Source organism: Malania oleifera, chromosome 11 (assembly GCF_029873635.1).
Source record: "Malania oleifera isolate guangnan ecotype guangnan chromosome 11, ASM2987363v1, whole genome shotgun sequence".
NCBI lineage: Eukaryota > Viridiplantae > Streptophyta > Magnoliopsida > Santalales > Ximeniaceae > Malania > Malania oleifera.
In genome coordinates, this window is record NC_080427.1 from 72,483,903 (window position 1) to 72,555,991 (window position 72,089).

Consider the following 72,089-nt stretch of genomic DNA (forward strand, 5'->3'; position numbering starts at 1 on the left):
CATAGTTATCATTTTATATTATTGCTTACTAATGTTAAAGCTTATTTGTTCCCATATTTATCCTTGCATATCTACATATTGATTTTAGAATTGATTGTTTCCATAATTCCATTATTTTGTTGTCATACTCATAATCGTGTAATTACATACTAACTTTAGAATTATTTGTTTCCATATTGTATAGTTTACATTTTAATTGTAGGATTGATTTGTTTCTTTAAGTATGTCCATATTGTAGATGTTATCATTAATTGTATGTTAATATTAAGACAAGTATTGTATTATTAAGATATACCTTTTTATTATTAATATTATTATTGCTACAACTATTATCTTTATCATTATATACATATACATACATATATTTTTAGAATTGTGTCATTATTGTATATCCTACTGCGTGTTATTATTATTATTATTATCTTTTTTTGTGTAGGTATATATGTTAAAGTAGGTGTTATTACTACTATTAGGGTATGTATCTATATATTATTTGAATTACGTGTTATTATTACCATATATCGGAATACAAGTTATTCATTATTATTATAATTATTATTATTATTATACATATATATACATATGCTAAGGTACGTGTTATTATTACTATTACATTATATACATATATTTAAGTTAGGTGTTATTATTATTATTATCATGGCGTTCATTCTTCATAATTGTAGTATTTATTTTCTTTAAGTAATTTATATTATATTTTTATTTCTATATCATTGTACTTATTTATTTATTTATTTTTTTATAAGATATTTTCTCGATATTCCAATCCCTATGATTTTATTGTGAGGGTATGAGCCTTCGGGCATCACGTACCCTAAGCTCTGAGGGAATATCTATATATATATATATATATATATATATATATTATCTTTATTTATTTATTATTTTATTTATTTATTTATTTATTTATTTATTTTACATGTACTTATAAATTCATAAAAAAATGAGTAATTTAAAGAATTATTAGATTAACTTAAGGATAATTTTAAATTAATTAGGTACCGTTCGTAAGAACGGGCGCGTAGGGGGTGCTCGTACCTTCCCCTCGCGTAACCGAACTCCCGAGCCTAACTCTGGTAATGTAGACCGATTCTACCCTAACGGGGTAGTAATCATGTGTTCTAACCGCACTAAAGGTTAGTGGCGACTCCTACACCATATTTTTCTATGAAAATATTAAAATGATTTTTAATTTCGCCGCCCGGGGCACACGCGCTCCCGGGACGTCGCGACAGCTTGGCGACTCCGCTGGGGACAAACGAGAGTCGAGCCATTAATTAATTAGAAATTATCCCAAGTTCAAATTTAATAAAACTTTTAGTTACTCCTTATTTTGTGAATATTGTAATTTGTAAATAACTTTGATTAATTGTAAATATTTAACTTCCATAATTTGTAAATAATCTCAATTAATTAAAAATATTTTATTTCCTAATTTGTTGAACATTAAATGTAGATATTTTGTTTCCAATTATTCTGAATAAGCATATTAAATTTAGATATTGTGAATAAGCATATTAATTATAGATATTGTGTATACTAATCGTAAATATTTTGTTTCCTTATTTTTGTTTCCAAATTTTTTTGAATAAACATATTAATTGCATATATTGTGTTTCCTTATCTTTTGAATATATGTATTAATGGTAGATATCTTGTTTCCATATTGTTTATAGCATGTGAATAAATGTGGGGGATAGCGGGATTAGGTGAAATTTAAATGCACACACTTTCACGCTCTATACCCGAGCTTTCCTTACTAGGATTAGATAGGAGTGTAATAGCGTTTGTCCCCACGTGGCAGGGCTTGTGGGGACCCGTGAACCACTCCACTCAGTTTAAACTTTGTCCAAACTCCTTTTGGGTGAGGATGGAGGTTAGATTGGGAACCTGTTTTATATAGGGATTAGAGCCTACCCACATGTACTTGTCTATAGTCTTCCCTGACTAGGATAGAGCCATGAAAAACCCCATATATACGTACCTACCCTAGGTTGGGACAGGAGCCACATCCTTCTCCATGTATAGCGTGTTGTATATATGTTGTGAGATACTTTGTATCATACCATGTATTTGATATCAATTTAGACATGCATCCTACTTTGTCAATATTCTGAAAAAGCCCAATAATGAGACCAAGGCCCATCCTTTCAAAACATGAAGCACTTGGCCCAAGCATTTTAAAATATGGGTCGGCCCAACCCTTTTCAAATAACTCGGGCCCAGTTTTTTGAGAAATAACAAGTATAGGCCCAACATTTTCCTAAGCAAAAACTCGGCCCAAGCCTGATTTTCAAAAAAAAAAAAAGGGGGGTTAAATCCAAATTTCAAAAATGGGCTTAGGTCCTATTACCTAAAAATCCGGCCCAACCCTTTTCAAATAACTTGGGCCCAATTCTTTAAAAACAAACCCGGGCCCAAACTTTTCCTCAGTAAAAACTCGGCCCAAACCTGATTTTCAAAAAGGTTAAAACCCAGATTTCAAAAGTGGGCTTCGGCCCTATTGTCTAAAAATATGGGCTAACATTTTTCTAAGCAATCCAATCCCAAGTCCTTTTAAAACTAGGGCCTGATCCCATCATGAAATATATTGAAGCCCATATTTTAAGATACTTGAGGACCAAGTGCACACTAAAGTCCACAAGCCCGTATTGAACAAATCCAGTGGGTTGACTAACCGAGGTCAACCCCAACCTTAGATCATAATTTGACCCTTCATAGAATCTGAGGAACATGGACCGTCATCAAGGAGAAGAATGATTGAGGGAAGAATTGAATTGAAATTGTGATTGTCTTAATCTTGAAGTCTCTCATTAGTGGGACTTTTCCTAGAATGTTGACAAAGTAGTTAGTTAGGTTACATTGCATCCATGCATTCATGCATAATTTCACACATAATCATGCATGATAGGTCACATGCATGGTCATATCTCTATTGGTATGTGTAATTGCACTAGTTACATCCATGCACAAAAATTCATTGCATCCATGCATTCATGCATAATTCCACACATAATCATGCACGATAGGTCACATGCATGGTCATATCTCTATTTGTATGAGTAGTTGCACTAGTTACATCCATACCCAAACATTTATAGCATCCCATGGTCATACATTAAATACTCACACATTCATGCCTTACATAATCATGCATTCAGTTCTAAAAAGGGAAAGTTTTGGTTTGTAGTGCCTAGCCACAGAATTCGTCTGAGCAAGCAACATTGAGACTGTCACGCATCAATACAATACTAGGAGAAGGGCAAAAGAAATGAGTGAACAATTGGAAGGTAGAGTCCTGGACATAGAACAAGGACAAGAAGAATTGATTGAAAAAATGAGTAAAATTATGGAATTGTTGATGAACAAAGGAAAAGCGGTACAAAATGATTCTGAAACAGATATAGACCCTACTCATCCTCCAGGGTTCACCCTAAATCATGGACAAATATCAGCTCCACCGCCGGGCGTCATGGGGGATCCAATGCAAAATATGCCTCCATTTATCCCAGTCGTGCCAGCACAAGGGTTTCTAGTGGCAGGGACTTCCCCCTTAGCAACTCCTGATATGGGGATAAATAGATCTGAGTCTGAGCGTCGTTATGATGTATTTGAGGAGCGCTTGAAAGCAATTGAAGGGTATAATACATTTGACTCCGTTGATCCTAATGATCTTTGCCTGGTGCCAAAGGTCGCTCTGCCGCCAAAATTCAAGACGCCGGATTTCGAAAAATTTGATGGAACCCACTGTCCTTGGACCCACCTGCGCCTGTATTGCCAAAAAATGGCTGCACATATTGATGATGAAAGGTTGATGATGCATTGCTTTCAAGATAGTTTGACTGGAGCAGCTATCAGATGGTACATTTAGCAGGATCGAGCTCGAATTCGTACTTGGAAAGATCTGGCAAATTCCTTCATAGCTCAGTACCGCCACGTGATAGAAATGGCACCTGATCGCATGACCTTACAAAGCATGCAAATGAAACCTAATGAAACATTCAGAGAATATGCATATAGATGGAGAGACATGTCCATCCAAGTGAGCCCTCCAGTGGAAGATAGGGAGGCTATCTCCCTATTCATGAATACATTGAAAGATCCCTACTTCGGGCATCTCCTAGGGGCAACCCCACATGACTTTATGGATATTGTTGCTACTGGAGAGAGAATTGAAACGGCCATCAAAGTCGGAAGAACCAAAAGTGGTGATGCAGAAACTGACCCGAGTAAGAGGAAGAAAGACGAGGAAGCACAGATGATTCAGGGGCATCATTACCAAGAGGGTAAAACCCGGTGGACAAATAAGAATTTTGCCTACAAGCCCACAGTACATCAAATAGTGCATTCAGGTGCGCAACCCCAAGCAGTTTCCTTCGGACCTAAACCTATTTCAAGGCAGCTGAATGTTCAGGACACGGGAGGGAGCTCCCTAATGGAAAGAAAGAGAAAAGAAGTTCAACCTATTCCGATGACATATGCAGAATTGTTCCCGCAATTGGTGGAAATTAAAATGGTTGCGCCAATACCAGGATTGTTGCTACAATCCCCTTTCCCAAGGTGGTACGACCCAAATGCTCAATGCGAGTATCATTCTGGGGCAATAGGTCATTCAATCGAAAAATGTTGGCATTTCAAGCATAAAGTACAAACCTTAAGAGATTTGGGTCTATTGGCAATTGACGTGGAGGAGCCTGTTGTGCAACATTGAAGGAATGTTTTGAAGATCAGATCAGTCAGAGAAGTACAACAAGTTTTGAACCAGAGATATTCCGCATATAGTCGGAATAAACGGGTTTACTTTTTGACCATGGAAACAGAGAAATACAAGTGGCAAGCTTTTGATTGTTCGCCCCCTACAGGGATGCTTTTGTTTTCTTTTGTTTTCCTCTTTCTTTTGTTGCAATTTATTAAAGGTTTTGTCTCCGAAGTTTCCTTTTCTATCAAAAAAATGAAATTATGCATTTTTGTATGTCACTTGCATCGGGAGTTCAATGTCCAAAATTTTGTTTACTCATGTTTCTTTGCTAAGATAAGGAAAATAAAATACCAGTATTCATGAACCAAAAGCAGGTGTTAGTTATGAAAAATTCAAGCTACGAGATGAAAATAAAGCAAGATGAAACAATGTTCGTCACTCCATGAGTTCAAATACTGCGAAGAAGTTCTGAAAGCCTCAGTAAAATATGTGTTGGTTTCATGAATCTCATGTCAGTCCGCTAATCAAGTTTTGATCGAATGATAGATGGCCATCTTTGGCCGATCAGTTATCCCTAAAAAGAACCCAATATTGATTTACCATTTGTTAACCCACTTGAGCTTGATTGATAAACTAGTCTTTTCTTAAAAGCCAGTTCACCAAAAAGTTAACCTGGGTTGGGTCTCCTAACGTTTGGCAAGTCATATGAGACAACAATGGGCTATCAAAATGATGGCAGACCATTTTTCTGCTACCTAAAAGAAATTCAAAGAAGAAATCTCTTGCAAGCCCTTTTGAGCCTGAAAAATTCATTTATTGATTAACCCGTCAAAAGATCACACCCCACACTGGGGCAATTTAAAAAAAAAAATTAGTCCCAAATGGAATTCAAATGAAAATGAAGTTAAGATTCCTTCACAAAAGGAAAAGCAAAAGTTGCGATAAAAGAGAAGGAAGAAGAAAAGAAAAGAGAAAGAAAATAAGGGACATACTACGCATGTGATCTTTGACCAAGTTACCCTTAATGAAAGTGCTGATTTTGAGCCTTATTTAACTCTTTCTTTCTTTAACCCGTACCCCTAGCCTATATGACAGTCCAAATAAAAGACCTAACCAGATTGGTATACATTGTTGTCTCTAATGATTTGTCAGACTCAATGATTGAGTCTGAACTACGTAATGACCTGATCCTGAAAAGGTACGTAGGCAGCTTGTTCACATGACAAGTTCGGTCAATACCTTACAGAAACCCCAAACTGGGGCAAACGTTATGAGGGGATGGGATTTTTGAGCCTTGGTTTCCCCTTTATTTTGAAAACCCATATTCCTAAGCCTACGTTTCGTCCCGAGTCTTAAAGACCATCTTGAGATCAAAACATGGGTTGGACTTGGCAAAACTAGGGGCAACCATTAAACAAGAGGTTCCTAATGGTTTCACGGCAGAACAAGGTAGAAGAATAGTTCCCCAATAAAACAGGGGCAATCGGTGAAAGAAGAAAATCAGCTATTCAGTTCGAAAAGGTAGCACCATCATCGTAGGGTTCTCGAATACTGGTATGAAATTTTCTGTTGAAATAGCATGTAAACACAGTAAAACATCTATTTTGTGCATATGACCTTTTGTTTTAGCAAGTTGATGTCCCAAATGCATGATCATTCATCATTCATTCCTTCATCAAAAAAAAAAAAGAAAAAAAAATTCCATTCTTCAAAAGCTCCAAAAGGAGGACGGATGGTCAAAAGGGCTTAATCACGGACACATTCACCAAAATAGGATCCTTGTGAAAGACAGGTAAAATGGTCAAGAATAGTTACAGATGCACTTAATTTGATGCAAACTCCGTGTTGAGTTCTAGTAACGCTGATTTGGGGTGCCTTCGTGTCAAAGTCAAGTTTGAAGCCAATATCAGCAACAAACGATGGTAACTGGGGCAGATTTTGGGTTGAGTTTTGTTTGGACTAATTTTGATGCCGTCATATCAGAGTGCATGATGAAAACATAGTCAAGATCAGTGGATGAGGATCGAAACTAGGCAAATTTTGAGTTCATTGGAGCAAATTCAAGAGCTTTCAAGACAGAATCAAAGTCAAAAGCAGGGTCATGACCAGTGGCATGTAAACACTGAGGCAGATTTTGAGTGCCTTTTTGGAATTTGAAACATGGCCAGAATCAGCAGGCACACCCAAGATCAGAGATTGGGTTGTTGATTACAAGCATGTTGGAAGGAGAAAATATTCATGCATTACCATGCATTTCATTCATTACCATGCATTTCATTCATTACCATACACTTCATGCATTGCATAAGAAAGAAAATATAAAGGGCATCTCATTCAATATGCATACATCTTTGCATTCACGCATCATTATGCACACAGAACAACATTTCACTGCATTCTAGCATCTTAGGTAGCAACATGCATACATATAGCAATAGAGCACTATTCAATCACACTTGCCTGGTTGAATAAACTTTTGAATAATTCTTTTGCCTCATTGACTGAGCCATTCTGGTCTAGACGTATTTTGAAATTCGGGCAGCTGGCCCCAATGCATAGATTAACATACTTTGAAACTGTGGCAGTTGACCCCTTGGTTGTTGAGTCTCAAAGAGGGTAATCTAAAGACAGCCAAAGAAACTCATGTTTTCATTCCCAATTGATAATCCCCAATGGAATAATTCTGAGCCCTATGCTTGAGGACACTTTCCAAAAAATCTCAAGACTTCGTACCCGATTTATCATCCCCCATACAAAGTAGTCATTTCCCTGGTCCAAATTGAGTCATCTACCTTAAAATTAGGGCATCGACCCTCACATCCAAAATTAGTGTTGTTCACGACGAAATCGAGGTGTTGGATCACCTCAAAGCTTTCTTGATTACCCCATTCATGAGAGCAGTTTCATCCAAATTATTCTGATTATCTTATTCACTTTTATTTGACCCATCGCGGTCCACTCTTATTGACCCATCGCGGTCCACTTTTATTGACCCATCGCGGTCCATTCTTATTAACTCTTCGTGGTCCCATCTTATTGACCCTTCGCGGTCCCACCTTATTGACCTATCACGGTCCTATTCTTATTGACCCATTGCGGTCCCACCTTATTGACCATTCGCAGTCCTATTCTTATTGACCCATTGCGGTCCCACCTTATTGACCTATCACGGTCCCATCTTATTAACCCATTGCGGTCCCACCTTATTGACCTATCACGGTCCCATTCTTATTGACCCATTGCGGTCCCACCTTATTGACCTATCACGGTCCCATTCTTATTGACCCATCGCGGTCCCATCTTATTGACCCATTGCGGTCCCACCTTATTGACCCATCGCTGTCCCATCTTATTGACCATTCGCGGTCCAACTCTTATTGACCCTTCACAGTCCCACTTTATTGACCCTTGGCGGTCCCATTCTTATTGACCCATCGCGGTCCCACCTTATTGACCATTCGTGGTCCCACCTTATTGACCTATCACGGTCCCACTTTATTGACCCTTTGCGGTCCCACCTTATTGACCCATCGAGGTCCCATCTTATTGACCATTCACGGTCCCACCTTATTGACCCTTCATGAACTATAGCTCGGGTTCCTACACCCGGTGCGAGTCACCCTTCGTGAACTATAGCTCGGGTTCCTACACCCGGTGCGAGTCACCTTTCCGTGAACTATAGCTTGGGTTCCTACACCCGGTGCAAGTCACCTTCCGTGCACTATAACTCGGGTTCCTACACCCAGTGCAAGTCACCCTTTCGTGAACTATAGCTCGGGTTCCTACACCCGGTGCAAGTCACCCTTTCGTGAACTATAGTTCGGGTTCCTACACCCGGTGCAAGTCGCCCTTCTGTGAACTATAGCTCGGGTTCCTACATCCGACGCAAGTCATTCTCATGTGCTCTCAATCATACATGCAAATCAGTTTTCACAAATCATTTTGGTCTCTTTTGTTACATTGGGCCCGGTCCAAAATCAGCGTCTTTTATCTTTACAGGCTTGTTGCTACAAATAACGTAGGAGAATTCCTACTTTCACTTTGAAGCGACAAAGCCTACAAAGAGGGGCAGCTGTAGACACCCCATTTTTACCCAGACCCAATATATGTATTACTATTATTATTATTATTATTATTATTATTATTATTATTATTATTGTTATTTTATTATTATTATTATTATTTTATTTATTCTTATTATTATTATTATTATTATTATTATTATTATTATTCATTAGTATTATTATTATTACTTTTATTTTTATTTCTATTTATATTGTTTATTATTATTATTATTATTATTTATTATTTTCATTATTATTGACATTATTTTTAATTATTATTATTATTAGTATTTTTACCTTTATTATTACTATTATTATTATTTTATTTATTTATCTTTGTTATTACTATTATTATTATTATTTTATTATTATTATTATTTTTATTGTTATCATTATTATTAGTATTTTTTATTATTATTATTGATATTATTATTTTTATTATGATCATTATCATTATTTTAGATATTATTTTATTATTATGGTATTATTTTTATTATTATTTCTTTACTATTATTTTGATTATTTTTATTTTTTTTGATTATTATTATTATTAGTATTATTAGTATTTTTACTTATTATTATTAATATTATTATTGTTTTATTATTATTTTGCTTACTATTATTATTATCATTATTATTATTTATTTTTGTTATTATTATTTTGTTATCATTTTTAATATTTTTATTAATATTTTTATTATTATTATTATTATTACTATTACTATTATTATTATGCTATTATTACTATTACTAATATTAATACTATTATCTTATATATTATTAGTGTTGATACTTTACTATTCTTATTATTATTATTTTTATTATTATCATTTATATTATTTTTTTATTATTACTATTTTTATTACCTTATTATTATTATTATTGATAAGCTAGGGTTTTGGGAGTTTTGTTTTATAAAAAGCCAAGAGGGGGCGCTGCAGAGGCACAACATCACACAGCCGGCAACCGGAAGCCAAAACCCTAAGGAAATTTTTTTCTCGCTGCTGTGCAGCGCTCCCGGTGGCAACCGCCCTTCTCCCAATCTCACTCACCCTCATGCACAGCCGCAACCACCATTCCTCTCAGCTCTGGCAAACACCCAGCCTCCCATAGCTTCGACAACCCTTGCTGTCCTCCAGATCCCGGCAGTAGCAGCGGTCACCATCTCCGGCCACCATCTTCCATTCACGCCCAGCTGTGAGAAGCCCCCCGATGGCCCTGTAATAATCCACGAAGCCCCCAGCTGCTCCCCCACGGTTTTACACACCCACAAGCCTCGCAGCAACCATCGTCGTCACCCTCTCCACCGTCGCCGTCCGCCACATACATAGAGCAGCTGCGTACCTCACAACCCAGCAGCCGTCCTGGTCGTAGCCGTTTCTGCCACTGCTGCATCTGTGGCGCTCTCCTGATCCTCCTCGTTCTCCGGCGCCTAGCTCCGGCAGTGCCCCCGGTGAGTTCCCAGCACCACACACACACACACACACATACACACGGAAAACACCCTACACACACAGTAACCACACAGCATGTACACGGAAATTATTTATTTATTTACTATTATTATTTATGTGTTTTGATGTTGTAATGCTTTTAATAATAGATCTGTATTTATTTATGTTTTATTGTTAATATTTGAAATACAATTATTGTCTTGAATATTTATTTATGGTTTTTGTTGTGTTGATATTATAATATTTTAAGTGCAATGTATTTAGTTGGTTTGTATATTTATTCATGATTTCTTTGTTGATTTTGTAACATTTAATATATAATAGTTATTCCATTTGCTTGTATTGTATTTAGGGTTTTTATCATTATTGTTAATTTTAATATGTAATATGTTAGTGTTTTAGGGTTTATTTTGTTGTCATTATAATATTTAATGTGTAATATATTCCTCTTATTGGCTTACATGTTTATAGTTCTTTGTTTTTATTGTAATATTTAATGGGTAATATGTTCACCTTATTTGCTTGTATGATTATTTCGGGTTTTTTTTATTTGTGACATTTAATGGGTAATATATTTATCTTATTTGATTGTGTACTTATTTAGGGTTTTTTATTATTATTGTATTATTTAATGTGTAATGTGATTATTTCATTTATTTGCATAATTATTTAGGGTATTCTTAATCATTATTTTTATTATTAAATGTTGCTCCCATATTTATCATTTTATATTATTGCTTACTAATGTTAAAGCTTATTTGTTCCCATATTTATCCTTGCATATCTACATATTGATTTTAGAATTGATTGTTTCCATAATTCAATTATTTTGTTGTCATACTCATAATCGTGTAATTATATACTAACTTTAGAATTATTTGTTTCCATATTGTATAGTTTACATTTTAATTGTAAGATTGATTTGTTTCTTTAAGTATGTCCATATTGTAGATGTTATCATTAATTGTATGTTAATATTAAGACAAGTATTGTATTATTAAGATATACCTTTTTATTATTAATATTATTATTGCTACAACTATTATCTTTATCATTATATACATATACATATACATACACATATTTTTAGAATTGTGTCATTATTGTATATCCTACTGCGTGTTATTATTATTATTATTATCTTTTTTTGTGCAGGTATATATGTTAAAGTAGGTGTTATTACTACTATTAGGGTATGTATCTATATATTATTTGAATTACGTGTTATTATTACCATATATCGGAATACAAGTTATTCATTATTATTATAATTATTATTATTATTATACATATATATACATATGCTAAGGTACGTGTTATTATTACTATTACATTATATACATATATTTAAGTTAGGTGTTATTATTATTATTATCATGACGTTCATTCTTCATAATTGTAGTATTTATTTTCTTTAAGTAATTTATATTATATTTTTATTTCTATATCATTGTACTTATTTATTTATTTATTTTTTTTTTTTATAAGATATTTTCTCGATATTCCAATCCCTATGATTTTATTGCGAGGGTATGAGCCTTCGGGCATCACGTACCCTAAGCTCTGAGGGAATATCTATATATATATATATTATCTTTATTTATTTATTATTTTATTTATTTATTTATTTATTTATTTATTTTACATGTACTTATAAATTCATAAAAAAATGAGTAATTTAAAGAATTATTAGATTAACTTAGGGATAATTTTAAATTAATTAGGTACCGTTCGTAAGAACGGGCGCGTAGGGGGTGCTCGTACCTTCCCCTCGCGTAACCGAACTCCCGAGCCTAACTCTGGTAATGTAGACCGATTCTACCCTAACGGGGTAGTAATCATGTGTTCTAACCGCACTAAAGGTTAGTGGCGACTCCTACACCATATTTTTCTATGAAAATATTAAAATGATTTTTAATTTCGCCGCCCGGGGCACACGCGCTCCCGGGACGTCACGACAGTAGGCAAATCGATCAAGGCCACCCTACACCTCTCAGCACAGGTGTGGGTGCACATGACCACATAACAAATCCCTAACAACGGTATCGTGCTCACAATACACTGGTCCCTAGGGTTCCTAAAACATATCATGCAATTTAGATAATAGAAATCACCATTTAAAATATCAATTCATGTATATTTCCTATTATTCCAAAAACCTGGCCCCCAGCCACAAAATACAATCCGACTTATAGCCATCAATTAAAACTTGGCCCTCGGTCATCAAATAATAATCTTGGCCCTTGGCCAATCAAACAATACCCGGCCACTAGCCGTTATTTCAAACTCTTGCATTTCATAAATAGTTCCAGTATTTTCACAAGTATTTCCAGTATTTCACAAACAATTCAGTATTTTGAAATCTCAAATCTGATATACAATAATCTATACAAATTAAATCATCTGCCACACGATTTTCCACATTTTAATATATCCATATAAACAAACAAGCTTTTCACCGTTCATTTTATTCAAAAATACTATACCATATATCCTAAGTTTGTAAAATCCATTTCGAACGGTTGGTTTTCACAATAACCTTTAAATTCTCAAATAAATAAATAAATTTATATAAACATAACAATTAAATTGATTCAAATTTCATAAAATTACTAATTTAACTTAATCCCTTTACCTGATTCCTGAAAAACCCAATAACACCCCGGCCTACGCCCCAAGCATTCAAAAACCCCTAAAATCCTGAAATTCAAATTTCATTACATTACTCATCACAGTCCCTAGAATAATTTTCCCTAAAACTCCCCTAGGCTCTTAATACCCTAAATAGCCTAATAAAACCTAAATTATTAAACTTACCCCTAATTTAGGATTGGTACCCTAGAGCTCCAATTTGAAAACCTACTCCGACTAGATTTTAGAGAATCTCCCCACGAATCTCCTGACAATTTTTGTTCGTTAATTGGGCTTATAGTTTAAGAGAAATTGAGGTAAGTTTGAGAATTGACCTTACCACAAGAGATATGCATACGCTGCTCCCACTATAGATCTGCTTTAGTAGAAGTGTCGGTGGCGGTGAGCAGAGCCCAACGGTATTTTCAGCTTTCCGATCGGCCGAATATCGGAGACAAGATGGAGGAGAGTGGGAGAGAGGGGAAATGGAGTTGCGTGAAGGAGTTGCTCTCTATTCGCAGAGAGAGAAAAAAAAAAGACTTCCTGAAGGATCATCAAAGATCCTTCAGGATAACTTAACATATATATATATATATATATATATATATATATATTATTTTATTATATTATTTAATTAATAATAATTAATTAATTAATTTTTTAAAAATTTTAAATTTAAATTTTTTTAATAATACTTTTTTAAGTAATTTTTTAATAATAAATTTTTAATTAATTTTTTAAATTTTTAATTTTTTAATTTTTTAATTTTTTTTTGGGATCACTGCATTCTCCCCTCTTTACAAAAATTTCGTTCTCGAAATTTGTTAACTATTACTAGTCACATTCTTAACTCACTATCTCTATCTACAGAAGAGTCGGTAGCCACCCACATAGCGGTTCCGTCTCATGTTTATTAACTACCCTCATTTATGGTGGAGGAATACCATAGTTACAATACTGTTTTTAGGAAATTACAATAACTATAACAAAGTTTCCCAAAGACTATCCATAATTAAAACTACCAACAACTAACTACACAACCTACTCTAATCCCTCGATATACAACCATACCCTTACCCGTCGGGCACTAGCTCTCGCTGAACAGTTGCGGGTACTTCTAGCATATTTTCGCTTCTAACTCCCAAGAAGCCTCCTCAAATACATGATTCCGCCACAGCACCTTAACTAATGGAATATCCTTGGTATGCAGTTCTTGTATTTTTCGATCCAAAATCTGAACTAGTACCTCCTCGTATGCCAGAGTATCCCCTATCTCTAATGATTCATAACTGATCACATGCGAGGGGTCTAGAACGTAGCTCCTTAACATGGACACGTGAAACACATCGTGTATCCCGGACAACAGTGGGGGTAGTGTTATTCTGTACGCCGCCAAACCAATCCTCTCCATAATCTTGAACGACCCAATGTATCTAGGGCTCAGTTTGCCCTTCTTTCCATACCTTATCACCCCTTTCATCTGAGGAATCCTCAAGAATATCATATCACCTATTTCAAAATCTAGCTCCTGTCGGTGAGTATCTGCATAACTCTTCTGCTGACTCTGGGCTGCCTTGATCCTTTCCCTGATAAGTTCAACCTTTGCAGAGGCCTGCTGCACAAGTTCTGGTCCCAAAATCTGTCGCTCGCCTACTTCATCCCAGTACAATGGAGATTAGCACCGACGACCATGCAAGGCCTCATATGGTTCCATTCCAATGCTAGTCTGATGATTGTTATTGTATACAAACTCAACCAATGGCAGATATTAGATCCAACTGCCCCTAAAATCTAACACACATGCTCATAGCATATCTTCGAGAATCTGAATGGTTCGTTCGGACTATCCATCCACCTGAGGGTGAAATGAAGTGCTGAAAGTGAGTTAAGAACCCAACGCTCCCTGCAAACTCTTTCAAAAACGAGAAGTGAACCGCGAATCCCAATCTGAACCGATGGACACGGGAAGACCATGTACTCTGACTATCTCCTGAACATAGAGTTCTTCCAGCTTATCTATAGAGTAACTGGTTCTAACAGGAATGAAATGGGCAGTCTTCATCAATCTGTCAACCACTACCCATATGGCATTCTGCCCATGCAACGCTGAAGGCAATCCCAACACAAAGTTCATCGAGATATGCCCCCACTTCCACGTAGGGATGTCTAGTGGTTAAAGTGATCCCGCTGGCCTCTGGTGTTCTGCCTTCACCTGATGACATGTCAAGTACTGACCCACAAATTTAGAAATTTCCCTCTTCATGTTACTCCACCATAATGTTTCACGCAAATCTTTATACATTTTCGTGCTACCCAGGTGAATAGTATAAAATAGCGGTGAGCTTCCCCCAGAATCGTCCTCTTTATCTCTGCATCATCTGGCACACACAAACGAGTGTGAAATCTGAGAACTCCATCCTCGGTAACATTAAAGTTTGTGTGGTGCTCATCCTGTATCTTCTCTACTATCTCCATCAACTCTACATCTTTCAACTAAGATATTCTGATTCTCTCTCGTAACGTCGGTTGAATCGCCAGACTAGAAATGAACGCCTAATGATTCCCTTCTACCAATTCTATACCCAATCTCTCTAGCTTCATCACGGTATGGTGAGAAACCATAACTGCTGAGGCTGACATACCCCCAGATTTCTGACTCAATGCATTGGCTACCACGTTCACCTTTCATGGGTGATAACTAATGGTGCAGTCGTAATCCTTTATCAACTCGAGTCATCTGTGCTGCCTCATATTCAACTCCTTCTGGGTGACAAAGTACTTGAGACTCTTATAGTTAGTAAAGATCTCGCACCTTACACCATAAAGGTAGTGTCGTCAGATCTTCAATGCAAACACAACTGCTGCCAACTCCAAGTCATGCGTAGGATAGTTATTTTCGTACTCTTTCAACTGGCGAGATGCATACGCAATGACTTTCCCTTGCTACATTAGAACATAACCAAGTCCTTTCTGCAATGCGTCACTATAAATTACAAATCCAACCTCACTTGATGGAAGGGTCAACACTAGGGCAATGACTAGACACTACTTCAATTCTTAGAACCTCTGCTCATATTCGTTGGTCCAGTCAAGCTTCACATTCTTCCTCGTGAGTCATGTCAAAGAACACTACTTCAATTCTTAGAAGCTCTGCTCATATTCGTTGGTCCAGTCAAGCTTCACATTCTTCCTCGTGAGTCATGTCAAAGACCCTGATAATCGAGAGAACCCCTTGACAAATTGGCGGTAGTATCCGGCAAGACCTAAGAAACTTCTGACTTCCTGCACATTCTTCGGCCTTGCCCAATCAACTACAGCCTCTACTTTGCTCAGATCCACTGAAATCCCTTCCTTGGATACTACATGACCCAGAAATGCAACCTGCTCTAACTAGAATTTGCATTTCTTAGGTTTAGTAAATAACTTCTTTTCCCTGAGCACCTGAAGTACTAGTCTTAGATGAGCTTCATGCTCCTCAGGGCTCCTCAAATAGACCAAAATATCATCTATGAACACAATAACAAACTGTTCTAATTACTCATGGAATACCCTGTTCATCAAATCCATAAATACCGCTGGAGTATTCGTCAACCCGAATGGCATAACCAAGAACTTGTAATGGCCGTACCGAGTTTGAAAAGCAGTATTTGCTACATCATCTGATCTAACCTTCACCTGATGATATCTAGATCGCAAATCAATTTTAGATAAAATCTGCGTACCCTGAAGCTGATTAAACAGGTCGTTGATTCGGGATAATGGATACTTGTTCTTCACCGTTACCATATTAATCTCTCAGTAGTCGATGCACGTCCTCATCGACCCCATCCTTTTTCTTCACAAACAACACCGGTGCACCCCAGGGCGATACACTCAGTCTGATAAACCCCTTCTCTAGAAGCTCTTGTAGTTGCTCCTTTAACTCCTTTAATTCAGCTGGAGCCATTCTGTAATGCCCCGACCCCCTAAGTGGGCCCGAAGTGCTACTAATCCATTAATTTACCTAATAATCCACATTCTAATATCATTTATGCAGCGGAAAACATAACTATAATATTCCAACAAATACAATACCATAGTTTTCTAAATCTATCTACCAACCATAATAAATTAATCATCCACTTGTATTCAAATATATACATATCTCCAAAAACATAACCTACACTTCCAGTATTCACAATACCAGTATGTTTCACAACCATTCATAAAATCTAGAAGACCTAAAACATAAAACATAAAATGTTCACATTCCTAAAAACATCATTAAAATGCTTATACCCTTTTTCTTATATCTCCGATAAATGCTATAAAATATCGAGCTCTCTAAGCTCGATCTCGAGGAAATCCTGTAAAATATAAATTCATATTCGGGTGAGACACATCTCAGTAAGGGAAGAAATATACATATTAAAATAGCGTGTGGCTAACATGAGGTAAATAAATATCATTTTATTAACATTTGCAAATCATTAACTTAATACTGAAATCATTCTCTGAACCTACCAATCACATGTAAAGGTTTAACCCACGAGATCACCCAAGGATAGGGGTGATTATCCGCCCATACAAGTAGCACCCCTCTGCTCTGATACTTAGTAACCCGAAGATCACAACTGAAGCATACCAGGGCACTCACCTTACTCAGTAAGCCCTCAAGTGTTAAATTGATCTCGTGCTCACACTGTTCAACAATAGCTTACCGGAAAAGGCCCTAAAGATAGGGAAATCAATCTGCACATACAAGTATGTTTCCTCTGCCCTAGTATGTTATGCAACTATTGCCACATCTGAAGTTACTAGCGCACTCCCCATACTCAGCAAGCCCTCAGGTGAAGAGTACGCCCCGCCCAATCACAACATGTTCTACATGCATAAATGCCTCTAATAACATAATACATTATTCTTTCTGTCGTTATCCAATCATTCACATTTGTTTATGTTCATAGCTTAACATTTCATTGCATTTCATTTTATGTAATCTTCAACATTTCATCCTTCACATTTGTCATTTCATTACATTGTCATTGTATAACATTTTCATTTCATTTTCTTCGTACTACAGCTGGTCTTTAGCCATCATCAATTAGTCTACAACTCCTTTTAGCTGTCATCAATTAGTCTACATAGAAATGTGTTAGATCTGCTAACGTGGCTGTCGTTCAGCTGCCTTACATTTACATGGTTGCATTTAGCATACACAAGCAATATAGTCCATAACATATTTTATTCTCAATATTTTACTTATTTAGCCTGCATCTCATACATTTAACATATATTGGCACAGAATCTCATGCCACACAATTTAACAGTAAAATTCATACATATTCCTATAAAATAGGCCAACCCACATTTAACATTTATATGCTGAAAATACATTTCATTTCTTACATAATTCCTCAGAAATCACTTTTCACTTTCATCAGTTAATTTCCACATATACATAGCTAAATAAGTGGTCCTAGGCTCAGAAATCATAGTTTTACATGGTTGACATTTTATAATTCACACCAAAACATACATATATTATAACATAATTTATTACATTTAATTTCATAAAATATGCTTTAATATATAATTTCCCCTTACCTGAATTCTTGAACTACACCGACAGGAATTCCACATAGATGCCCGCGGCGCTCACCCAGACCCTGGTTCAAAAATCCTAGTTCCATTAAATTAACCCTAAATAAAATACTATTTAAATATTTCCTAGGGTCATAATTTCCAATTAAATAGTTATACCCGTAAATATACTCAATTTACCTAATTCCCCAAATCCCACCCTCACTTTGGAGTGGGACCTAGAAAATCTCAATTGAAAATTTACTCCAGCAAAAATGATGACAATCGCGACTGGGACCCTATGGTGGTGCCTGATCGTCGATTTGATTGAAGATCTAAGAAGAAATTAAGGATTTAAAGGAAATATACCTTTCCCCAGGAGTAGTGCCTACGCCGCTCCCACGACAAATCTGTTCCAGTAGAAATGTCGGTGGTGGAGTTAGGAATCCAACGACACCTTCCGTTTCCGATTCGCCGCAAATCCGTCGAGAAATTGAGAGAGAGAGAGAGAGAGAGAGAGAGAGAGAGAGAGAGAGAAGGAGATGAAGGTGAGCGTAAGGGCGGCAACATTGCTCTATGTTGAAATTGAGAATTCAATATGGATGCTATTCAATCCTAATATATAATATAATATATTATATTATAATATTATATCTTATTATATAAACATATATATATATATATATTAACATATAAATATCACATACTTAATTTAATTAATTCAATTAAATAATGTTTAATTAATTTATTAAGTCGATTAAATAATATTTAATTAATTAAATAATTAATAATTAATTAATCTAATTTTATTTTATTTTATTTTTCATACTATTCCTTTTATCTGTTCATTTATTATTTTATTTATTATTATTTTTTCCTAATTATTTCAATCATTTTAATTTTCCGGATCTTTACACATTTTGTATAGGGCTTTGGATATTGGTGCTATCCCTGGGATCAAATCAATTGCAAATTCCACCTCACGATCAGGAGACAACCTTAGTAAATCCTCTAAAAAAAACATCAGAGAACTCCCTTATCACTGAGATATCTTCCAACTTGAGTTTCTCTTTTGGCGCTTCCTTCACTATTGCAAGGTAACCCTGGTATCCTCCCAAAAGTAACCTCTTTGCTTGGATAACCGAAAGGATCCTTGGTGCCGAACGCACACACGACCCAACAAATACAAACTCCTACTCCCCAAAAGGTCTGAATATCACCTCCTTCCTACGATGGTCAATGCTTGCGTAGTTGGATGCTAGCCAGTCCATGCCCAGAATAATGTCAAACCATACATATCAAGGACTATCAAACTAGCAAGCAGCACTCTCCCCTGAATCTCTATTGGATAATCCCTTATCACCTTGCTACATACTAACACTGACCCTATTGGTGTGTCCACTCCTAACTCAGTCTCTAACAGTTAAGCTTCTAACCCACATAATTTAACAAATCCCCGAGACACAAATGAGTGGGTTGCACTTGAATCAAATAATACAATGGCACTATCTGACAATATGGAATTGATATAATATACGGGTTCTAATTTAATAATTCATACTCTAATTCTATTAGAAAACCATTGAGGTAAAAATCTCCATCCTAACATTAACTTCACACACATACCCACTCATCCTAACATTCCAACCTAAATTTTCTGAGTTCAAGTCCCTCAACCTAGAAATGAAACCATCGATGGATTTACCATAGTTTTCTGAAACTCACGACTGATTCAGAAAATCATAGAAGTCCGTCAATAGATTTCTGCCTCCAAGCTTCCATACTAAAACCCATCTTAACCTACCCAATCCTATCTCTATCTTATCTCAACTTATACTCTGGTAATTATCAATCCTCAAAGTCTGCAGAACCTAGCAAACCTAAGCTTTGATACCACTTGTAACGACTAGGACTATACACGGTTCGGTGCGGTTCGATTTTGGCCAGAACCGAAAATCAAACAGAAATTTTTGTGTTTTGGAATTCTCGAACTGAAACCAAAACCAAACCGAAATTATGCTTTATTTGAAAACTGAAAATGTGGCAGTTCGATTGTGGTTTTTTAGTTTTAAATAGATTTTTTTTACAAAAAAAATAACCTTTATTTTTCATTAAGTTGTTGAAAATTTATTGAGCATTTTAATTTTTTATAGGGACTCATAATTTTAACAAAATAAAATCTCTTGGGCACTTTTAACAAAAATAACCTTTATTTTTCATAAAGTTTTTAAAAATTTATTGAGGATTTTTATTTTCTATAGTGGTTATATGACTATATTGCATGCTATATTTTTACTAGCCATATATGTATCAAATAAATCAGTTTTTCGATTTTTTTTGGTTCGGTTTCAACATAAAACCAAAAGTGAAACCAAAATCGAACATTGTTATTTTTGACAACCGCAACTAAAATCGAAAATCGAAAAATTGAACCGTTTATGGTTTCGGTTTGGTTTTGGTCTGATTTTTTATTTTTTGATAATTTTTGTACACCCCTAGTAACGACCCCGACCTGCCACGTGGGTCCAGAGTGCTACTTTAGTGACGTCTGTGTACCTAATACCTTGTTCATCATAAATAAAACACATATATGCAGCGAAAATAAAATACAAAATCCTCAAAGTATATTACTAGAGTTCTAACTATCTTTATACACAAATATATCCATTTTCACATAATTACATCTTATAAAATTAAACAAAAATAAAATCTCTATCTACACACTACCTACACAAATTTACACCTCTAGCCCGCTAGACCCGTTCTCTAGGATTTCCTGAAAAGATAGTTTGTAAAGTAGGGGTGAGGCACAACTCAATAAGGGAAAGACTAAGTTAATGTCAGTGTGTGGCCAACATGCATTTAGTGTACAGAAAATAACCAGTTCACTAAGTAGATAAACACATTTATGAAAACATTCTTATTTTACACTCACACACACAATTAGCCGAGGATAGAAAAAATTTCCCGCCCATACAAGTAGCTCCCCTTTGCTCTAATACCATTACTGCTATTAGGACACTCACCTTTCTCAGTAAGCTCTCAAAGTTATCTTATTAATTAATCGTATTCATATAAATTAACAAATATACATATAAGACACTCCCTGTGACAAATACGCCATTTACTTTCCCATGGCACGGGTTGTGCGGCCTGAAGGCTGGACTATTGTCCTGGAGGATCCACCTAGACAATAGTCATCTGTACTCTCTACTAACATACTCCGCGGGTCTACGCAGCTCCAACTACTGGTCCGATTGCGCTCACCCATGGGGGTGTATTCACCTTACGTAGGCAAACCGGACAAGGCCACCCTACACCTCTTAGCACAGGTGTGGGCGCACACGACCACATAACACATCTCTAGCAATGGTACCGTGCTCACAATACACTGGTCCCATGGGTTCTTAAAGCATATCATGCAATTTAGATAATAGAAATTACCATTTAAAACATCAATTCACGTATATTTCCTATTATTCCAAAAACCTGGCTCCTGGCCACAAAATACAATCCGACATATAACCATCAATTAAAACTCGGCTCTTGGCCGTCAAATAATAATCCTGGCCCTTGGCCAATCAAACAATACCCGACCACTAGCTATTAGTTCAAACTCCTGCATTTCATAAACAGTTCCAGTATTTTCACAAGTATTTTCAGTGTTTCACAAACAATTCAGTATTTCAAAATCTCAAATCCAGATATACAATAATCTATACAAATTAAATCATCTGCCACACGATTTTTCACATTTTAATATATCCACATAAACAAACAAGCTTTCCACCGTTCATTTTATTCAAAAATACCATACCATATATCCCAAGTTTGTAAAATCCATTTCGAATGGTTGGTTTTCACAATAACCTTTAAATTCCCAAATGAATAAATAAATAAATATATTTATATAAATATAACAATTAAATTGATTTAAATTTCATAAAATTACTAACTTAACTTAATCCTCTTACATGATTCCTGAAAAACTCGATAACACCCCAGCCTACGCCCGAGGCATTAAAAAATCCCTAAAACCTTGAAATTCCAATTTCACTACATTACTCATCACAATTCCTATAATAACTTTCCTTAAAATTTCCCTAAACTCTAAATACCTTGAATAGCCTAATAAAGCGTAAATTATCAAATTTATCCCCGATTTAGGATTGGTACCTTGAAACTCCAATTCGAAAACTTGTTCCGACTAGATTGTAGAGAATCTCCCCATGAATCTCCTGACAATTTCCGTTCGCTAATTGAGTTTATAATTTAAGAGAAATTGAGGTAAGTTTGAGAATTGACCTTACCCTAGGAGATATGCCAACGCCGCTCCCACAATAGATCCGCTCCAATAGAAGTGCCAATGGCGGCGAGTAGAGTCTAACGGTATTTTTTGGATTTCCGATCGCCCGAATATCGGAGATGAGATAGAGGAGAGTGGGAGAGAGGGGAAACGAAGCTACATGAAGGAGTTGCTCTCTGTTCACAGAGAGAAAAAAAAAAAAAAAGACTTGATCCGTTAGGATAACTTAACATATATATATATATAAATATATATATATATATATATATATATATATATAATATTTTAGTATAATATTATATTATTTAATTAATAATAATTATTTAATTAATTAATTTTTTAAAATTTTAAAATTTTAATTTTTTAATAATAATTTTTTTAATTAATTTTAATTTTTTTTAGGATCACTACAGTAATGGTTGAGGTTAGCCTTATGCCAATTGACCCGATTGTTTAGGTGTCGCTCCACCCGTTTAAGTGAGCATTATAGTGGTAATCCTTGTGCTTGTTAGATAAGGCAGGAACGTAGGCAATTTGCCGAACTTCGATAACACTTCTGAGTGTCACTTACTTTTTACTGTTTTCTGGTGCATGCTTAGTTGATTAAATTGCGCTATTTAATTTTTGCTACATATTGCAATTGATTTATTTTACTTGCACTAGATTAACTTTAGGGATGTGAAAATATTGTTGTTAGGATACCGACCTAGGACATTAATTTTAGAAATACCAATTCACCCCTCTCTTGGGATCACGGTAAAGATAACAATATGCATGATGTTTTGTGGAGTGTCTTTCTATTTTTAGTGCCTTTTGTCTATGTGTATTTGTTGTTGAGCCTATGGGGGCACTTTTGTCCAATGGTGAGAACTATCTCAGGGATAGAAAGAGATAATATATAGAAAATTAAAATTATGATTAGTAGTTATGAAAAATTTTAATTTAATTATTAATAGTTGTTACAAAAAATAAATTATAAATTTTTGTTATAATTTTAAAATATTAATAATTTTATTTATAATACAATTTCAAAATATTAATCAACTAGATTATAGATAATCATGGTATACGTGCTTTGTGCATATTTGACCACTCACACCTCCAAATTTTTAGGGAGAAGTTATAAAACTCTCTCTTTGGTTTACTGTCTAAAAAACAAGAAGCTAACTTATGGTTTTATCTACTGTTATAAATGAGTCAAGTCGTTTAAGAGTGGCTTAAGAGTTTGACTCAGTAAGAACTCATTTAGGTTTATTTATTATATAAATGAATAACTCTTAAACCCAATTTTGAGGCTCACTTAATAAATGAGTAGATGTCACGCCCCAAACCTGTAGGGTTTAAGGTTGCGACTTCCAATAACTTCCTATAATAATTGCACATGTGACGTAAGAAATTAAAATAACGGAATTAAATAAAACCTCATAAACTTTTATATTAGAGTGCTAAATAACCACATTACAAGAGTATCTCCAACATTTAAATTAACATTCTTAAAAATTTCAAAACATAAAAGCATTTTCAACTGATACTATACTAGTATTTATTCTAAACTGCTCCCTTTAATCCCGCCCACATGCTTGCTATACCTGATTCTCAATACGCTCCTCAAAGCTGTCTATAAGGTAAGAGAATAATTGGGTGAGACGACACTCAGTAAGTAAGAAAAATTATATCAGTGTATAGTTATGATGAACTTTACTGTATCATAAATGTAACAATTAACATTTAATACTATAGTTTCAAAATTGCATGTAAAACTATAAAAAATTTATAAATTTCTGCATAAAATTTATTTCCACCAAGCTATAGTTGTAACATTTGTAAATGTTAGCTGTAAACTATAACTGTGTTTTAAAACAGTGAAATGTAATTGTAATAATTATATATATATATATATTCTTTTATACTTGTTTTATAAAACATCCCTTAAACCCGTAAACTGTGGGTCATGTTTACCCTCACGACAGGGTTGTGCAGTCTGAATACTGTACTTAGCTGGTGGCTAATCAAACTAAGTAAAACTTTAATTGTAAACTATAAGTGCGATTTTCCCTATGAAGTTTTGGTCCAGAACTAAGTGTGCATTCAAGAGAAATCCACTGCTCTGAAAACCACTCTATAGAATAGTGTGTGTGCACTCTCTATAACTGTAAATCATAAGCTACAGTACTGGGCATCTGTAACTCTGTGATCTCTAAGTCATAAGAATTTTTAAAACATACTAATATATAAATCATGCAATAAAAATAGCATCATAAAAATATTAGATTGCTCATTGTTTCACAAAATATGTAATGCACTTTAATAAAAATAAACTCATGCCACATGGTTTGGTTTTCGTGCTGAAAATATTTATTCTCAATAGAACATCATAAAACTGTAAATTACCTGAGAGAATTAAAATATTTTCTTTAAAAAATAAACTCAGGTATATTTTATAAAAAGCTGATATAATCAAATCCACTTACCTTGATCTCATCTAGAATGGAAAACTTTCTAGTAAATCCTTAACCTATGACAAGATAACCACAAATTCATGATTTAGAAAATGAATTATAATATCGCTTTGAACCTCAAAGGTCTAATTTTAAATTCGATTGTATTTATTAAACCGTTATTCAAAAAAATATGAGGCTTATCTCGAAATGATATTCTTTTTATGCCTAGAATTTAGAGATAAATTTTGTATCCATACAACATGGTTTGGTCACTAAATTTAATTTTCTTGAAATTGACTTTCAATTCTGCTAATTAAACTAACATCCCAAAATTCAGCACTTACTTTGAAAAATCAAAGAGACATCTTTTCAAGCTTAAAAAATTACCAAATTGAATTCATATGCTCCTATATATGTTATATACGAGCCTACCAAATTTTGTGGTCAGATTTTGACTAGAAGTTATAAAATAAACTCGGAAAGTAAGTTTGCTAGTAGCTTTAACAGCATACTGATAGGATATCAACTGTAGTTTTGAAAAATCAAAAATCATATCAAATGACTTTAGAAAAATACGAAATTTAATCTTCAAGAATATTGATATATTAACTATTAGCTCACCAAATTTAAAATTTTTTTGGCATAACCTCTGCTCTAGATAAATCATCATCTTTTAGACATTCAATATTCTAGTAAGGTTCAAAATATAAATCTTGAAAATTCTAAAGACCATACCCTAGGATACCTCCAAAATTTGATTTAAAAACATACCTTGATTTAATCGTTCATGTTACAATTTCTCAAGACTCAAAATTCTTATCTTTATAATCTTGGACTCTCTTATTTTCTCTCTTTCTCCTTCTCTTCCTTTCTTTCTTTTCTTCTCTTTCTCCTTCTCTCCCTCTTGCAATGCCTACATATAACACCCCTCACTCCTTTTATATAAATGTGATAAGACACATTAATGAGGGGATAAGACACATTAATAAGATGACATGTGTCACCCATCCCTCAACCAAGGGGACCCATATTAACCTTGTATCAATTATTATTATTATTATTATATTTTTTGGGATCATTACAGTAGAACCTAAACATGAATAAGTTTAGCTCATTTTTGCTCGTGAGTAGCAGGACTACAAGGTTGGTTCGATTTGTTTAAGAGGCTTAGATTAGACTTATTTATATACTCATTTAATAAAGTTGAATTAGACTCAATAATTGCAATGAACTTACAAGTAAGGACTGTCTGTGAACTTGTTTAATTCAAACTCCATAACGAAAATTTAAGAATAAAGCCATGCGCAAGACTAAGAGGTTAGCTAAGTGGGGAAAAAGATAACACTAAGCTAGTATTAGTGAGAGTTCCTTTTCATACGAATCCTACTTTTTGAACTGAATTGCTCTCACAATTTTTATTTTTTGAATAATAATACCCTTATAATATAATATAATCACACTCTATTATTAGATTTAAAATAATAAATTAATAATAAACTAAAAGGAAAATTTTAAATTATCTTAAATATTAATTATTTTAGTGAGAAAAATATAATGTTAATTAAATATATTAACTATAAAATTGCAATTAAAATTTAATTAATTATTAATCATGAAATAAAATTTAATGAGGAAAAAATTAAAATTTTAGTTAGAAAATATTGAAATGAAAACTTAAAATATTAATTAACATAAACTTTAGGTAATTTTATAATTAGAAAAATTTAAAATGTCTAAATGGCATTTTAATTAGGCAATATTTAATATGTATGTTAACTAATATTTAAAATGGCATTTTTAATTTATTACATAAAGTTAATATTATTATTTTATAAAAAAATTAATATAATAGTTAACATTTAGAAACTATATTACCCTCAATTATTTTGTAATTAATTATTAAGTGTTAAATGTTTTAATTTGTAGTTGTTGAAAATTTAAGTACATAGATTTAATAAAGTGCAAATTTTTAATAGGTTTTCATTTTGAAAAATATAATTGTTCTTCATATATTCGTTATACGCATGTCAAGGGTATAATGGTAATCTTCTTAAAATACCTATTAGGATTGGTTGAATGTGGGAATTTTTTGTTCTTGATAATCTTATAGTACAAACAAAACAAAAAAATTCCCATTAGGAATGTCATTTCATGGAAATATTTTTTATGCCCCAAACCAAAGGATCCCTTAGAGTTTCTTGCCTTGCATAGTGAGAGATTTCAAAAGAATCAAACCGTGAGCATATTGGTAACTCACTTTACATAACTGAATTAACTTGATCAAGTATATTAAAACTAGCTTGGTTTAAAAATTAATAGATAAGCTTGAGGCCGGTTTGCAACCCTAATTTTATTCCTATGATTTTGAAAACAATGGAAAGTTATAAATTTACTAGTTTTATTTTGATAAAAATCAATACATTCTTTTTAGACAAAAATGCCTTTAATTATACCTTTATTTTTCTCCATATTTCCAAATAACCATTGAACTAGTTGTGGTAAATGCTGTTATTATTGAACAAATTAAATATGAATTTAAGAAGAATGCAATCAATGTATATCATTCCTAATTTTAAATAATCATGGTGGAATATCTGAACGCTATTCGGTTTTGGCGGTCTTTACCATGCACTTCTGGGACCTGAGACTCTGGAAGAATCTTTTTCATTCTTTGATTATATATGGAAAGATAGAAATAAAATGACTACAATTTTGGGTAGGGAATTCGGCAAAATTACCCTGTAACTTCGGGAGAAGGGGTGTGCCTCGATCATGGAAGTTTTGAAATTAATGGAAAGATAATATATTTTCATTAAGTGATTTATTAGATAATCGAAGACAAAGGATTTTGAATACTATTTTTTACTTTACAACTTTTCATAATTTCAAATTTTACAAGACGGTTTAGTAATTATAAAAAAAACTGTAGCTTATTATTATTTTTCCCCTAAATAGGTCAGTGCAATTTTTTCATTTCAAATCAAAATAATTATATATTTATATTGACATTTGTATTACTAATTTATTTTTATGAGTTAAAAAACAACAACTATTACAATAGTTTTTTCAAAAGTTGAAAAAAAAAAGGTCCGAAATAGTTAGGGATAACAAAACAGGTCGGAACTCGGTGGGTGACCCATGACCCGCCTATTTAAATCGGATTTGAATTAGCATAAAGTGATTCGTTTATAAATGGGTCAACCCGAACTTGACCCATTTAATAAATGGGTCAGGTGAGTTTAGATTGGATACTCACCAGGTGACCATGTATATATTATATTTAAAAAATATTAATTAAAGAAATATATTATTTTCTATATTTTATATTTTTTTGTTAAGATATTAATAAATAAAATAAAAAATATTGTTTTTTTTTTAAACTTATGTCACTTTATATGGAATGTTTTAAAAAATTAAAAATAAATAAATTTTAATTTTAAACGAATTCTTAACATGCATCCATTTATTAAATGGATGAGTTTTAGTTTATATGTTAATCATTTGTTAATAAATGAGTCAACCTAAACCCAATTCCGTTTAGCCCCTATCTATTTATGACCCATCCAAGCTGATCCATTAACTTAGAAATAATTGGAAAATCAGAAATTTTCTATAAATAATAGATGTACAGGCCTAATACAGGCATAAGAAAGGAAAAAAAATATTAAATGCACTAAGATCAGTGTAATTTTATATTTAATTAAATAAAATAATTATAGTTATTTTTTCTACATAAGTAAAGTAAAATCATTTTACGGTCAGGAACTCTTAGGGCACATTCGTAAATTTTCCAAAAGTTATAGTCATTTTTGTAGATGTTGTCCGTATCAGGCGATTCAAAATCCTGTCCCTCTTTTCTTCTGCATACCAATTTTGAAAACAACCTGAAAACGTAGCGTCCAAGCGAGACAAGGACTCATACGACGAATCAACTCGACTCCTCAATTTCCTGCTTCGTTCTTTCTCTCTCTCTCTGAGCCTCGGCTGCAACCGCTATTCTTCATCCATCTCATGAATTTCTTCATATTTTGAGCTCCAGCCAGAGTATCATTGTAGTATCAGTGACTTCGATATGAGCACGGTCAAGCCTTATGTTTCAGTAAGTATTTTTTTTGAAGAGTTGCGCAGATCTCTTGCGTTTATTGATCTATATGAATTGGGTTGGAGGAAATGAGGAGCTAGTTGGGTATAGCTGAGGATTTTCATGTTGTGCAGTTCCAGAAGTAGGGAATCGCAAATGTATTCGTCGAAACAGCACCAGAGCACGCTCGGTATGGTGATGAAGGAGGAAGAGGAGCTCGCGTTGTTCCTCGAGATGCGCAAGCATGAGAAGGAGACGAATGGCCTTCAAAAGTCTGCACAAATTGATGCTCCATCTGGTGGGTACTTCGTTTTTTTTTTTAATATATTTTTTTGTTTTTACTTTTTTTAATCTCTTTGTAGAGATTGAACGGTTGTTGGTATATTGTATGATACTATGAATGCAGAAAATAAACCTGGTAGCTTTCCCATATCTAAGATAGTTTCATCAGCCCCAGTGCGTAAGACCCGTGTTGATGATTTTCTGAATTCAGAGAATGGCAAGAGTGACTATGATTGGTATGATCAAATTTCTCATTGATGTGAATCTTTATATTTGATTTGCTATATTTAGCATCAGGCATCTAATCGTTAGCATTGTCTATGGAGAATTTGTTCGCTAGTATTGTGCTCTTATCTTTGAATCTGTCTGCGGATACACAAAAAGGAAGCAAATCTTTGTATTTCGTGTATTATATTCTCAATTACACAGGGTAAATCTAGTATTTATAGGTCTAGGGTACAGTAGTTATAGCACTATAACTTTACAGAATATACATGAATTAATGTGATGTGACAATGTTGTGTCAAAATTCCTCATAAGTTTAGCCCCCTACTCAAGATGGCATGGAAAATGCCAGCAAGAGTTTGGAAGCTAAATCAAGAAAACACTTGGTTCGATCTGCTTTCATATCCAGAAAGCTTAATAAGACAAGCATAGTTTAAAAGTCAGAATGTAAGATTCAAATCAACTGTTGTGTAATATAATATTATCATTGGCTTTTGAGACTGTTAAGTGTGATATCCAAGGTGTTGGAAGTCCCAACCCGGAGTATATAGTCTAGAGGGGGGGTGAATAGACTCTTTTCGCGGAATACGTATTTTTCTACAAAATAAAAACTCTTGACAAGATACAAGAAATTATATCGCAATATAAATATAAATCATGCACAAGATATAAAATAAAGAGTGTAAGGGAGAGAAAGAACAACACCGGTATTTTTACGTGGTTCGGCACCAAGCTTACGTCCACGCCTTAGCACCAAGTTAAGGATTCCACAATCCACTGAAGATACTCCTTCACTGGCGGAGAAGCCTTACAACTTGAGAACAAATCCCTACACTTGGGGACAAACCCCTACCGCGCTCACCAAAAGCCTTCACTTCGGTTCACAAAGAATTTTACAACAATGGTTCACAAAGAACCTTACAAGAGATTGGAAATCAATTTAATGCTCCTTAAATGAGCCAATATGAAACATAACCAAATCCTCACTCTATTCTCTCAAGGAATGAATCTTACAAGATAAGTGAGCAAGAGAGGATTGAGCACTTGTGAAGAATAACTAAAATGCAAAGTGCAAAGTGCTTAGGGTTTTGGATAAAATGATATTTTTCACAAATATGATCAACAATGCTCAAAACCATTGTAATACAAGTCTAATAGCTTGTATTTATAGCCCAAGAACCTCAGGAGCCGTTAACTAGCTGTTGGGGGGAAGAAAAAATATTTTACTTAGCAAACTAGTCGTTTTCCGCCCGTTGGAGCGCTTCTGCCTAGTATTCGTCGACGAAATCTGAATTTCGTCTATGAGGTCCTTGAATCAGAAAAAGTCACTAAAATGAAAGTTGTGGCATTTTGTCTTAACTTTCCAGGGACACCAAGATCGTCCCATTTGGACTTTTCTAGAAAAAGTTATGCCCAAAATACCGTAAGGTGTTCAGAACTCAAGACTACACTACGGCAGTGACGATTATTTTGTTTTTCCTTGTCAAAAAGTGTTTTAATGACTCAAATCATTCTTGGACAAAATTATATGAAATATATTAAATCTAATGAAGATTAAAACTTGTCCAAATGAGTTTCCTTTTGAATATAAGATATTTTAATTAATAAAACACGTTTGAAAACCCATTTTGATATCTTATATGCTTAGTAGGTCCTTTTGTAAATATACTTGATTTTCTTTGAACCTTTAGGACATTAAACTTGTTTTAACACAATCGGGACTAAGTATAAAAATGTTCTTAAAAATAGGATGTTAAAAACTTGTCCCTTTGAAAACATATTTGAGTTTTAGGATTCATTTGACAAATTCTTATTTTAACTTAGAAAGCCATGAAAGGTGAGTTTGTGTTTATGTCTTTAGTGCAATCCTATAAACTCATGTGTCATAGTATGCTTATGCAATGGCTCAACTCTTACTTAGAAATCATGCAAGATACACATCGCAAGAGTTATAATACGCACTCACTCACACAACCCTTATTACAATTAATTTATATACTTAAGCTTTCTTTGGTTGTGCTTGGGTCATTCCGAGTACGTGTCCATTTGATCTTTCCTTCTTGACAGTTACTCGGTCCGATCTTTGCCTTCGATCCAATAATTCATGTACGAGTACCTGTACTAAACATGATCTGCAAAGATAGGAAAACATTAGGAACAACATATAGGTTAATATCATCAAAACACATTAAACAATGATGGTGTAGCCACTAAGGCTAACACAAGGGACTCCTCAATTCACAACCTTATCACCAATATAGTTTGTTATGGTGTCGTGACAGCCATTATAGACCACTGTAGGCTGCTTTAGACCATTACAGGCCACTTCATCATCAGACTGTCTTTGACTGGCCAAAAATAGGATTCTGATTCTTTTTTTTTTTTCTTTTTCTTTTTTCAATTTTTCCTTATATTTAACAAACATGGTTAACAGGGAATTCAATAACAAATGATAAAGTGATTGTTTAGGTTTCCCTTCAAATCACATGATCATTTGTTTTTAGGATGGAATAACAAACAATAAAGTGATATTGTAGGGTGTAATGACATGTTTTTAGGAGGGTAAATCTTTTAGAGCTTTTAAGTAAAGTGATTGTCTAACATTATTACCAAGAGGTCCTGGGCGCTAAATACTAAATGTAAGTTGTAATTTGTTAACAAGATTTTTGAGTTTGATTGAGCAGATGAATTCACACCAATTTAATGGGAATGACTAGGATAGCTTAAATCGCTGATCCAGTTGTAAAAATCCCAAGTATCTTCATATCTTGAGAAAATTAGGAAAGTATATATATAGAGAAGAATGTATATTATTGAGAGTGATTCTGTTAGGAGATTGTTTCCATATTAGATTTTTTGATTGTATTATAAATATTGTATATCAGTCTTGTACAAAGAATTATTCAAAAAATATAGAAATTCCATCGTGTTTTCATGGCATCAGAGCTAAGGTTTCTAAACCTTAGCTAACAATGGCAGATGGCGCCGTCAACAGCAGAGGGTCGAGCTCCTTTGAAATTCTCGACGGCGACTCTGAAGCCACCTCCATCGTGGGTTCACATGGGCTAGACAACTCAGCCTTTGCACTCTCGGTGGAGAAATTGAACGGAAAAAATTTCCGTGAATGGGTTCAGTCCATCAAGCTCGTGATTGAAGGCAAAGGAAGGTTAGGATACCTTACCAGCCAAAGGAAGAAGCCAGCCTCAATCTACATCGCAGCTTTGCAAAAAATGGAAATCCGAGAATTCCATGGTGACAACGTGGTTCGTAAATTCGATGAAGCTCTCAATCGGTAAGATTTACCTGTTCTTACCAACGGCGAAGGATGTCTGGGACGTTGTTCACAAGACGTACTTCAATGCCGAAAGCTACTCCCAGATCTTCGAGATTAAGACTCGACTGTGGCAGCTGCGGCAAGGAGAGAGGGATGTCACCGATTACTTCATGGAGATAACGACTCTCTGGCAGGAGCTTGAACTAAGCGTCAATGAAGAGTGGGAGTGCTCCGGCAACAGTATACGCTACAAGAGGCGACTCGAGAATGAACGAGTCTTTGAGTTCTTGGTCGGCCTCAACCGTGACTTAGACGATGTATGAGGAAGGATCCTTGGCCGACACCCCCTACCTTCGACTCGAGAGGTGTTCGCAGAGGTGAGGCATGAGGAGAGTCGCTGGAATGTGATGTTGAAGGCTTCGCACGGACAGATTGGGCCTTAAATATCTGCCCTAACGCCGAAAGATAATGGGCTTGAGATTTTGGCCCTAAACTCAAAAACTTTTGTGGGCTCTGGACAAAAGGCACATAAAGGGAGACTATTTTGCGAACATTGTCGCAAGCCAGGTCATTCAAAAGATACCTTTTGGGAAATTCATGGAAAGCCTGTAGATTGGAAGTTGAGACAAAATGAAAAAAATCGTGGTTGTCAAGCTACCATTGATAAATCAGCTGAGAAATTTCAAGGCGAGAAAAATACCACTCCAAGTGGCGCATTCAATCCAGAGCAGTTGGACCAACTATATAAAATGTTTTCCTCCATTCAAACATTGGGTTAGTCTTCTACTGGTTCTTTAGCTCACCGAGGTAATTTTTTGTCAGCTTTAAATACTATATCCCATTACAAATTACCATGGATAATTGATTCGGGTGCCTCTAATCATATGATTGATTCTTATCATTTGTTCTCATCCTATTCTCCATGTGCTGGAAATTTGAAAGTTAAAATTGCAGATGGATCACTCTCCTCTGTTGCAGGCAAAGGAAGTATTCTCATATCTGATTCTATAATCTTAAAATTTGTCCTATATGCCCCTAATTTGTCTTGCAATTTGTTATCCATTAGCTAGTTGACAAAAGATTCCAATTGCTCCGCTAAATTCATTTCCTCTCACTGTGTTTTCTAGGACCTGTCATCGGGGAAGACGATTGGCTGTGCTAAGGCATGTGAGGGACTCTACTACTTTGAAGAGGCAAACACGAGTGAACAATGTAAAACTGTTTTTTGTGATTTTGCATCTATTTCTAGAGATAGTGAGATTTTGTTATGGCATTTCAGGATGGGTCATCCAAATTTTCAATATTTAAGATGTTTGTTTCCTTCCATCTGTTCTAATACAATGTCTTCTAATTTTCAATGTGAGGTTTGTGAACTTGCAAAAACACCGACGTAATTCCTTTCCAAAATCCACATGCAAACCATCCAGCCCGTTTACTATGATTCATAGTGATTTATGGGGGCCCTCATGCCCTCCTAATCGTACTCATACAAAAAGGTTTATTACTTTTATTGATGACCATACTCGTATTTGTTGGGTTTACTTGTTGAAAGATAAAATTAAAGTTCGATCTATTTTTGTTAGTTTTTACTCTATGATTCAAACACAATTCCAAACTCATATTCAAATTTTACGTACTGATAATGGTATGGAATATTTCAATGATATCTTGGGACATTATCTTCAAGAAAATATAATTGTTCATCAGAGTTCCTGTGTGGATACCCCTCAACAAAATGGGGTTGTTGAGCATAAAAATAGGCATATTCTTGAAGTAGCTCGAACATTGATGCTTACTACAAATATGAAAAAATATTTTTGGGGCGATGCCATTTTAATAGCTACACATCTCATTAATCGAATGCCTAGTCTGGTGTTGACCTGGTTGGTCATATCCCGTTTTGATAATGACAAATACACTTGGTACTGATATTTGTCTTGAGCTTGCATGCAAGTTCACTCTACGCGTGAAATTGAACAGAATGTTATATCATGGTGGTGTATGGTGATCACGCCAAAGATTGAAGAATATTGTTCCTTATTTGTAATTGTATATTTTATATTCTTCATTCTGGGATTGTAATTAATTATGGACTGTATCACAATATGGACTGTAATAATCTGCATCATGCATGATAGAAAAATAATGCTCAGAATGACCTTAGATGGACCTTAGGTTCACACACTAAGTGCACAAAACCCCAATATAGTTATCATATTATCAAGGAAATTTTAGAAGCAAAGAAAATGACCTTAGGTTAAAATCAAAAGGAATTCGGGTGACCGAATCTGGCAAGTCAAAATTGCCTCGGTCGACTGAATCGTGGACCGGTCAAAAAGTTGGCTTGAGTTCAGAAAACCGAACTAAAACAAACATATCTTCCACGGTCGACCAAACTTGTGTCAGGTACTTTCCCACCAACTCGGCAGCCCAAACTTCACATTCAAATTTGCCTCGAGCTACCAAACACATGAGTTCAGCAGACCAAACTCAGGACCGGGCAACCGAATTGCGGTCTTTTGGAGAATCGCCTCAGTTTGGCAAATCAAATCAAAATTCAGGCACCCGAACCTCAAAAATCACTTTTTCTGTTGTGTCTGTTCAGGAGACCGAACCTTAGGTTGGGTACCTGAAACTCTCGGGTTGGCTCATTTTTCAACCGAGGTAAATAGGGTTAAATAGGATTGATTTTTCTAATCAGTTTTAAAACAAATTTAATAGTACCCATTGAGTCCCCAATGGTCATAATTTTGCCTATGCCTATATATACAAGCTCATTTGCAAATTTAAGAGATGATTAGCACTTAGATTACCTTGAAAATCTTTTGAAATTTTAAGTGCCTATTCTTCACATACAAACCCAATACACTTTCCTATTGAGATTCCTTTGATAAACCAAGTTTATTAAGAGTGTTATTGAGTGATCTTGAGTAGCTACACTTGCTCAAAACTCTCCTTACTTGAGATTGATTGGTTGATTTTGTTGGAGAGTTTTAGTTAAGGTTTTTCCCCGGTATAATCTATACTCTTTGTGTGGGAAAACCTTGTAGCTAGTGGGTCTTTGCATCACCATTGCAAGACTCACTAAGCTTGTATTTTGATTGTGCAAATACATTTTTACAAACATACTTTTCAAATATCTCTTGAGCTATTTCTTTTAAAATCTTATATGAGATATTTTGAATGTCATGGTTGAAACACTTCGAAACTTGTGTTGATTGATTTACTTTGATTATTTGTTTTAAAGTTTGCTTGGGAATACACTCTGGATCTTAACTGTAGATTTACATTAGATTGAGTGTTTAGCACAATATTAAGCACTGAGCATATTTACTGTCATCCATGCTTGCATTATTATCTGGACTGTATTGTGATGCATATCTGCTTGTTGAGAAGCATATTTCCGTGTACGCAAAAATTACATTTGTTGTATTCCAAGCGTAGGCCTAAAGAGGGAGACTAGCCCTATTGAATAGTCCCAGATTGGCTTAGATCCGATTAGGAAAGTTAGGTGTATCATCCTGGTAAGGTGCGGTTGTAGGTTGAGGTCAGCCCTGTGAATTGACCTGGTTGTATTAAGTGTTGCTCCACCTGTTAAGTGAGATTTATAGTGGAAACCTTGTGCTGATAAGCCAAGGCGGAGACGTAGGCATTTTGGCCGAACTTTGATAACATATCGTATGTGTATTTTACATTTCCGCAAGTTATTTACTGCACGTGTATGTTTTATTATGAATGATTGGATTTATAATAGCATAGACAGACCCTAGGTTGCGTATTACTGTTGTTAGACTGGTTAACCTAGAAAAGAATTTTATATCTCCAATTCACCCCCCTCTTGGGATTGCACCAAAGCTAACATCGAGTTCTTTCTTTTGCCACTCCTCTCCTGAAATTCCAGGAATACTTTCCCAACTCTCGGCTCCACTCCAATCTCTCTCTAAAAATATTTGGATGTATTGCATTTGTCCATGTTCATGCTCACAATCGAGATAAATTGGAACGTGCCATTAAGTGCGTTTTTATTGGTTACTCTCATACTCAGAAAGGCTACAAATGTTATGATCCCGTAATTAAAAAATTGTTTGTTAGCCTTGATGTTACGTTCTTTGAAACCACTCCTTTTTTCCAAAAGCTCTCTCTTCAGGGGGAGAAGTGGAGTGAATATCGGTTCTTTGATATCTCTATTGATGATTTTGTAATATTTGCTGATTCTGTGCCATTTGCTGATTCTGTGCCATCTACTGATTCCGTGCCATCTACTGAGTCTCCCATTGCATCATTTCCTGAGTCTCCCATTGCATCATTCCCTAACCTGTCATGTACAAACGATCACTTAAACTCAGGGGGAGATGCAGAAAAATAAAATAGTAAGGAAATACTTGTTTACTCAAGAAAGCCAACAACAAAGTACAGGGAGAATCTCATACCTGAGGCACCAAGAGAGTTGGAACCAGTGATAGCTCCAAGCAATCTTGAGTCCACGCCCAGCCCTAGTCAGGTAACAAATGGTCATGAGCTTCTTTTGGTAAATCTCCACCTAATGACATCAATTTGCCCATTGCAGTCAGAAAACAACCTAGGTCATGTACTCTATATCCCTGGTCCAAATACATGTCTTATAAAACTCTATCTACAGGTTATCGTGCTTTTACCTCTAACCTTGACAGGATGAAAATTCCAAAGAATATTTAGGAAACCCTGGAAATTATTGAATGGAGGGAGGCTGTTATGGAGGAAATGTGGGCCCTGGAAAAAAATGGAACTTGGGATATTATAAATTTTCCGAGAGGAAAGAAACCAGTAGGTTGCAAATGGGTCTTCACAGTGAAATATAGAGCTGATAGGACAGTTGAACAATATAAAACTTGACTCGTTGCAAAAGGGTTTACATAGACCTATGGCATTGACTACACGGAGACATTTGCATCGGTGGTAAAATTGAATACAATTAGGGTCCTCTTGTCCTTGGTAGCTAACTTAGATTGGCCACTATAGCAACTCAACATTAAGAATGCATTTCTAAATGGCGAGTTAGAAGAAGAGGTCTACATGACGATACCACTAGGTTTCAGTAAGAAAGGTGAAGAAAATAGAATATGTAAACTCAAGAAGTCCTTGTATGGACCCAAGCAATCTCCCAGAACATGGTTTGACAGATTTTCAAAAGTAATAAAGAACCAAGGATATTGACAAGGGCAATCAGATAACACTATGTTCTTCCAATAGTCTGAAAGTGGTAAGAGAACAATTTTGATAGTGCATGTTGATGATATAATCCTAACTGGAGATGATACAGTGGAGATGGAAAGATTAAAGAAAGTCCTAGCTACTGAAAAGTTAAAGACCTGGGACGAATGCAGTATTTCTTGGGAATGGAAGGTGCTAGATCAAAAAAGGGTATCAGTGTCTCTTAGCGAAAGTATATCATTGATCTCCTAACCGAAACTGGCATGCTTGGATGCAAACCTAGTGAAACCCCGATTGAAATAGTAAATAGGGTCGAAGAATGTGAAATACCAGTGGAAAAGGAGAGGTATCAGAGATTGGTTGGTAAGCTAATCTACCTATCACATACCAGACCCGATATTGCATTTGTGGTAAGTGTGGTAAGCCAACACATGCATTCACCGAAAAAAACTCACTTAGATGCTGTGTACAAGATCCTTAGGTACCTTAAGGGCTCTCCAGGCAAAAGACTCTTCTTCAGGAAATGTGAAATCAAGGATGTATAAATCTTCACAGATGCAGATTGGGTAGGATTAGTGGAAGATAGAAGGTCTATCACAGGATATTGTACTTTCGTTTGGGGAAATTTGGTAACCTGGAGGAGCAAAAAGCAAAATGTAGTGGTTCAAAGTAGTGCTAAAGCTGAATTCAGGGCAGTTGCACGAGGGATATGTGAAGGATTGTGGTTACGGAAACTCTTGGAAGAGTTACAAATCCTGGTGAAATTTCCTATCAAACTCTATTGTGACAACAAAGCAGCAACCAATATCTCTCCAAATTCAGTTCAACATGATAGGACTAAGCATGTGGAAGTGGACCGACATTTTATCAAAGAGAAGGTTGAAGAAGGAACCATCTTTATGACTTATGTACCTACCAAGGAACAAACTGTAGACCTCTTTACTAAAGGGTTACCTTGACAGAGCTTTGATGATTTCATTTGCAAGTTGGACATGATCAATATCTATGATCCAACTTGAGGGGGAGTGTAGAAATCCTGAGTATCTTCATATCTTGAGAAAATTAGGAAAGTATATAAATAGAGAAGATTGTATATTATTGAGAGTGATTCTGTTAGGAGATTGCTTCCATATGTAGAATTTCTGATTGTGATTCTATTAGGAGATTGTTTCCATATGTAAACTTTTTGATTGTATTATAAATATTGTATATCATTCAGGTACAAAAAATTATTCAAAAAATACATAAATTCCATTCTGTTTTCACCAACAATAAATGATACAGGTGGGCATCATCCTGGGATACGCAAGTGTCAACACTATTGTCAATATATGTCAATTTCTCACAAACAAAAAGTGGCTTAGATTGAAAGTTTGGAGTATTAGATGATTAGCTTAGCCTGATAAGCCCACATCTGAAGAATCATATTACCATAATCACCCACTCATTCCAATCACACCAGCCAGTGTACTACTTGCCCATGAACACTAAAAGTTTAAGTTGTTTGGTAAACATTTGAATATGTTTCTTAAAAACCTAAAAAATAAAAGAAATTTCATTATACTTCAAATTAAATTAGACAAAAATTCATAAAAAAAACAAAAAACAAAAAAAAAATCTCATTTTTATCTGGTCAGTCCCCAAGGGAAAAGACACAAAACCCAAACCATGTAATTCTGTTCTTCTTTTGTTTGTCAATTAACCTCAGCAATCTGAACACAAATTTGCAATCATCACAACACAAACTCAAAAAATCCTTAATTTATTATTTTTTTCCCTAGTGAGTCCCTAAAGGGAAAAGCAGGAAACTTGAATCAAAACCCAAATCATCACAGATATGCATCTTCCTTCTTGGCCCAACAATCTGAACATAGATCTACAAGCCACCTATAGAATGTTTGTGCTCCCATGGCTACTTCATCCTCTGGGGTTTAGACTGGGCACAAAGAGAGAAGGGAGGGGGGGGGGGGGGTGGTTGCTTCTAGATGGTGGCTGCTGCCCAGACCTGTTGTGTCATAGATAGATGGCAGTCTCGTCTGTTTTTGTGAGAGGGAAAGGGAGATGGGGAATAGATGGCAGTTCTGACGTTGAGAGAGGGAAAGGGAGTTGTGGAAGAGATGGCAGACTGTTCTCTTGTCGAGAGAGGAAAAGGGAGAGGAGGAAGGCGGGAACAAGGTGCTCAATGATGTTAAGTATTGTTTCGATGCTGAACCAACAAGAGGTAATTAAAGTGCACCCAAACAACACTGGTATGAGATCTCTAAATTATAAAGCTTATTCAATGAACCAGTCCATTAAGAGGCTATATAGTGCAAACAAACAGCCCTTGAATAACATGGGAGACATCAAATTTAGATAAAGAGAACGTTATCTATGTTGTACCGGGCACCCCACTTGTGCCAAATACCAATACTACAACTAATGCTATTAAATATATAAAAAAACTAATGCAGAAACTAATAATAAAAAACAGTAAAAGAAGAAGAATTTAAATAGGTTCGGTACAAAATTACCTACGTCCTCGGGCATTGACAATCAATCCACTACTCCCAATAAAAATTACAACATGGGTAAATTTCAAATTACCAATAGTAATAAGAAATACTCTAGAGTACAAATAGTATTTGTAACTCTTTTCAATTTTTGGTGTGTTTACATAAGGAGAGGGGAGCCCTTTAAATAGCTTCTCCCCAAAACCCAAAAAACAATCTTAACCGATGTGGGACAAAATAAATTCAACAAATCTCCACCTTGACAACAAATTCAACATATTTTTCTATCACCAACTGTAGTTCCATATCACCGGTGCCTTCCAAAGAATATTCAGACTTGCAGAATATTGATCAAATTCAAACAATGTTTGAACTTGATTGATGTCACAATCTTGGTCAACATATCTCCAAGATTCTCAGCTGTAGCAATCTTTTGAAGAACTATCTTGCCTTTATCAATTATATCCCGCATAAAATGAAACCGAACGTCGATGTGCTTTGTTCGTGCATGGTAAACTTGGTTCTTTGCTAGATGAATGATACTCTGGCTATCACATAACACACCAATGTGCTTTTGAACAACTCCCAAATTTTTAAGTAAACCCTGCAACCAAATGGCTTCCTTAATAGCCTCTGAAGCTGCCATGTACTCTGCTTCCTTTGTAGACAAAGCAATGGTAGACTGTAAGGTAGACCTCCAACTCACTGGACCATTTGCAAATATAAATACATAGCCAGTAGTTGATCGATGTTTATCCAAATCACCTGCAAAATTAGAATCCACATATCCAACAACATGTTGATCAATAGTATTATTTTCTCAAATACTATATCAACATCAATCATATTCGTAATTTATCTCAAAATCCATTTCACAACTTGCCAATGTCCTTTACCCGGATCATGCATATACTTGCTCACCATACTAACAGCTTGTGAAATATCAGGTCTAGTACAAACCATTGCATACATCAGACTACCAAGTGCATTTTCATAAGGAACTTGTGACATATACTTACGTTCCTTATCTGATTTAGGAGATAAGGTTGCACTAAGATTGAAGTGAGGAGCAAGAGGAGTGCTAACTGGTTTTGACTGCTCAGACATGCCAAAACTTTGAACCACCTTCCTCAAATACTGTTTCTGAGTCAAACTGACTCTTCCTCTCATTCTGTCTCTGCATATTTTCATGCCAAGTATCTTCTTTGTTTCACCAAGATCTTTCATCTCAAACTCTTGATTTAACTGACTTTTTAGCTTGTTGATTTCTTCCCTGTTCTTTGAAGCTATCAACATATAAGAGTAAATATATAAGAGATCCATTTTGTAGTCTGCGAAAATAAACACGATGATCATGTTTATTTCTAATGTACTTGTGACCCATCATAAACTGATGAAATCGTTTGTACCATTGTCATGGAGACTGTTTTAAACCATACAACAATTTACCCAATCTACATACCCAATTTTCTTTTCTAGCAACCATAAATCTATTTGGCCGAGTCATATAGATTTCCTCTTCCAAATCACTATGTAAAAATGCAGCTTTTACATCGAGTTGAACTAGTTCAAGATCAAATTGCGCTACCAAAGCTAACAAAAATCGAATGGAAGAATGTTTAACAACTGGAGAAAATACCTCATTATAATCAATACCTTCCTTCTGTGCGTAGCCTTTAGCTACCAATTTAGCTTTGAAGCGAACATTATTTGCATTTAAATATCCTTCTTTTTTAGCATACACCCATTTACAACCAATTGCATTCTTACCTTGGGCAGTTGGGCTAGTTCCCAAGTTTGATTTTGATAAAGAGACTGCATTTCTTCATTCATCGCTCTTTTCCATTTATCTAAATCAGAGTTCCTCATTGCTTCTTTGAAAGTGCAAGGAACATCATTATCTATAACTGGAAGTGCATGGGCCACCATATCAACATAATTCTTGGATTGAAATTTCCTCTTGTTGTACACCGTTCTCCACTGTAACTGGAGAGTTACTTCAAGTAGCCTCATTTCTCACTGGGTCTCCCAAAATTGTCTCAACCTCCACTTGTTGTTGAGTACCGCTAGTCCTTTCTTCAACTGGTGACTCATTGCGTATTGTTTTCTTCATCATCGCAAGTTTATCAAAAGTCACATCCTTGCTTAGAATCAATTTTTTCGTTTTTAGACACCATAGACGGTATCGTTCGACTCCTATACTGATCCCCAAGAATATTGCTTTCTTGGCTCTTGGATCCAACTTAGATTCTTTAAAATGATAATAAGCCACAGTACCAAATACATGTAAAGAATCATAATCACTAGCAGGTTTTCCAGGCCATACCTAATAGGGTGTTTTTCTCCCTATTGCAGATGACGGTAGACGGTTGATGAGATGACATGCATATCTAATAGCCTCAGCTCAAAACCTTTTTTCTAACCCAGCATTAGACAACATACATCGAACTTTCTCCAGCAAAATCCGATTCATGCGTTTGACCACCCCATTCTGCTGTGGTGTATTTCTAATTGTGAAGTGTCGAGAAATACCTTCATCCTGACACACCTTCATAAACGGGTCACTTGTGTATTCACCACCATTATCTGATCTGAGTCGTTTAATCTTTCTGCCAGTTTGAATTTCAACTAATTTTTTCTACTTAAGGAAAATATTACACTTAATTTTTATGCTTTATAGAATACACCCAAACTCTTTTGGAAAAATCATAAAAAAAAGTGACAAAATAATGCATACCACCCAATGAAGCAGTTTTTGTAGGCCCCCATGCATCTATGTGGATATAGTCTAAAATACCTTCAGTCTAGTGGATTACAATGCCAAATTTCACTCTAGTCTGTATTCCCAGAATGCAATGCTCACAAAATTCTAATTTGCATACCTTTGCACCCTTCAACAAGCCTCGCTTGTCCAATTGTTGCAAAGATTTTTCTCCTGCATGATCCAATTGCATGTGCCATAACCTAGTTGTATCTGAACTTGCATTTTTCTCAGAAACAACAGCTGCTGAATCAATAATTGTATTACCTTATAAATAATACAAGTTATTTTTTCTTATACCTTTCATCACCACCAGCGCACCTGTTTAATTTTTAAGGTTTCATCTTTCAAAGTGATAGTGAAATCTTAAGATTCTAAGGCACCCAATGAAATCGAATTTTTCCTTAGGCTTGGAACACACCTAACTTTAGTCAAGGTTTCAACAGTTCTATCTTGACATTTAAACTGTATTGATCCTATTCCAGTTGCTTTACAGGGTTTATCATTTCCCATAAAAACAACTCCACCATCTAATTATTCAAAATTAGAAAACCATTCCCTATTGGGACACATGTGATAGGAGCAACCAGAATCCAAAATCCACTCACCAAAGTCATGTGACGAAGATGTTCCAACAAGAGAAAAATATGACCACTTCCATCATTCTTGGCTATATTGGCATTAGAATGTGCTTTGCCCTTATTCCTCTACTGCAATTTAGGACAATCTTTCTTCCAATGCCCTTTCTCTCATGAAAAAAGACGCATTCATCTTTAGTATGTCTCCCATGAGATTTACTTCTCCTTCCAGGTTTACGACTAGAACGTCCCTTTATTGTTAGTGCTTCGCTGTTTCCTTATGGACCCTCTGATCATTCTTTTTGCATTCAGTACTAATCAATGCAGTACAAACAACATCGAAAGTAATTTTATCTTTCCTATACAATAAAATGGTGGTAAAATGCACATAATCATTAGGGAGAGAATTTAGAAATAATGAGGCTTTATTCTCATCTTTCACCTTTTAATCCAAATTTAACAAATCAGCCAAAATTTTATTGAAAACATTTATATGGTCATTAATCAAAATACCTGATTGATATTGGAAGCGAAACAATTTCTTTTTCAAATAGAGCCGATTCTCTAAACTCTTCGTCATAAATGTATCCTCCAATATCTTCCACAATTTTTTTGCAGATGTCTCTCTCATAACTATATTTCTGATTTTTGGCGAAACATAAACGAATTGTACCACATGTCTAACGATTGATCTTTTCCCAATCTTTATCGCCAATATCCTCTGGTATATCACCAAGAACAACATCTAATTCTTGCTGATACAGATTGTCCATCACCTTACATTGGCACATACTAAAATTATTGGTACCATCAAATATCTCCACCTCAAACCAAGCATTAGCTATCGTCTTTGACGATGATGTTGAAGTTGTTGGGTTGGAGTTTGTGTGGACAGAGTTTCTTCTACTGCTGCACTAGTTTTTGCCATCTTCTATATATTCAACAGCAAACAACAAAGTAAAAGGTCTAGGATGAATAGTACGCACCAACTGTGTCTACTCTGTTTTATCCTATGAAATTCCACTTTGACCAGGCTGACCTCTAGGAAGCGACTGAACCGCAATGGTCTCTAAGCACTCGCTTGGATAAGGTCTTTCTTAGGCATCAAACGTGGAATCAAGGATCCTAACAGAGAAACACCTCCGTATCGACACTATTCAACCTAGCTCTGATACCAATAGTTGTGTCGGGCATCCCACTTGTGCCAAACACCAATATTACAACTAATGCTATTAAATATATAAAAAATTAAAGTAATGCAGAAACTAGTAATAAAAGACAATAAAAGAACAAGACAAGAATTTAACGAGGTTCGGTACAAAATTACCTACGTCCTTGGGCGCTGACGATCAATCCACTATTCCCAATAAAAATTATAACTTGGGCAAATTTCAAATTATCAATAGTAATAAGAAATACCCTAGAGTACAAATAGTATTTGTAACTCTTACAATTTTTGGTGTGTTTACATAAGGAGAGGGGAGCCCTTTAAATAGCTTCTCCTCAAAACCCAAAAAACAATCCCAACCGATGTGGGACAAAATAAATTCAACAGTCTATTCCCAGAAAGACAATGTGAGTAGAAATATGAAGACATTAGGGAACAGGATCCTAGTGTTAGCACCCTTCGTATTTAATACCATACTTGAGAAGCAATAGAAGGGTGCGTGTGATTTTAACTTGTGAGGTTGGAGATGTAGGAGAACAGAACAAGCACAACCAAAACAAACCTAAGTGCTGCATCTCCCTAAAAAATGTTCAGGACCTGAGGAGATGTACGAAGTACCCAATGAAAGCCCGAATAAATTGATATATGCATTCAAGATGGCCATTTTTTTGAGGTGGTCGTGGTCGCAGACAAGAGTGATGGGGGAGAGTGCCATGGCTACATAGAATACCGAGAAATGTGCTTTCCTTATAATCCATGGCATTATTTGATTGAAAAACTTTAATGTTGTAAGAATTTGAGATTGAACCATATTATCAACATTAAAATAAATTTGAAGTGAGTTAGATGTGTTGTGCATGAGATATATCCACAGGAGATATATCCATGTAAAATAGGATAATCATCCTACAAAATAACAAAGTCTTTGGAACCCAACATTGTAGTGTGTGGTGATGGCCCTGGGCCCCAAAAGGGTGCCACTGATTAAATTAAATGGAGAAGCAAAAATCAAATCCGCTTTTATTAAATAGTAAAACTAGTTGTTTAGCTAATTGACCAAAAAAATACAATTTGCATGTTCGTCTTTCACAAGACCCAATTGAACACCTGATACCCAACTTCATAAACAACCACTAGAGACATGTCCTAAACAAAGATGGGTGGATGTGGAGGGGTTGATGACGAAGTTCTGAAGTGAGAGGTTAAAGAGGAATGTAAAGATTGGTGAGCTCAAACAAACTTCCAACTTTATGGAGAACTCCGATAAGTTTCCCTGCCCCAGCATCCGGTTGGGAAAAAAAAGTGTAGGTCAAACTAACATGAGTGAGGAATGAGATACGAATTAGGAAAAGACAAAGTAGTAATAGAGACAGAGCCGTGTGACAACATACAAGTTTGTGCCATCTGCTGTATGAAATATGTATAGATGAGTTTTGAATGAAATAATGGTTGTATTAGTGGTCATTTGATTGCAACCAGAATCAAAATGCCAGAGGGATAATTGACAATGTTATGGGGGTAGTGAAACCAGAGCCTGAAGGGACATGATGAATTGTTCCTTTAGTATCACAGTGCTATCACTTGTAGAGATGGAAGGAGGGGAGCAGTAAGATGAACAGTTCTCTCAGCAGCAGCAATGACAAATTTGCATTTCTGTTGACTCCAAGATTTAGGTTAAGTGCCTTCACTCTTCAGAGCAACCACTGCTGATTTGCCTGTTCTGATTATTTATTTATTTATTTTTGTTAAAGCTTGATCTGCATTGTTGGCCCACAACTTATCAGCTTAAGCCTTTTGGTAAAGTGGTGATCCAACATGGTAGTCGAGCTGGTTACCAGGAGGTCTTCGTTTCTATTCTTGTCGCCCATGTTAATTGTGTGGTGTTTAAAAAGTTATTGTATTCACTGTAATAGGTGTTATGTATCGTGTGTTTATCTCTTCATGTGTTGTCAGGCTACATGTGCCGGGGGAGTGTTGAAGCTTGATGTACATTGTTGGCCCACAACCTATCAGCTTAAGCTAAAATGGTAATCCAACAATTTTATTTTATTTAATTTTATGAAGGAAGCTGTAGTCTAGGATGGGGTGACTCAAATCATAGACCTCAATTCACATAAAGGCTTAGGTATGGGCAGCCACCACTGGGCCAACCCCTCTTGTCAAACAGCTGTTGCTGTTTGCAGGACAACCTGCAAGATACTAGCCAGGCTTCTGAAAAAATATGCAGATCCCAGTATGACACTAGAGAAGAGTATGATCAGGGTTATATAGTGGCAAATAAGGGAATCTGCAGAACTGCCTTTGGGAAGCCTCAAGGGTGTGGCAAGAACAACCTCAGAATTCTGAGTCTTGAGGGAAACAAGTATAGTTTCTTCTGAAACAAGTTCAGAAACAAAGTTCTCCATGGTAAAAGAAGACTTAGGTGAAGTTAAGAAGCACAGAGTTCAAAATAACTATTGACAGCCATGGGAATTTGTGTCAGATGTACCCAATCCCAGTAAGTGACAATTTTTATCATGTTTATCATGCTCCCACCAGGGTTGAGACAGTGTTAGCTGATCCAATGGTATGCATTTGAGAAAGAAATGTATTGATGGATTGCCTTGAATGCTGTTTTAAATGGTGAGGATGACTAAGCAGTTAAAAACATGAGTGAGGTCAGCAGTAGTATAAGGTGTTCCCAACAGGTCCCGTACTTAATTGTGTCAAATCTGCCCAATTGGATCTTGATGGTAGGAATTCAGGTAGATCCCAGTTGATGATTTGATGATTTTTACCATCCTAATCCTAAATATGGTGGTAAAACACTTCATTTTCACCTGTTTGTAGAGTGGTCTTAGCAATGTCTCAAGTAACAATATGACAAATTTGACATCCTTTAAAAAACCTAGCACTTCTTGGCCAAAATATGTAGTTGAAATCATCCAAAATAGTCAAAATTGAGTGGGCAACATCAGATTTTTTCTATATTATAGCCACGAGATTTTTGGAATTGTAGTGTTGCTCAAGAAAAGGAATAAACCAAAAATTTTGTATGTAGTTGTACTTTAGAGACAGAAAAGAATAATCCGGACCAAAATTATAAATACTCAAACAGAAAGGAATAATCAAGACCAAAATCAGAAATATTTAAACCAGTCCGAACTGATAAAAAAACCGGTCTAAACACTGAACTGGCTGGAAAAATAATTAGTTGACCTGGTCTGAAATGAGTGGATCTGAATCACCCAAGCTGGACTCAAATGGCAGGGTGGGATTTTATTTTCCTGTCCACTTTCATGGCAGTGATGAGATAGATGGGTTCCAGGATGAATTTTATGATGACAGCGAAACGGCATGAGTTGTGAATCGCTGTTTGATTTCGTGCAAAGCTTTAGCCTGTGGCGTGAGTTGTGGAGACTGGTGAAACACACTAGCAAGACAGGCAATAGAGGCACTTGAAACTCTGATGGCTGATGAGCTCTTGTTGAACAGTTGGTTGGAAAGGTCTGAGGGTGTGTTTAGCAAGTTAGGACAATTTCCAAAAATGGAATTGGATCTTGATGATGGCAGACTGAAGGTTGCACGACTGTTGACTGGGCAAGCACAGTTGAATGGCTTTGATGATGGCTGAACATAAGGCAACAAGTGGCATCTAGGACAGCAACTTAATGGTGATTGATGAACTTTTTAGACAATGTGGCCACAAGGCAATGTTTTAGTGTGATGGCTAAACTTGGATGGACAAAAGGCGGCAAGCCATGAATTGTCTTAATGGCGGTGATAAGAGGCAACCATATTGTGGAGTGATGGTGGTTTGAACAATGAGGTGTGCCAATGATGAGCGTGTTTTGTAGATGTTGATGAGCAGCTGCGCAGCGATTTGCAACACAATCAGTATGGGCCCTGAAGAGGTGGCGTTTGAGACTATGTTAACAGAGACATGAAAAAAAGCGAAGAACTCTTTGTATCTTGTATATTATATCTTCATCCATGTCTATGTGGAAGCCCCTGAATTTATAGGCATAGGGTACAGTGGGGATAGAAACTCAGTAGGCAGACTAAACATGAATTAACTTGAGAATATTATGGGAATATTCCTCATGCATTTAAAATAGTGTTATCTGAGAATAAACCACTCGAGGATAGCAGACATTTATTTTTCGAATATTAATGCACATGCCTATATTATGGGAAAGCTAATACAATTACTACTGGCTCCCATGATATCTCATAAGTAAATCCCACAACTCCAAAGAGACCTGGTTGCCCTGTTAGTGTCCTGAATTGCTTTCCCCACATGGAAAGGTGCATATATTTTTTCTACAAAATGGGTTTTCTCTCCACATGGAGCACTGGACCAGCCTTGTTTGGTTAGGGGGTATGAGAGACTTTAAATAGGAATGACGTCTTCATTCTTATAGACTTGGATGTTTAGTCACTTGGAATGGGGATATATATAAGGAATGACCTGGAATAAAAAAGCTAGCTACCATTGTGAAGGTGGGTATAAACAGGAATAGGATATTTATGTGGCTAGAACACATAGCACAACACGACTCCCCAAAACAGTTATGAACACTTTCTCAGTAGGCAGAACAAACTTGGCAGCAGGTCTATCTTCTTTTCTAAATGGTTTCCGACATATAGAAGGCCATCCTTATTTACAGATTCCCAATGTGTCCAAAATTCCACATCGTCGTGCTAATCTTCTCTAATTCTCCACTTATTGATCCTTGCAGCTTTCACCAAAGACCAATGAACTTTCTGTCCAGAAACAGAGAGAGAGAGAGAGAGAGATGGCAGATAAGTTGCTGCTTTGTGGTCTCTTATGGCCTCTCACTCTCCACCACTTATCAGCAAACAACACACACCCAAGACACTCACAATAAAAGGGAAAAAAAATCCTATGCCTAAAGAAGAATTTTCTAAGGTGGAAATTTATTTTCTAGAAAATCTTCCAACTAAAAATTTGAAAATAAAAATGAAGAAGCTACCATGAAATGGCTCAAATCAGTCTATAAGATTTGCAATTTCAAACAAAAAAGGAGAATAAAATAGCCATGGGGGTGTTATTCACATTTCTTGTATGTGGCTGTGATTCTGACTCTGTATTGTTAAATGCCAAACTTAGTTATTGTCATCGTACTCTTCATTTCCATTTTTCAACATCCATATTCATTCATTTCCATTCTGAGTGATTTGTTTTTGATAACCGAACAGACCTGGTTTGCTTAGTGGGTATGAGAAACTTGGAATAGGAATGAAGTCTTCATTCCTGCAGACTTGGATGTTTGGTTCCTTGGAACAGGAACATATATGGAATGATGTGGAATAAAAAACTAGCTGTTGCCATCTTTTCATTACCATTGAGAAGGCGGGTATAAACGGGAATAGGGATTACGCAGCTTGAACACATGGCACATCACGACTCCCCAAAACAGTTCAGAAATCCACTTCCTCGATAGGCAGAACAGACTTGGCAGCAGGTCTTTTTTTTCTTTAAATATTTTCCAATGTAAAAGGCCTTCCCTATTTACAGGTTCCCCTTGTGTCCAAAATCCCAAGTTTCATCCTCATGCTAGTCTTCTCCGATTCTCCACTTATTGGTCCTTGCAGCTTTCACCAAACTCCAATGAACTCTCTGCTGAAAACAGAGAGAGACATGGCAGATGAGTCCCTGTTTTGAGGTCTCTTATGGCCTCTCACTCTCCACCACTTTGCAGCAAACCAAAATAGATCCATAACACTCTTAACAAATGAGAAAAAAAAGCAGCCTATGTGGGAAATTCCTAAGCTAGAAATTTATTTTTCAAAAAGAAAAAAGAAGAAATTACCATGAAATTCCTCAAATCAATGGATAGGATTTGCAATTTTACACAAGGAAGGAGAAAAAATACCTACGGGAACAATTCACATTTTCGGCCTCCAGTGGTGATTCCAATTCCTTATTGTTAAATGCCAAACACAGTTATTCTCTTATGTCATTGTACTCATCATTCTGGTTTGGTTAGTGGTTATGAGAGACTTGGAATAGGGAGGAAGTTCCTGAACATCCATACTCATCCCTTCAGTTCCATTCTGATTGATTCATTCCTGATAACGAATTGAGATTGTGGGTATGAGAGTCTGGTAACAGGATTGACGTCTTCATTCCTACAAACTTGGATGCTTGGTCACTTGGAATTGGAATGTCTCAGGTAGGAAAACACATTTCAGTATGAAGTAAATCCGAAACCATCACGTCGTATGCTCTGGGTGAAAGTCTATGGCTTGTGAGGGGTGTTGGTGCACAAAATCAACACATTCTGGATCCTGATGTGGTTTATTTGGGCAGTACTCCAGAAGGGAGATTTCTGAAGGAACAATACCAAAGAGATATATAAGGAATGACCTGGAATGAGAAACTAGCTTTTACCAGCTTTTCATACCTTTGAGAAGGTGGATATAAACAGGACTAGGAGTTATGCGGCTTGAACACATAGCACAACATGATTCTCCAGAACAGTTTGGAATGCCACTTAATAGGCGGAACAACTTGGCAGCAGGTCTCTCTTCTTCTTTTTTGAATATTTTCCGATGTATAAAAGGCCTTCCCTATTTACAGATTCTCATTGCGTCCAAAATTCCAAGTATTATGGCCATGCTAATCTTCTCCGATTCTCCACTTATTGATCCTTGCAGCTTTTGCCAAACTCTGACAAACTCTCCATCCGGAAGGAGAGAGAGATGGAAGACAAGTCGCTGCTTTGAGGTCTCTTATGAACTTCACTCTCCAGCACTTCACAGCAAGCCAATACACACCCAAGACTCTTTTGAAAGTGGGGAAAAAAAAACTGTGCCTATGGAGGAAATTTCTAAGCTGGAAATTTATTTTCTAGAAAATCTTCAAATAAAAAATTAAAAAAAAAAAAAAAAAAATTACCATGAATCCCTCAAATCAGTGGATAGGATTTTCAATTTTACTCAAAAAGGAGAAAAAAATACCTATGGGGTGTTATTCACATTTCTTGTCTTCGGCTGTGATTCTGATTTCTTATTGTTAACTGTCAAACATGGATATTGTCATTGTACTCTTCATTCCCATTCCTTAACATCTTTACTCTTTCCTTCATTTCCATTATGATTGATTCGTCCTGATAACCAAACGGTTAGCTTGTTGTAAGGATGCTTGTTCTTATATCTTTGGGAAATACAAAGATTGTTATTATCCCATTAATCTCGAATATTAGCTTTTCATTGCTTAGGAGGTACTCAAAAGATCACAATAAATTCTTCCATTCTCCAGGGCAAATCTTACATGCTCTTCAGATCCATTTGTCATTTCAACTTACCAATGGCACACCTAATCACATTTATATATAATATGTGCATCATTAATCATCAAACACATTGACATGGCTAACTGACTCAATTCAGTAGGAGCAAACACTTTTTGGACTTAACTCCTTGAATTTTGAATTATAAAAATTCAATTCTTGAAATTTCAAATTCAGGCAAGTTCAAGTCTCCATTCAAGAATATCATCAGAGCTGAAGTTAAAAGGATTAAACTGTTAAAATTAAAATTTCAGGGAATGAAGTGGAATTCAGGGAACCTTTAGGGACTTGCCGTGTGATTTATCCCAAAATAATAATCATTACAATTTACAACTATCCTTGCACTTTCTCATTGTTTATTCTTACAACATTGTAATTTGAAGCAGATTACTCTGGTTTATGCCATTTGTTCGGTGACCTGATTTAGATTATGGCATCATTAAGTAGGAGAAATAATGTGTGATTTTTTTTTTAATTTTTAATTTTTAATTTTTAATTTTTATGGTTAAGAATGAAATTAAATCAAATAAAATGCTCCAACAGATACAGATTTTTCCGTTTGTTCCCATGTTTGATATTAGGTTTCCCTTAATAAGAAGAATAATGTGTTTTTCTTGTTTATTTTTGTTTATTCCGAGATTATCAAGCTACAATTCAGTGATGAGGATGAAGTCAAATGGGAGTTCACATAACTTCTCTTGAGGTTGTGGTTAAATAAATTTTGCTTAATGAATTTAGAACAAAATATGTTTAGTTAGAGTAGAGATTGGTAGTTAAAACTGGGATCCTATGTAGGATTGTTAGGGCGTATAATAATCAACTTCATGCATGCCTGCAGCTAGTATTACTGAACTTTATGAATTATAACATGTAAATGCATTTTTATAGTTATTTTATATGGTTGGTAAATCTTCAATATAAATCATAAAATGAAAAATGGGTCCCTGGGTCCCAAAAATCTTTAAGTCAATCATTAATAAGTTATTCTCCTAAATTTATGTTTTATAAAACCGAAGCATATGTATTTTGAATTTCATGATTTGTTAAGGGGCATTTTGAAATTCAAAATGAGAAGAGTTCAAATAATAAAATTCATAATTTTTTTAAGGGCATTTTCAAAACTCAGAAAAACATACCATAAAACACTAAAGAAATGGTGTGCATGCTTCTTGACTCACAGAATACTTTGACATAAGTATACTATAGTATTCCTTTTGATCCTAAACTTATATTTGTTATTTCATAATTTATTGAAAGGTAAAAAAGGGCGTCCCACGGCCACAAGCTTCCTACTTTGTGAAGGCAGATGAAGGGTCATCACAGTGTATGCAGCCTTATCCCTGCTTTTATGCAGTGAGGCGGTTTCCTTGGACTCGAACCTGTGACAACTGGTTACAAAGTAGCGAAATTTATAGAAAGGTGTTTTTGAAAAATCAGATATAAGGCACATGCTTTGCAGGTCCCAAAAAACTTTATAATAAAGTAAAACAATTGAAAAGTCTTCATACTCCCACCATATCCTGTAGAGTCCTAAACCTTTAATCAGTATTTTGTACATCATTTATTCTTATTTTTTGAAAAATAAAGAAGAAAATATATTCCATGGAATTTTATAATTTATTGAAGGTTGTTTTTGGAAAGAAAAAAGAAAAGCAGACCAAAACACTGTAGAATGGAGGAATCTCCACTCTATTAGCATGGATAAATCTAGAAACTTGGTTTGTAAGTGTCAAAACTAAGAAAATCTCAAATGAACTAGTTAAAATGGTACTGCTTTCATGTGACAACAAGATCAATGTTCAAATTGTTGCATTCCTATCCTAACAAGTCCAACTTATAATGCAAAAAAGAATAAATTTTTTATTGACATAATTTAAACACAAGTCAATCAACAAGCAATTATTGTTGCACCTAAACTTTATATATATATATATATATATATATATATATATATATATATTTCACCAAACAAATATTGAAATCTCAACTAGCTATCTAGCTACTTCCTTAGCATTAATGTCATCATGCAAGGTACAATTACTTCATCAATATTATTGAGATCAAGATGTCATCAAGCCTATTATTAATTCATCATGTCCATCATTGTTGTTATGATCAAACCAAATAGTGTATTAATTTCTATCAACCTTAGGATTAATATTTGAATCATCTATTGAACGAAAGTGAACTGAAAAATAAAATATATATTTACGCAAATTCATATTGTTAACATTTAATAAACGAAATTACTTCCTAAATGCATGGTTCAAGCAAATTAGAAAAGAGTTGGGAAGAAATATAATTTATTGTAGGTTTCGAAAATCTTATCATGTTGATAATATGATGCTACCAATCCTTCTATAATCTTATTGCTGTCTTACCAATTTGCAATTCCATATAGTATCTGAATTGATTTGCCAAATTAGGATTATAGGATCATACAATCCGATGACCTGGAAGCGATTTTAACAACCAGGAATATGAACATTGGAATCAAGATCAAATTAACATGTGTGGCTTATAAATTAAAAAATATTGGCAAAGTGATGTATCAATGTGCATGCAGAAAATGTAAGCAATTTCAACATGGTGAGCTTGTGTAGCTAGCTGCCAAAAAGGCAAAAACCGATCAATTCTGGAGGCAGGGATGGGAATCAAAGCAGGACTCTGACCTTGACTTGGACTGCAAAATTGACAAGTTCTCTATTTTCTTTGGGACTTCATTTTTGCATGTCTTTGATTTTCTTTAGGACATAGACTGCCAATAAGGCAAAAACTGATCAATTGGAGGCAGGGATGGGAATTGAAGCAGAACTTTGACCTTGACTTAGACCACCAAGTTGACATGTTCTTTAGTTTCTTTAAGACTTCATTTATGCATGTTTTTGATGATACATAGTTATTGTATCATCATTGTCGTATTGTGTCAGATATAGCCAGTGTGATTCTTTTTTCAAGTTTAATATCAAAATCTTTTATAGGAGTTTATTTTGATCTCTAGATTCATTTCAGATTTGTTAATGATGTTTACCTATGGTTTATTTGAATAAGATTTACCTTTCATGTTACAAATCCCTTCTTTGAGGAAAGAGAAATTTGTAAAAGACAAAAGTAAATAAACGATTAAACGCTCGATTTGTTTGTCCTTGCTAGTTTGCTGAGAAATTTATGGTAATACATGGAGGTTAATGGCGGTTGATTACTCAGTAAGTTCAAATCTTAGATGACCCAAACAGCTTTGTAAAGCTGTTTTTCTCCCCAATCTATGTTATGCTTTTGGCTCTTGCTGATGAGTTTGTTCTATTCTTATTAAATGCTCATACACCCACATACAGGAATGTAAGCACAAGTGTGACATATTCATGATTGCTACATATTAAACAATGTGTTTTGTGATTTGGTGGGTTGTATTCATTGGAGAGCAGTCTATTTTGTACTCAGGCTTCTTACACCACCTGGGACTCCATTTATTACTTCTTTGGAGAGACAGCAGCAGAAAACTACAATGAGCCAAAATGGGATTACAAATGCTGAGTCCACTGATCTGAGATTTTGGGTAAGAACTTCATTAACTTGAGTTCAATATGCTGTTGGACCTCTGAAAATGGTGAGATCAACCGTGGCTGTTTTGAAGGCCTGTGTGTATGTGTGTTTTTTTTTTTTTCCTCATTTGTTGGAACTGTTATTCTTTGTTGTTACTGTTGGGGGGGGGGGGGGGATGGTCTCATCTTAGCATAATTGTTTTAGAATTTTACATAACTAACAATTTCATGTTGCCATGTGTCCTATTGTTCATGATTGCAGCTAGCAAATCCCCTTGGAGAAGGTGCTTTTAGGGGTAATATTGTAGATAGGCAACAAACTCTGTCAACTAGTATAAACTCTTATGGTCGAAGTAGAAGACCTATACCATCAGGGGGGCCAGGATCAACTGCTAGTAGACCTGCAACCCCCACCAGCCGGCCCACTTTATCTGCGACTGCCAAGACCTCAAGACCTTCTACACCAACTTCACGGGCCACCTTTCCTTCCGCCAAGTCCACTGCTCCTGTGAGATCCTCAACTCCTACAAGATCTGCGGCATGCCCTTCTACACCTACTGTTAGGAGCTCCATCCCTGCTTCTAGGTCAGCATCAAGATCAGCAACACCAACCCGTCGGCCATCAACCCCATCAATAGTACCTAGTGTATATGGTCCCCCTGGTCAGTCATCTTCAGTTACAAAATCGGGTGCTACAATGTCAAAAAGTTCAGTTATATCACGTGGTAGTTCTCCAACTGTGAAGTCCAGACCCTGGAATCCTTCTGAGATGCCTGGTTTCTCTCTTGAAACTCCTCCCAATTTAAGGACATCAATGCCAGAAAGGCCAGCTTCCGCCTCCAGGGGCAGGCCAGCAGCACCTAGTGCTCGTTCCTCATCAGTTGATGCTAATGGCAGACTGAGACGGCAGTCATGCTCCCCATCAAGAGGACGGGCTCCACATGGTAATTCCTACAGTAGTGGACGCTCTGTACCTGCTATAAGCCGAGGTCATTCCAAAAGCAGTGATAGTGTGAGTCCTGTGCTAATTGGAACCCAGATGGTGGAGAGAGTGGTAAGCATGAGGAAACTAGCTCCACCAAAACAAGATGATAATCGCTCTTCCTATAACAATTCCTCAGGGAAGCCTTCATCCCCAGACAGCTCAGGTTTTGGAAGATCACTCTCAAAGAAGTCTCTAGATATGGCTTTGAGGCATATGGTACGCATCTTTTTCCTAATGACGAGTATATAAATGCTCAGAAAACCTTATATTGATCAGCAGGATAATATATTTATGGCTTGCTATTGCAGTTTTTTACGTCCTTTTGTTACTGTATTTACTACTGCAAAGATAATTGGTGATTAGGATCTTGAAAGTTCCTAATCTATGCCGTTATGTTTGATTCTATGTACAACAATGATCGAGCGCTATTCTTGTTCAGTGGTGTAGCTATTCACTTTCTAATTTATAATGTTTTTCCCTTTAAGCAGGATATAAGGCGAAGCATTCCGGGAAATTTACGCCCGCTAATGATGAAAGTTCCCGCGTCTTCCTTGTACAGTGTGAGATCAAGGCCCACGAGCAGCAGGACTGATAGCGTTTCAGACTCCCCTCTTGCCACTAGCAGCAATGCCAGTTCTGAACTCAGTGTTAACAATAACCCCCATTATTCGGAAGGGAGTGAAGTGGAAGACAGCGATCTTGGCAGTGAGAGAGGCCAGCTCTCTCCTGTCCTGCGTGGTAGGTGATCTGTGGGTTCCATCAACAACGGTATGAACTGTTTATGCAGTGTCTTAATACTTCTACCAAGTTTTTATTTTTGACTTGAAAGCTTCACCAGCAAAGATATAAGATAGTAGCCATTGTAGAAGGGCTTTGCTGACTGTTGATGGTAGAAGGCATTCTATATTCTTTATGTTACCTGCATGTGAATATGCTATGTTGGCTCTGTTGCATTAATGGTGGAACCATAAGCAATGCATTCTGTGAATCATATTATTATTGTTTTTGAATCATTTACACTTAATTAAATGATGCAAAACCACTTTATTCTTAGAATTTGATCTCTCGTCATTATTTTTGCTGTTGAAGCTATAAAATGCAGAAATGTCCTAAGAAATTCGTTGCTTGAGCCTGTAGAACATCCTTGGTTTTGTGTATCAGAGAAGCATTTTGTAATTTATATAATATTCTTGCCTAAATTTTTATTCTGAATATTTTGAATTTATATGTTGATTATTATGAAATAAAAGATATTATTTTTGTAGTGACTTTAGAATTTAAAATTGTACTTAACGGTTTGGTTTCATTGAGCAATAGATATTAGTCGAAAACTCATTTATGAATTTCGGTTCATTGTTGTAAATGGTTCAATTTCGATTTGCATTTTTTTTCGAACTAAAACTTTAGTTTGATTAACAGTTCGGGGGTAATGGTTTGGTTAATTGAACCATGCCTGCCCCTACCGCCCGGGGAGGGGGTTGTAATAAAGAAAGAGGGAAATTATAAAAAGTAAAATTGATGTATGGAGATGGAGCTATGATCGAGACTTCTGTTAAACTATAATTGTTCTTTTTTTAAAAAAGAAAATTTTATTTTTGGACTTAAAAGGTAGAATGTATCATAAGTATGTTTATAAATTATATTTTATTGTTTTAACTAGATTTTTACTTATATTATTTTAAATGATTTTTTAAATGTATATTTTTCTTAAATTATGTATTTTTTTAAAAATACTATCTTATTTTTAAAATATAATAATATATTTTATCCATAAATTAATTTACACTATTCCTATATATAATGCTAATTTAATTTGTCTTTTAACTAGATTTTATGTAATGCTAATAATAAGACTATCTTATTTTAAAAATAATAATAATATATTCTAGGCAAGTGAAGTGTTTTTTTTTTTTTGGTTTAAAATTTTAACTTATTCAAAATATATTTTATATGCATAAGTTTATATGATTTTGGTTAAATTTATTTTCTTTTGGAAATATATTATCTTATTTTTAAAATGCAAGAATTTTTTTGCATAAAATTATTTATATTTTTTTGTAGTTTTATTAATTTATTATATAGATGTAGATATGTATATATATTGTTAATTTACTTAATCTTTTAACTAAATAAAAGCTTTTATTATATTTTTAAATAAGATTGATTTTTAGATAGAATTTTTTATTTTATACTAGTCCATATGATTCTTGAGTTATTAATTGAATTTCATCGAATAGACCGTTTGCTCACCCTTACAAATCTCGTTGGACCAAGGAGCGAGATTTGCTACACATCACACACCGATCGCTGTTTCATTTCATTTTTCAGGCAAATCTCGCTACTTGGTTCAGCAAAATTTACCTTGACACGCATCAACATCCGAGTGTCTAATCCTTTAAATCTCGCTACTTGCTCCAACAAGATTTGTTTAAATATCACTGGATCAAGCAGTGAGATTAGTATTATTTAATATATTATTTAAAAATAAAGATACAACGGGAAAGATTATCGACTTCTCTTTATTGAATTTCAAATAAAATTAAATAAATAAATAAATAGAACTGCTCTAGTTAAGTCTCAATCATAGCTCCACCTCCCCATATCTATTTTACATTTTTCTTATAATTTATTTTTTTCCGTTACTGCCACCCCTAGCCTGCCCCAAACCTTCTCTCCTCTGCTGCCGCCCTCAGCCTGCCCCAAAGGGAAGAACGGAACCGAAGGCGGAGGTATAAAAAGCCCAACCCTCAAAAGCAACTTTTGAAATCCAACAACATTGTTAAGTATGACCGTTGAAAATTAAAAAAATAAAAATTAATATTAAAAATCGAAAATTAGAATTACAAATTAAAAATTAAAAATAAAAAATAAAAAATCAGTAACCTATTTATAAAATAAATTAAGTTTTAATTAAAAACTATTTATTTTCATCTTTATATTAAAATATTAAAAAAATATGATTAAAATTATAAATAATATACATTTAAAAAGTACTATGATAAAAATAAAATTTATTATAATTATTTTACTTAATTGCCCTACTTTCAAAATTTAATTTACAATTAAAATTTTACTATGCATAACAATTGAAAATTGGTAAAACTATTTTGTAATTGGCTTAAGTATATATTTCTCTTAATTATAATTTTTAATTTTAATTTAAAAGTGAATAAAATGAATAATTTTATCTCAAAAAATTATTTCTGAATATTAAATTTTTTTGACAACAAGTTGACAATATAATTGAAAATCATAAAATCTGATTTTCAATTTTTTGACAAACAGTTGAAAATTGATAACAAAAACAAAATATTGACAATAGAAATAAATGTGTTTTTATAATCCTTTTTTTCACTGTGAAGAATCAAAAATAGAAAACAGAAAATAACAACGATACTAAATAGATCCTGAGTTTTTTAAAAAATATAGCTCAAATCCTAAATTTTTAAAAACTATCAAAAAAATCTATCTGCATTTTAAATTTATTGGGAAAATACTAGTTCACCGTTAATCAACCATTAAGTAAGAAAGAGTATCGGGGGTTCAATTTCAGGTAAATACACTCACGGAACCAGTTGTACCTGTGGATGGTGAGAGTTTATTCTATGAGCCAGCGATAACCGTGAATGGTGAGAGTTTGCTCTGTGAGCCAGCGGAGACCGTGGATAATGAGAGTTCTTTGTAAGCCAGCGGGAACCGTGGATGATAATGAAGATGTGTCCCGAGAGTCGGGTCGACCGAACGTCCAACTAATGCACAGAAGTCGTGTTCGCATCCGGACTTTACCCTGATTAGCGAGACCTGAGGGCGGAGGACGCTGATTCGCATGTTTAATGGCGCATTAGGGGATTCGAAGGGCTCGATGATGGCTGTAGTTTCTATGTAATAAAAAAAATAAATTTTATCCTTAACAAAATGACATTTTTATCTTTTGTATTCAATTATGATAAGATAACTTAAGAAAATGATATTAATTTAATAAATTCAGTTGGAAAATTGTTTAGTTAAGTAGAACTCGTTTTTGAAAATTGAACTTGTACGTAAATTAAACACCGGTTCTTAGGTTGACTAGTCTAATTGATTTGACTAATTTGTATCAATCAGTTGACAAAAAATATGACTGTGATTATATTATTATTTTTAACATAAAAATATATAAAAAATGAATAAATAATATTATAATTTAGGAAAATTACTTAGATAATAAATAAATATAGTTTAAAAATCGACTCGAATGAGTTGGTTGGTTGAATTGTAACTTGCTTTCCAAGTTTGATTGAATCTCATATTTAAAACCATAATAACTTGAATAATATTAGGGAAAATAGTGAATTAACTTAATGAAAGGTCAACAAATTAATATATATTTAAGTTTTTTTTATCCGTTTAACATGCATATTTTTTGCATAAAAGAATTAAAATCCAAACTTTATAATTTCAATTTATACAGTATAAATTTTAAAATTTCAGTTTATGCTAACATTATGTTTGATAGGTTATTTAAATTTAAAAATTAGATAATGTAGTATTATAATTGCTATTTTTTTTAAAGATTTATTAGTATTTTAAAAAAATTCATATATATATATATATATTTAAAAACTTTAAAATAATAATATAATTATTACCACTCAGGCCAGGAAATTCTGAAAAACTGGGAGGACCATCTTGCCAGCTTTTAACGTACACATATCCCAACTCATGCAGAACAGAGAGACTTAATTAAATCTGAGACTGAGACCGATCAATTTGGAAAAATATTTTAAATTAAAGTTGTAAAAAATAACACTATTTTTGTAAAAGACGACTCCTTTCCTTTCTACTTTCCTTCTTCAGTTCTCGGAAAATAAGTGTGAAAACTTATTAGCATTTAATTTATTGGAGGATATAGACTTTTTTTATAAATCATTTATATAGAGAAGAAAATAAAGTAACAAATGCTTTGATTCAATAAGGTGTTATGAAAAAAAATATTTTATTTACAAATAGGAGTCAACTTTTTAAAGTTATCAATGATTTGTTTAAACTGGATAAGATGAATACGACTTATATGAGATATGTTTAGTTGGTTTCTTTTTAGTATTGGTATATATATATTTTTTTTCTTTCGTTTGATTTGATGCGTGAGGTGTTCTATTAGTTAGTAGGTTCTTGTTTAGATTTGTTTAAATTGTAATCATATTTTGATTGGATGTTGGTGTTGTTTTTGAGAGACTTTTAAATTTTTTTCTTTATGTAATCTTACATTGTTTGTCTTGTAATCACAGTATTCCTCCACCAAAAGTGATGGTATATTAATAAATAAATGGAGGTGTCACCCTCCTCCTCCTTTTTAAAAAAAAAAAATCAATTTAAATTGAAACCTTTAGGCTTTAACAAGCCACAACCAACAGGTGGAAGGGGCACTCTCTGTCTTGTGTGGTTATGAGAAAGACGTGTGGAGAAAAACTGATTGACAAATCAATCCAAAGTCTGGTGTATGCTCATTCATTCTCATTCATTCAATAATTATAATTATATAAATTATTGGACGAAATAATAAGATTTGCCACGCGTCCAATTTTTCTAACAAATCTCGCTACTTGGTCTAGCGAGATTTGTTTAAATCTCGCTGCACCAAGTAGCGAGATTACGTCATAGTCATTCTGGAAAATACTTCTCAGAATAGGATATTATTTAATATATTTAAAAGAAAATTAAACCGTGAAAAAACTCGAGATTTAATTAATTCAGAGACTGAGACCGAACAACTTGAAAAAATATTTTTAATTAAAGTTGTAAAAAATAACACTATTTTTGTAAAAGACAACTCCTTTCCCTTTTACTTTCCTTCTTCAGTCTCTAGAAAATGAGTGTGAAAATTGATTAGCATTCAATTTGATAGACCAATGACTTTTTGTTCTGTTTTTTTTTTCAGTTTTTTCTCCTTTGGAGAGAGATTTTTGGGAGGAAAAGGAAAGGTCCAATTTCCTCACTTTCCTTCATTTATGAGTGTGAAAATTGATTAGCATTCAATTTAAAGCCAAGCCTTCAGGCTTTAACAGGCCACAACCAACATTATAAATAGGCCCGTGGAAGGGCCAGAAAAATTGATTCACAAATCAATTCAAAGTCTGGTGTATATTCATTCCTTCATTCATTCATTCTCAATGAAGGATGACCATACACAACATGGGCAGCCAGGTTCAGAGTAATACCATCCCACTTCATTTTCACTGACGTTTCCCACAATGGATTGTGGACTTTGAATCTGGACAAAGTAAATTTATATTATATATAAAAGTAGGACTTGCATAAATTATTTTATGGATAAAAATATTTATGTTTTCCGAGCGTGAGACAAAAAAAAAAAATTCTAAAATGAATAATTTCTACACTATACGTAAAAGTACGAATAGTATAGATCAGTTTATCGACCAAGTATCGTAATCTTTTAAAAGTAGGACAAATATTCCTGAAATAAATAAATTTTTATAATATGTATAAGAGTATGGATAGTATATCATTTTGTGTGCAAAATATTCTTATTTATTAGAGCTATATTGTTCAAACATAAAAGAAAATTTTTCATCTCGTTAAAAAAATAAAATATGAATGAAGTAAATAGTTTTGTGAAGAAAATATTCTTATAATTTAAAAGTAAGAAGAATGATTGTTTTGAATAGATTAAAATTTTTAATCTGAAAAAATTTTATTTGGTAAAATGAAATAGCAGTTTATATACATGGTATTTATAAAGTATGTGTCACAATGTCTCGTAGAAGGGTCCGAAATAACGGGGAATAATGATATTGAATGTTCAAAGGAGTCGCCACAAGCCTATTATTTACTTAGATGCAGTTAGTTCACCTAATTATTACTCGTTGATTGGTCTCTAGACTAATACTAGATACAGGAACCAATAGTTTTAATTTACTTTTACTAGAGTTGGGATCGAGAGTTCACTTATGCGAGGAGAAGGTACTAGCAAGTCCTACACACTCATTCTACGAACGTTACCTAATTAAACATGAATTATCCCTAAACTAAATCTAATGGTTTTTAATTAAATTTAAAAATAAAATAAAAAAATATTAATATTTTAAAATAAAATATAAAATAAGGAACAATTTATGAATGTCTAATAAAATCTCCTAATGAGGGAATCTTGTTAGATGAATCCCCTCTCAGAACTAATATAGGTGATATTTGAAATATCTCTTCACCATTCGTTTAATCATTGTGATGCACACACACAAAAATACTTCTTGATTAATAGCTCGGGGGTACTGGTTCGGTTAATTGAACCATGCCCACCTACTGGGGGTTGTAATAAAGAAAGAGAGAAATTATAAAAAGTAAAATTGATGTATGGAGGTGGAGTTATGATCAAGACTTCCGTTAAACCATAACTATTTAAAAAAAAAAAAATTAATTCTAGACCTAAACTATAACAAGGAGTATGTTTTTAAAATTATATTTTATTGTTTTAACTAGATTTTTACTTATATTATTTAAAATGATTTTTTAAAATGTATATTTTTCTTAAATTTTGTATTTTAAAAAATACTATCTTATTTTTTAAAAAAAATAATAATTTTTTTATCTATAAAATAATTTACACTATTCCTATATATAATGCTAGTTTAATTTGTCTTTTAGGCAAATGAAACTTTTTTTTTTGTTTAATGTAATGCCTTGAACCTGAAACCGGGGTCTGGAGTGTTATTTAAAAATAATAAATCTCTTATACCACATATTATACAGTGGAAAACCTCAATATTTATATACTAGAGTGATAGTTATGGTGCAACCCCAAGAGGGGTGGTGAATTGGATATTTAAAAATTTGTTGCCTAAGTCTACTGATTTTAACAATAATGCAATTTAACTTAGGGTCAGTCTATGCAATCATCAAACACATATACACGTGTAGTAAATGTAAATTGCGGAAATGTAAAGAACATGCACGATATGTTATCGGGGTTCGGCCAACTGTGTCTACGTCCCCACCTTAGCCACATCGGCACAAGGATTACCACTATGATGCTTTCTTAAATGGGTGGAGCAGCATCTAATACAATCAGGTCAATTCAAAGGGTTGACCTCAATCGACAAGCCTTAACAAGATGATGCACCTAACTTTCCTAACCGGGTCTAAGCCAATCCAGGACTATTCCACATGACTAGTCTCCCTCTTCAGGCCCGTGTCTGGAATACAACCAATGTGTATAGATTGTTTGTACATGGAAATGCGCTTCAACACAAGCAGATGTGTGCACCAATATAACTTAGTCAATAATGCAAGCACGAATGATATGTAAATATACTCAGTGCTCTAATGTGTGCTAAACACTCAATCACGTATATATTTTTAGTCCAGATCTAGAGTGTATATCTAAGCAAGTTTTGAAACACACTATTTGAATATCACAAAATCAGATCAGGGTTTCAATAATGCTAAGCAAGATAAATCAAACAAACTCAATAGGATATTTCAATGTATAAAGCACAATGAAGTTGTTTGAAAGACTAGCTTTTTATAAAAGGATTTTTACACACAAAATCTAGGTTTAGGTAACTTGCAACAATAATGCAAGAACCACAAACCCTCAAAGTCTTTCCACACTAGATTTATCAAATAAAATCGGTGGAAGAACTTTAGGCTATACTCTCAAGTAAAATCAATCAATCAATATACCAAGAGAGAGTATAAGCTAGAGAGATTTAAGCACAATAGCCTTATAGAAATACTCACAATGCTTAGAGAAAGAGAATGAGGAGTATGTGAGTGTTTTCAAGAAATATTTGGCTAATATAGAATTTTTAGGATTTTGAGAATTGAGAGAAATTTTGCTCTAATCAAGTTTGCTAATCATTGCTAATTAAGACAAATGAATTGGTATTTATAGGCAAGGAGGATTTTCTAGCCGTTGGGGACAATGGGTATAATTAGAATTGTCTAAAAGACCATTAAGAAAATTAATCCAGTTTATCCCATTTAAAAAATCAGTAAAAATATTTTTAACCCGCAAGGTTCGGGTGCCCGAACAGACACAGTAAAAAATTCAACTTTAAGGGGTTCGAGTGCCCGAGTTGAGGATCAGTTGGCTGAACCAAAGTCAGTAGACAAATGTCCGAGGTTCGGGTGCCCAAAGCTGAGTTCGGTTAACCGAACCATGCAGTTCGGTCGCCCGAGCCTCCGTTTGAACATAAACATTCGATTGCCCAAGTAGTTGAAAAAGTGCTCTGACAAGCATTCGGGTGCCCAAGGAAGATATATTCAAAAGAGGTTCGGTCGGTCGAAGCTAAGTCTTTGGTCGCCCGAGCTGCTTTATACGGAATAGGTTCGGTCGCCCGAACCCTCTCAACTTTTTCAATTTTCAGTCCAATTTTAGCCAATTTTAATTTCCCTGATATGAAGATGATAAGGGGGACTTATTAGTGCATTTATTTAGAGACCTAAGGTATTTCTATCCTACCGAAAAAATACGGTGTCGGTCAACCGAAGGGTGATCCCTAAGGTCTGTGTAGGTACCTAAAGTCCAACTATGGTTGTTTTGAGCATACCTACCTACCATGCATGATGCAAATTATTACAAGCCGTACACGTGCACAATTCATAATAAATTACATCCCAGAATGAAGAAATAATCAAATGAATACAAAATATAACACATAGATCTTCATTTCTCGGCACGAATACCGCACACCATCATGATATGTATTTTAGTCCTAAAATGCGCACAAGGTGAACCTACATGCAATTCTCAGTACAACCATTAGTACCAAAAGTATGTGTCATAATCAAAACTGGATGTGACCAATGAGGTCAACACAGAGTACTAAAAACCTTTTAGTACCAGAATATCTCTAATAACAAATTTAAATGCATTCTTAGAAATTTTAAGATAAACCATAATAAATAACAAATTTAATTATTAATCTAAACTACTATTTCTAACCCCACCTACGCTTCCGTTGCGCTACTCTGATTCTCGTCTCTCTCCACAGGGCATCTGAAAAATATTTGATGATGATGGGGTGAGACACTTCTTAGTAAGGATGAAATAAATTAACGTCATTGTGTAACCAATGAGTTTAGTGTATACAAAATATAACTACTTGTTAATCAACGACAATTGTAAAATCATTTATAGACCATACTGACACATACATCATTATTATAAGCGAGATTTCCCGAGGATTGGGGAGATTACACACCCGTACATGTAAAGCCCCTTTGCTATGATACCTTTTGTAACCTTACCCATTTAGTTTGGGCGAGACTACATCTGATACCTATCAGGGCACTCACGTTACTCAGCGGGCACTCACCTTACTCAGCAAGCCCTCGGGCGGAAAGTTTACCTCGCTCCAATCACATGTAATGCCACAGTATAAAATACATTTAATACTTTACTATAAATAACTTTCACATGCATACTATAGCTTACACCTATATAAATACTATAAACTGTAAGCTATTAATAATTTTGCAACTATAAACTGTATCCTATAAATATTTTGCAACTATACTTTGTGAATTGTAATCTCTAGAATACTTTATTTTGTTATACTCTATTTTCATATGCTCTGTGCTCATATACTCTACTCTATTATACTCTGGTTAAATCTACAAATATGAATATAAGCACTCACTCCCAAATGGATAAATGACATGCTTCCCCCTATGAAGAGTTGTGCGGCCCGTAGGCTGGACTTAATCCTAGCCGGCCCGCCACTAGGTTAAGTCAACTATACTCCATCTCTGCTACTAAGAATGACCATCCCATAGCTACTCTAGACTCCAGGTGGGAACTCTACACTTCAATGACCCACTCAATTATTCAATACCAACACTCTCCCCGAGACGTGTGGTTGCACTAAACTCTTCATTACTGTAGCTATGGTACCAAGCGATCTATGGTCCATCGGAGTTCTTAAATCATACTTTACAATTTGATAAAACTACCCGTGGTCTATATGCCACCATAATTATTTATTATACATGCATTCTTTTCAACCTTTTCAGAAATTAATATATATATATCAACACATTTCTAGTATTTCCATCAAATAGTCCAAATTACATTTTCACGATAATACCACAAAAATACTCATATTCAATTATGCAGTAAAATATAATTAAACCTCATGCCACACAATTCATTCAATAATTATAATTATATAAATTACTTGAAAACATGAAATTTTATACCCAATATAGGCTGAGTTAGACTCATTAGCCAAATGTAAGGTATTTGGGCCAGTAGTCCAAACACCTGAGAATGTCAAACTTGTTGGGTATAAATGGGTTTTTGTACGTAAAAGAAATGAAGTGAATGAAATTGTGAGATACATGGAGCGTATTGTAGCACAAGGTTTCTCACAAAGGTCTAGTATAGATTATAATGAGACATATTCCCCTGTTATGGATGCAGTTACTTTCAGATTTCTGATTAATTTAACGGTTTCTAAAGGACTTGACATTCGCCTCATGGACGTAGTGACATCTTACTTATATGGCTCATTGGATAATGACATATATATGAAAATCCCTAAAGGATTTAAAATGCCTGAAGCATATAATCCAAAATAATGGCAAATGTATTCAGTTAAATTACGAAGATCCTTGTATAAACTGAAGTAATTTGGACGAATGTGATACAATCGTCTAAGTGAATTTGTTGAAAATTGGATATGAAAATAATCTTATCTACTATTATGTTTTTATCAAAAAGATAAATTATGGATTTGTTATAGTCACAGTTTATGTTGATGACATAAACATAATAGGAATACTACAAAGAAACTGGTTTTTAGTGACGAAATTATTAGTGACGGTTTTAATTTTGTCACTAAAAATGGGTATTCGTGACCATTTTAGCAACTGTCACTAATAGTGTCGTATTAGTGACGATTTTAAAACCGTTACTAATAATTTCGTCACTAAAACCCAATTTTTCCACTCGAACTATCGCGGGAAACCATTTTTCGCGTGGAAATTATCCTGAAAAAATATTAGCGACGATTATTGGGGTTTTAGTGATGGATTCAAATCGTCACTAATTGTCGATTATCAGTGATGATTAAGCAACCGTCACTACTAGCCCATTATTTGTGATGGTTTGAAAAAGTCCTCACTACTAATAGGGTATTAGTGACGGTTTTGTCACCGTCACTACTGGTTGTCTTATTAAAAAAATAAAAAATGTATTATTTCAGACTATTAGTGACGATTTTTTATTTTCGTCACTACTGGTTCCTTATTAGTGACGGTTTTCAAAACCGTCACTAATAGTCTTTTATATTAAATAAAAAGTAAGAAAAAATCATTTCAAAGTAGTAGTGACGGTTCCGAAAACCATCACTAATAACACTTTTATTTAAAGAAAAAAAAATAATTTTAGAATACTAGTGACGATTTTGTATTTTCGCCACTAATGGGTCCTTATTAGTGACGGTTTTCAGAACCGTCACCAATAGTCTTTTAATTAAAAAAAAAAACAAAAATAATTTCAGAGTAGTAGTGACGGTTTCTTATTTTTGTCACTACTCGTCCTTTATTAGTGACGGTTTTACGAATCGTCACTAATTGTCCTTTTATTTTAAAAAATAAATAAAAATTTATTTAAGATTAGTAGTGACGGTTTTAAAAACCATCACTGATGCTCAAAATCTGAAATTTAACCCACATAATTTCCCACACTTTTCCAAATTTCCTTCTTTCTCCTTCCTCCTTGCCCCTCCCTCCTCCTCGCTCCTCACTCCTACCCCTCCCTCCTCGATCCTCCATGCACGCAGCGTAGTCCTCCCACCAGTAAATCTCAAGCCGTCGCCCACAACGTCTACACCTGTCGCCGCCGCCCACAGTGTCTCCGCCCGTCGCCGCCGCCCACAACATCAACTAAATATAATTTTCGCATTTGTTGAGAAGGGGTTTCTTTTTTCTACTTTGCTTCAAGCTATTTGGAAGACGCCTTTCTACTTTGCCTCACTGTGCTTGCAAGTTTGGTTTCTTTTTGGTATGGTAAAATGCAATTCTTTATTTTTGTATGCAGATATGTATATCTTCTACAATGGTTAGATAACTGGTAGTCAATCTTTTGGTAGCTAATTTAAATTTCTCCAAACTAAAAACCAAAGTGTTGTTATTTAATTTATTTCATTCAAATTTGTGTATTCTCATTATGGAAACAAATACAAAATATAAATTCATGTCTAGTAAAAATTTTTACTGGAGACAAAAAGGACTTAACTTCTTCCCCTTGCCATGACTAGGAACAAGAGATTACAACAACTTCATCCACAGATTGTAAACAATAAATGCAAAATGTCCATGCCTTCAATCTTGTGTCAAAAAAAGTATTAGAAAATTGAAAACCTACACGAGATGAGGGAAGATGAGTCTTATAAGCTTGACTTCTTATATTTTCTATATGGCTCCATTTTAGAGTTTCCCAGGGTTTTAAAACATTTTAAGTGTGAAGTCAACTGCCCTGCGGCCTTATAAACATTTATCAGCCCCTTTCATATTTGCATGCATTTTTTTCCCAAACCAAAAGGTTATTAATTATAATTAATTATTTTTTACTTAATTATGTTCATGTGTTTATGATATGTTTGGGATATCATTATTATTGTTCCGAAAATCACTACTATTGTTCCAAAAAAATTTATTAGTTGGTTTCAGAGTCACAACCCAAATCTTTAGGCTTGTATACATGAAACGTGAATATTCAAATTTATTTTTCAAATTTTACGCGATTCCTTATATTCAAAATTTTGATGAAAGATTTTGTTTTTGGCATCAACATTTTTTTTTTCTTCATGGAGAGTTTGGTTTCCTGGTTTTAAGATTTTGTTTTCTTGATGTATAATTTTATTTCTAGGTTCAAATTTTTTGTTTTATTTTATCTGTATTTAATCATGCCAAATGAAGGAGGTTTCCCATCATTTCTTAATGGGCTTAAAAATAATAATAATCTTTGCCATGTATTTTGTTAAATTTATCTAGGACTTGAAAATTGAACAAAAAACAAAACAAATTGAATATGAGAAGGATCTTTAGGAAAGATTGAAGAGAGTGTCCATGACATTAAAGAATGTGATATGAGCAATAAATTTAATGACTTCCAATTCTGTAGTCACAAAACTTAACCTTACAAGTAAATCAATGTTGAATTTTTCAAATGAAATCATGCACAATAAAAGGAAATCCTACTTATCACGGGCTCCTTATGCAAAATTAATTATTGTCATTTCATGTGTGCATTGAAGTTTAGACCCGTTCAAGAATGATTACTATACATTCATGTCTCATCGTACATCTAAGACAAATCAATTGTTAAAATTCAATTGATTATTAGTTATATTATGTAGACTAATAATCAATTGAACATGTTGATTATTTGTTTCATTTACGATTAGTGATGTTTGTATTTTAATCATTCTTGAATTGTCCAAAGTGGACAGTTTAGGAAGTTGTATTTACATTGTTGTCATCGTTCACACTTTGTTCATTGTCATTATATATTTCGAGCGCATCTCTACTTGTGTTCTCTAGGTGCATAGTGGGGTGTGGTGACAATTTGTTAGTGATGAAAAACTAGCAGGTGATGTGCACTTCCCCCATCTCGTGTACTTGGAGAACCATGGGGAGATGTTGCTGAAATTTATAATGACTACGACGAAGGAATTTGAGCGATTGATCGCAACGTAATTGCAACATTCCTGAATGGGATAGGATCCGTACGCTTTAGACGGAAGGTGGTTGATTATAGGATTCACGATGCATGCGTCATAAACATTCTGACAATGTAATCAACACCATTTACTTGAACATGTTATAGGGAATTAATGAAGATGGATAAGAGTTGGATAAATGCTCGAAGTAGGTTTTTGCCAGAATACGTGAAAGGGGTAATGATTTCATAGAGTTCGCACGTCCTCGTGTAGACGGTGCTACAAGAATAAGGTGTCCTTGCAAGAAATGTCAAAACATAACATTCAAACACATTGATTTGGTTCATACACATTTATTAAAATTTGGAATGG

General features: G+C 34.7%; 1 protein-coding gene across 2 annotated transcripts; it reads left to right on the forward strand.

The window, feature by feature from the left end:
• The first annotated feature begins 29,008 nt into the window (after positions 1-29,008).
• Positions 29,009-58,107, forward strand: LOC131167288 (uncharacterized). 2 transcript variants are annotated; one of them, XM_058126039.1, is made up of 8 exons: positions 29,009-29,274; positions 29,391-29,554; positions 29,663-29,774; positions 34,165-34,249; positions 47,180-47,253; positions 55,966-56,080; positions 56,329-57,267; positions 57,540-58,107. In XM_058126039.1, exons 1-8 carry the CDS (start codon positions 29,267-29,269, stop codon positions 57,795-57,797), a joined length of 1,755 nt encoding a protein of 584 aa, XP_057982022.1. In that variant the 5' UTR covers positions 29,009-29,266; the 3' UTR covers positions 57,798-58,107. The 2 variants fall into 2 exon arrangements, with proteins under 2 accessions (XP_057982022.1, XP_057982023.1); XM_058126040.1 differs by lacking the exons at positions 34,165-34,249; positions 47,180-47,253.
• Positions 58,108-72,089: the final 13,982 nt, after the last annotated feature.

Excerpts from the sequence above, each read along its gene's own strand:
- LOC131167288 (XM_058126039.1), top strand. Across the intron at positions 29,555-29,662 it reads ACAAATTGATGCTCCATCTG|AAAATAAACCTGGTAGCTTT; the intron begins GTGGGTACTTCG and ends CTATGAATGCAG. Across the intron at positions 29,775-34,164 it reads GGCAAGAGTGACTATGATTG|GACCTGTCATCGGGGAAGAC; the intron begins GTATGATCAAAT and ends TGTGTTTTCTAG.